This window comes from Carica papaya, chromosome 6 (assembly GCF_054855325.1).
Source record: "Carica papaya isolate Zhongbai chromosome 6, ASM5485532v1, whole genome shotgun sequence".
NCBI classification, from domain to species: domain Eukaryota; kingdom Viridiplantae; phylum Streptophyta; class Magnoliopsida; order Brassicales; family Caricaceae; genus Carica; species Carica papaya.
Genome location: NC_142314.1, coordinates 31,581,691 through 31,653,779, shown reverse-complemented (window position 1 = coordinate 31,653,779; position 72,089 = coordinate 31,581,691). Strand labels below are relative to the sequence as shown.

Here is a 72,089-nt window from a genome sequence, read left to right as displayed (position 1 = left end):
TTACACACCTCATATGCAAGATCCTCACGTGGATCATAACCCACAAAAATCTTGAAGGGTTTCTTCATATCCTCATTGCTAACTACTGAGTGAGCATTCCCGTTGCTCAGAGTCATTGTAGGAGATGGGGATTGTATTCCAGGATCTGCAGATTCAATAGTAAAAAACCATTAAAAATGAACTCTAATCTCCAAGCAATAAAAAAGGGAAAGGAGCAAATGCTTAGCAAAATCAGAATCAGCCAGAGTTTTTCAAATTCTCTCAAATCAAACTAGTGGTGTTGCCCTGTTTCTCGAGGATTCTTAAGGAACAAATTAAACGATTCATAAAATTTTCTGAAGAAACCAAAATATACTCAACACATCAAATCAGAACCAACCACATTTTGTTGCTTAGAAAATGTCAAAAAGGGAATATAGCTAAAACAATATAAACAGCCAAAGAACAACAGATACGTACTGTAAGATCTAGGAAAAATACCCAAGACTCCAAACTCGTGAAACAATCAAACAGGAATATGCCCATTAGCCAAAAACACAAAACGAAGAAACCCAGAAGCCAACGATGAAAGAAAGTAACGTAAATTACAAACCTGGAGAGCGAGAATTACAGATCTCGTAATCTTCAAGAAGAAGAAGAGATTGTTTGTGGTTGGACTGAATGAGAACGATAATGGAAATCACATGAAAGAGGAGAAAGGAAGAACTGAAAGGGGTGGTTTGAAGGAGAGAAAGATTGAAGCGGGAGAGATGTGCGGTGACGAGAAATACGGTGAGAGATTGGTGAATATATATAATTATAGAAAGAGGATAGAGGAGGGAGAACCTGTTGACTTACATAGACACGGTTTTACTGCAATACAATGGATCTTTCTCTGTTCTTAAATTAGCTGGATTATTGCCCATTTGGGAAATCTATTTTCCTTTTATATATATATATATATATATATATTCATAACAAGAAAAAAAAGTTTTATAAAAATAAAAACTTGAGAAACAAATCACGGCCCATTGGATTTTTTTTTTTTCAATTTCAAGTTTGATGGTATTCGTGAATTTTAAATTTAAATTTATTTTTGATATGAACTCAAAATGAGTTTCTTTTCTCAAAATTTATCTCTTCAAGTTGTGATGTAATAATATAGTGATAATTTTTCTGTGGGACGTCAGTCATTTATTTAGAAGTATTTGTAGCTTATAACTATATGTAGTTATTAGTTATATATTATGGCTAATTTGTTCACGGAATATTTATTATTTTTTATAATAATTATAATTTTATATTATATATAATTTTATATATAATTATAATAATGTTATTTTATAATTACTATTATATTATCTTTTTCTTTTTCCAACCGTTTTTTTAAATAATTTTTTTTAATGACTATATACATCTCTTATGTTTATGCATTTAGATATTCAAACAATATGCATCTATCACATGGTATTGTATGTTATTATATGCATGTTTTATGTATATTTTTAAATGATTAAATATTTAGACATTTATGCACTTTACAATAAGATGTTCAATCCTTCTTAAATGAATGTTTGGTCACAAAATAATGTAAACCTCTTTACTTCATAGGTTTCTTTCCAAGAATTATAAGGTCATTATCGTCGAACTCCAAAAAATTTAAAGTCCCTGAGGATTAAACTATAAAGATCAAGATATTGCCTTTAGATAATCCTTAAGGCTTTTGATTTTCCTTAGAATCAACCCCTAAGAGTTAAAAGATCACGTTGGAGTTGGTCTTATAAACATTGGAGGTCTATTAGGATCAGTCCTCGAACATTCTAAAGTCATTTTTTATTCTGTTACTAGGACATCTTAGGTCCTCCATGGTTAATCCTCAATTTTCATGACATCATTTTTGTATAAATACTTAAGGTGTTTTAGTCTCCTAATAATTATGAAGTGACCTTTAATCTTTAAGGCATTTGAGATCCCTCATGATTACTCTTGAAAAATTTATGATATTACCTTGAGTTAATGTTTAAAGTATTTTAGGTTCTTTTAAGTTAGTTCCTAAGAGTTGTAAGGTCACCCAAGGTTGGCCCAAATATGTTTATAGTCCCCTAGGTTAATGTTCATTAGTTATCATGTCATTTAGGGTAGATAATACATATGTACAACTCTATATTAGTCCCCAAGATGTCTTAAGTTTGCTTGAATTTCTAAGAGTCATGAGTTTACTCTAAGTTCATTTTCAATGTGATTTAAGTCCCCTGAATTAGTCTCTAAGACTAAGGTTACATAGTGGTCAACCTTTAAAATATTTAAGATCTTTTAGAGTAAGTTTAAAGAAGTTACAAAGTCACTTTAAAGTTAGTTTATAACACATTTAAGGTCCCTAGTGTTAGTCTCCAAGTATAATGAGATTACATTATAGTTAGTATCTAATACGTCTTAGATCCCAATGCTCATCCTTTAAGAGTTTTAGTATTAACATAGAGTTATTTAAAGGTGTCATTGGGTCACCTCGACCTTAAAAATGTTTGATTATCTCTCTAATGTTATTACTTTAGAATTATAATGTCAATCTATAGTTGGTCTTTAAGACCTTCGATATCCTGTAGGTTTAGTCTCTAAAAAATATGATATCATTGTAGGGTTAATCCCCAAATTATTTGATGCTCCCACGAGTCAATCACCAAAGATCATGAAATTATCATGGGATCAATCTCTAAGGTATATGAGGTTTCCTAAAATTAGTCCTCAAGAGATAAATCATCCTGGGGTAATCCCTAACAATATAAAGTTCCTTTAGAGTTAGTCCACAAGGGCTATGAAATCACCCTTGGCACTTCATTCTAAGGGATCTAACTATTTAACTTGCCCTTGACAAGGTGTCAAGGTGTTAGCCCCATAGTTCTCTCATTACCTCGTATAAATAATTTTTTTAATGAATAAATTATTTTTTTTTGCTTACGTATATAATGTAAACTTATTAGTCAACAAAATATCAGGAAGGTTGAGATGACATTTTTTAATTAGTCTTTTGATTAATGAAGATAACTTACAAATAATGACCAAACAACAACCTAAATTATTCTTGAGAGGTGTGAGAGGCACTCTGATTGTAAAGATCCAAAACCTTAAGAAAATGAATATATATTAAAATAGCAAAAGCAAATAATAATTAGGGTTTACATTCCTTACACAGTAATTTGTGATACCCAATAGGGTTACGAGAATGTCATTTTTAAATAAGAGTTAAAATAACAGAATAGAAATGAAACTAAAATCCTATGGGGTTAACCATCACTGGCAACTTTGATGGGGTCAGGGAGGTAACCTTTACTTACAACCCTCCTAATGTTTAGGATCTGGATTTTGATTTTCTTAATATAAAATAGTTAAATCGGGGGATGATCTGCACTAACTCAGTAAAAATATTACACTAATCACTGACACAGAAAATTGAAAGTTGATAAAAATTATAAAACAACTAATGGAGTCATTTGCTTTCTTAAATAAATTCATTTAACATAAAACTGTTTATTCCATATTTACTGTTACGAGTTTCTAACATCAACTTATAAGGACAATAACTTAAATAACATTATGATTTCATGTACAAATGAGCAAGAACAATAAATTTTTATTTTTACCTATTTACTGGTACCTCTGGGGGTCCATAAGAATGTCCCCCTATGCGTAAACCTAATATTTAGATTTTTCAATTAACCGGCCATCCTCATTCCCTGTTCGGTAATGGGTGCCAAACATACCATCACCTTGATACTCCGTCCGGTATGAGAGTGAACAATATCTCCCAAACCCTTCCAGTATAAGACTTCTCAGCTCCGTCTGACTGAGGGTCCACTGTAGGGTTTCCTATGTACCGGGTCCGTTTGATCGCGTCTAAAGAGGGAATGCATTTGAGCCGTTTGTGTGTGTGAGATGCGATCTAAAGCTGATGTCAACATGTCCGCCATACGGCGTGTTCTGCTTTCCCATGGCTGCTGACTAAGTCGTCCCACGTGGCCAAACTTTTTCTTTCTGCGATTTTACCTCATGTTTTTAATTTTTCTTTTAAAAATACTTACCGTATTCGCACTTTCACCTCTTTTTTTCTGAATTATTTTCAATTTCATCCCTAATTCATTTTTTTCTAAAAAATTTAACAAAATTAAATTAAAACGAAATTTAATTATTTATGTATATATTTTATAAATTAAAAAAAATTATCATAAGCCAAATTTCTGGCCTGAGTTTTACAACTCTCCCCCCTTTAAGAAGAAATTTGGTCTCTCAAAATTTTCACTCTCCCACTAGTCAAATAGCTGGGGTACTGGGCTCTAAAGTCCAATTCTAGCTCCTAAGTGGTCTCTTCCTTTGCGTGATTCTGCCATAGGACCTTGATGAAGGAGATTTCTCTGTTGCGAAGTACTCTGCGCTTCTGGTCCATAATATCTACCAATACCTCCTCATAAGATAGATTCTCCTAGAGTGAAAGTGGTTCGTGAGATAGGATATGCGAGGGGTCCAGGTTGTACTTGCGTAGCATACACACATGAAACACGTTGTGGACCTTGGATAGCTCTAGAGGTAGTGCTAGTCTGTAGCTAACGTACCAATCATGTCCAATATTTCAAGCGGTCCAATAAATCAGAGATTTACTTTCCCCATCTTACCAAACTTGTTGATCCCCTTGAAAGCGGTGACTTTAAGAAATACCTGATCGTCTTTCTCAAATTCTAAATCTCTCATCCGAGTGTCCACATAACTCTTTTATATACTCTGAATTGTTTGGATGTTCTTCCTAATTTTAACCATCTTGGTTGTGGTCTCTTCTACAAGATCTAAGTTAAACAATTTTTTATCACCAACTTCTTCCCAACAAATTGGTAACCTACAGGATCGGTCATACAATGCCTCATACGGGGCTATACGTATACTTGCTTGATAGCTATTATTGTAAGCGAACTCTATCAAGGGCAAGTGATCATCCCAATGGCCTCTGAAATCTATAATACAAGCTCAGAGCATATTCTCTAGTGTGCGAATTGTCTGTTCTGATTGTCCATCAGTTTGATGGTAGAATATAGTGTTGAGGGATAGTTTTGTTCCAATTGCTTGCTGAAAGCTGGATCAAAATCAAGAAGTGAACCTGAGGTCTTTGTCGGATACCACTATCACTGGAACTCTATGTAGCCTGATTATCACCAGAATATAAATTCTTGCTAGCTTGTCTAAAAGGTCGGTAATTTTGATAGCCATGAAGTGAGAGGACTGGGTGAGCTAGTCAACAATTACCCAGATAACATCATGTCCCAAGTGCGCCTTAGACAACCCTGTTACAAAACCTATGGTGATATGTTTCTATTTCTACTATGGGATTAGTAATGACTAAAGTAGCCCACCTGGAAGTTAATGTTCCGTTTTAACCTTTTGACATACAAGACATTTGGAGATGAAATTGGCAATTTCTCTTTTCATCCCACTCCACCAAAAATGCAGTCGCATACTTTAGTACATCTTAGTACTTTCAGGATGTATGACAAACTTTGAGCTATGAGCCTCTGTCATGGTGTTCATTTTCAGCTCACTGTCATCTATAACACATACCCTATCCTGGAACCTGAGCAACCCATTGATAAAGACTCAGAATTTTGGATTAACTCCCTGTTTTATATCATTCATGAGAGCTGCTAGAGTGGAATTGGTCAATTGAACTTCCTTTATTCTTTAAATTAGTTCGAGTTGGATAGTTAGATAGGTCAGACATGTAACCCTCTTCAAGTTCTGAAGCTGTATTTGTTGTGCAACCCCTATTATCCTGCATTCAAAAACTGTTAAGGGAGCCAACATACCTACACTTTTTTTGCTGAACGCGTCTGCTACCACATTGTCTTTACCCAGATGATGCAAAATCTTATAATCATAGTCATTAAAGAGCTCTATCCAACGTCTCTGACACATGTTGAGATCATTTTGAGTGAATATATTCTTCAAGCTCTTATAGTCTGTATAAATATAAAAAATCTCTCCATATAAGTAGTGACGTCAAGTATTTAGGGCGTAGATAATAGCGAAAAATTTCAAGTTGTGAGTGGGGTAATTCTTTTCATGACTCTTCAATTATCTAGACCCATAGATTATAACTTTCTCATGGTGCATCAGAACACAACCCAATCCCAGGTATGAGGCATCATTATACACTATGTATCTACCTGTCCTATTCGGTAGAGCCAACACGGGGGCGGTAGTCAACCGCTTCTTGAGTTCTGTAAAGATCTTTTCGCAATTCTTGTTCCACCTAAACTTGATGTTCTTTTTTATAAATCGGGTTAATGGAGCGGCTAGGGTAGAAACCCTTCCACAAACCTGTAGTAATTTCCTGCCATTCATAGAAAGCTACAGATCTCCTCAACCAAAGTTAATTTTTTCTAACCGAGTACTGCCTCAACGTTCTCGGGATTCACTGACACTCCATCCTTATATATTATGTGCTCCAGAAAAGTAGTCTGCTCAAGGCAAAACCCACACTTGCTGAATTTTACATGCAACTTTTTTTCCCTGAAAACTTGTAAAACATAAGTCATGTGATGAACATGTTCCTATATGCTCTTAAAATAGACCAGGATATCATCAATAAATACAATAACGAACTGATCCAGGAATTATCTAAAAACCTTATTCATTACGTCCATAAAAATGACTAACGTATTGGTTAGCCCAAATAGCATGACCAGGAACTCATAATGTCCGTACCTAGTTCTGAAGGCTATCTTGGCAATGTCCTCTGCTATGATCTTTACCATATGGTAAGCTAAACGCAAGTCTATCTTGGAAAAAACCTGGGCAGCTAGTAACTAATCGAAAAAATCATCAATCTTGGGAAATGGGTATTTTTTCTTGATTATGACTCTGTTCAATCTCCTATAATCAATACATAACCTCAGGGACTTCAGCACCCCAAAGAGATATATTATATCAGATGAACCTACTATTGTAATAACCAGATTTATGTGTACATATTGGAAAAAGAAAAAAAACATGAATAAATAATGAGAAAGGATGAGCATTCAGCAAATTATGTTTTATACACGTAAAAAAATATGTAATAACGATAATGATAATAAGAGTACAATGATGGATAAAAAGGAAATGATGGACTGAGTTTTAATAGGAGAGCCCAATTGCCATAGAAAAAACAAAGGAAGGTTACAACAATGAATTAGCTCATGCGAGGCAGATGTTTAGGGAGATTGCAGGGAGTCTGTTGCTGAAAAAGGCAACGATGGAGACACGCGATGCAGATAAAGCAAAAACCATGTAACGCCTTGGATGTGTGGACGATCCATATGAGAAGGGGTGGAACAACGACCTAGATCAAATTTCATGGGTTGTAAGTAAGGGAAGAGAGGAAAAAAGGGGTAGAGGAGAAGAGATTGGGGGTCCTGATGGCCAGAAAGAGAGTAATCGAATAGAAGCCTTCGGTGAAGAAGCGGACATTGCAAGAGAGAGATAACTTCAAGCTACACTTAAACCCAACCTTTAAATAGATGAATTAATTTCCTTGAGTAGAGCAAAGTGAGAACATGATGAAACCATGTTGAATGAGTTATGGTAAGTAGAAGTTGGGGGGGGGGAGGCAGTAAACAGAAAAAAATCAAGAGCTGAGACAGAGAGGGAAAAAGGGTGCTCAAAGTAATACATAGTGAGGAGTAAGAGAGAGGGGGCGGGAAACCAAAGAACCAAGCCCAAAATTTTCCATCAAAGAGAGTAGTAGTAGGTCCTAATTATTTGTCACACTTGGAGTAGATTTTATATACTGATTTTCCTTAATAATCGAGATTAATGGGAAGTGTTGTCAAAAAAAATTCAAGGAAATGCTTGAGCAAAGAAACTTGTCATGAGAGATGATTTCCAGGAGGGGCATGGCGTGGGGAGACCTGTTCCGAAACAAAAAGAAGAATAGAGAGGGCATCTGAATATAGGGATTTAATGAGTAAAGGAGGTTAGTTCTGAGTGAGAGGAGAGCAGAAATGATGAAATAGGGCAAATAAGGGAGAAAAGAGAAACAAACACCGCTATTGGAGAATTACTTACTGAATTTCAGTAAACAATTGTGTTTCTATATTCTAATTACAATTATCTTTTTTTGTACTGGTTGTACTCGTGTGAAAGAGGGAATTACATATCAATTGGCCTAGTGCTGGGTCGAGGGGTTGATGCCCCAGAATATTGTTGTTGGCATTGAGATGCTGTTGGTAATTCTATGAATATATATGTTATTATTCTGTGAAACCAAAGAAGAGAAGGAATTGAGTTTTCCTCTGGCCCAGTCGCTGGGTCGAGGGGTTGATGCCTCGGATAATGTTGTTTGGCATTGGAATATAATGTTAAATTGATTATAAATATTGGTCCAATTATTGGATCGAGGGGTTGATGCCTCGAGTACTGTTGTCTTAATTTTATTTTCTTTTCCATATGTGTAAATTGATATGCAGGGAAATAGTGAATGTTTAAACTCCTTATTGCATATATATATTGTCATTGTATGGAAGAAGTGGGGGTATATGTGGTTAAATACAACGTATGATTTGAGTTTTAGAATAGTTGTTAAAAAGAACCCATGAAAAGGGACTAGAAATGGAGATGAAAACAATGAAATAGAAGTAAATGGAGTTAGGGTAAATTTGGTTTCCTCCCTTTTAGATATATAAATTGTGTGCATGGAAAAGAGGGAAGAGTTTGGGGTGTTCTGCTGTATGTATGGTGATAATATACAAGAACAGAGGGAGTTTTCTGAAGAAGAAAATATTCTAATTTACTGAGCAGTAGGAGTGTTTGGTGAGACATCTTGGGGAATTGGAGAGAGGTCTATAGAGAGAGTTAGGCTCAGGTACTGGACAAGCACTGATTTGAAAGAGAGTGGACTAGCTGAGGGTGGGTTTATTTGGGGAGACTTAAAAAGAAGGAAAGAGGAGAACCACTAGGAAACAGAGGAGGAGAACACTTAGGTTAAAAGAAAAACTTGCAAGAACCAAAGAAATTGTTCACTGATGTTTTAATGCGTTAGTTTATGCATGATTTTGAGCTTACTGGGCCATCATAGCTCATCCATTTAACTTTTGCACGGAAATAATAAAGTAGGAACCCTCACACAAACTGCCAGAGCCATAGCATAACTCGGACGAAGTACCAACCTAAATAGGTGTTGGAGTCGATGACACCTTACTCTGTTCACATGCTAGAAAAGAAAACTACTTAGGAATAAAGCAAAAAAAGTGGCAGAACTTTATTGAGACGAGGAGCACATACGTCGGCTTATAGGTTACACTAGCTACATATGTCATTCTCTTTTATAGTTTACAACTATTGACTACTAGTGCAGTCACTAAATGTCATACCTGTGTACTATTGTCTGGATTTTATATTCTTAGATCTTACTCTATGTTTGCCACAAAATATTTCACATATTACATCTGATACTTACAGAAAAAGGGGCGCAGGAATTCCTCCATATGGGGATGCTACAACTATCTTGCAATTCTTCGATATGTTTCCCCAACTCTTTCATCTCTACCCGACTCATGCGGTAAGGAGTAACTGAGATAGACTGGGTGTCAAGCTGAAGATCCATAATAAATTTGACTTTCCTATCTACTGGCAGTTCGGGTAGTTCATTAGGAAATATATCCAAAAATTCTCGAACTATATGGATCTCTTAAATATAAATTTTTTTCTTAGTTTTTCCTAATGTAGAAATGATAACCGAGTTAAAGCATCATATAAAGGAATAATTGCTATGAGAAAAAAACTATCTAACACTTTTATTAATTTGTTAATGATTTTTCATTAAGAAGATTAAATACAAGCTTCTTATGGAAACAGTCTACGATGGCGTGATATGCCGCTAACTAGTTCATTTTCAGAATTATATCAAAATTTTCCGTGTCTATTTCCATCATGTCTACACTCAACTCCCTATTAGCTATCTCTATGATACAAGTTTTATATATGACCTCCTCTAGTAGTGTACTATGCCGAGGAGTAGACACAAATAACACAAAATCAAGATTTTCAGGTAACATTTTCAAATTTTTTACAAAAGCATGTGAGACAAAAGATTGTGAAACACCAGTATCAATTAAAACATGTGCACGGTGGTTACAAATATTATACGTACCTTGTATCATGTTTGGGTTGGCTTCAGCATCCTGCTGGGTGAGGGTGTAAGTTCTGCCCTACATGGGAGGTCTAACCTGATTATGATTTCGTGGGTACTCTCTCACGTAGTGTTGGACATTTTCACACATGCGACATGTATTATTGAGGCAATAGCATGGTCGGTCCCCATGATCCTTGCCACAGTGCTGGCAAGCCCTATCACGTCCTGTTGCCGGGGCCTGAGAAGGAACTAAAGTCACAGGCCTAAGTCTCTTGTTCTGCTGAACCGATGTAATAGGTGCTAGTTTGCAGTATGGATCCGAGGGTCTGAAATTTCCTACTGTTGGAGGAAAAGTACGAAGGTTCCTCTCTACTAGCTGTGCCTTGGCCATAACTGTTGAGTAAGTGCTGAGCTCGAACACATATAGTTGTTGCCTGATCTCAGGACGGAGGCCCTACTCAAACTTCGTTATCTTTATACCTTTATCCATCATACTCTCAGGGAAATACTGGCCCAACTTAAGAAACTTTCGGACATAATCTAATACTGTCATATTACCTTGGACCAAATGTGTAAACTCAATTTCTTTTTACATACTTACTAGTACCTTTGAGGATCTATAGGGATGTCTCCTTATGTGTGAACCCAATATCCAAATTTGTCAATTAACTGGTCGTCCTTATACTTCGTTTGGTATTAAGATGAACTATATCTCCTAAATCCTTACAGTATGGGACTTCTCAGCCTCATCCGACTGAGATAATGCCTACAGTACGGTTCTCTATGTACCGAGTCTATCCACCCTTTTTCAGAGTGGCTAGTAAGTCTTTCATACATAGATTCATATCATTAACTAATTACCAATTACAAACTGATATCTTATATTTACAGATCAATAGTAAGTCATGTAAATAGGCAATACGTACAACAAGAAACATGATTGAGACATCTATTGCAAAAGAAATCACCAAATGATGGCTATGTAGTTAGGTAAACTAAATAATCGAGAAAGCAATTAAAACTAGTAATTTAATGCACACAATATAATAGTACACACGTTAAGTAGTACATGAGAAAATAAACAGTAAACTAGAGCAAATATACATTGACTGATTCCGACTCCACTAATGACCTGTAATTATTTTTAAGATTTTTTAATTTTTATAAAACACAATATTATCAATTATTAAGCTTTAATTTACTGTAATGGAAAAAATCGTGAGGGATTCTTACCCCAGATCGATGTTTGAAATACCGTACTTTCTACTGCGTCTCCTAATAGTCCTTGAGTTTCCTGAATTTTTTCTATGAAAATTAAAATACATGTCACATATCTAAAAATAGCTCAAAATGCTAAAATAGATATTGAAAAATCTTTTTAGCCAATTTTAGAATTTTGGCACGGTGGTGCTGCCGAGCTCCAGCACCGGCTTTGTCACTGCGGCGGTAATTTGTCTCGGCGTGTTTGGTTTCAGCCGCTTTAGGCCTGTTTGGGCCGATTTTATACGTAAACCTGCGAAAAACCAAGTTAGGAGGCCTAAGTTGGCTAGAAAAGGCAAAAAAAAATCAAAACTCTACCGGCAGAAGGTCTCTAGGTGCGGCAGCTCTATCGGTCCTCCTTCATGGCCGAAGTTTTCCTTTGGCTAACTTACACCAGAAAAGGACGGTTAATACAGTAGTCAAAAAATTATACGAAATGAGAAGCGGGAATGGAGTCATCGGAGAGGGTTTTGGGTTTTGGCCATGGCAGGTCAATCGAGCTTTGCCTGCAATTTTTGGCTCAGTCGTCGACTCTTTTGCTCCGATATGGCCATAGGTAGACTCATGATTGAATTTTGAGTCGGAAAGAGAAATTTTTACCTTTTTTGGCGGCGGCGGCGGCTCCGGTGCGGTAATGGCAGCATCTCTCCGGCAGCTGGTCTTCCCTCCGGTTGCCTTCTTCTTCTTTTTCTTTTCTGGTTGGGTGTCGGCTAGGGTTTTAGTTCCCTGCAAAGAGGAGTTTAAATATTTATCTTCATTTGATCCAGACTGCTCGTTACGTGGAGTGAGAAGGACCGTTTGATGATTTTCTATTTAAGCCGATTGCGTGGATGAATCTGGACCATCCATCGCAACCAATCTTGTCCGTCCGATCTGTCTAAAGAGAAAATGCATCTGGACCGTTCGTGCGTGCAAGATGCGATCTGGACTATCGGATCACCCAAGCACGCGAATCGCCCACGTGGTCTCCCGTGTGGAGCCGATGTCAGTGTGTTCGCCACGCGACATGTTCTGATTCATCGTGGCTGCTGACTAAGTCATTCCACATGGCCAAACTTTCTCTTTACCCTATGTTTTTAAATTTTCTTTCAAAAATACTCCCTGTATTCACACTTTCACCACTTTTTTTTTTCAGAATTATTTTCAATTTCGTTCCTAATTCATCTTTTTCTAAAAAATTTAACAAAATTAAACTAAAATAAAATTTAATTAGTTATGTATATATTTTATAAATAAAAAAAGATTATTCTATACTAACTTTCTGGCTCGGGTGGTACATTGGTGTTCATGTCAATAAGTTTATGGAAAACAAAGAAACTTTGTTCACACAATTTGAGAATGTTTTGCGTTTATCATTTACCTTACTTTGTTAGCTGTATATAGGACCTAAACTGCCTATTAGAGTAAACTAAAAGAACAGAATATCATAAACAAATTGATTATGAATAAATAATAATGATTAGTACAATTACTACAATATTTTTTATTTAAAAGTTCCTTCAAAATCTTATTTAACCTTAATAATCATTTTTTTTAATTCTTTTATTAGGCTTTAATGAGAGAGTTTTTTTATGTTTGTATTTTCTTTTAATAGCCATTAGAGGAGAGAAATAACTAAAAGACTAATTTACCATGACTGAAACCCAAAATCTTATATTTACTGATTTTTTAAAGAAATATTTTCTAATGAAATAATTATATTGTATTTATCGTAAATAAAAGAATTTTAATTGTCGTGAAATATTTCTTAAAAATCTACTTAATTATCGTAATTGTACTAACAATTAATGAGTCAAATATTAAATTTCGTTGAATTAAATATTAAAATTTATAATTTTTAAATAGAGTTTTAATTATTAAATTATAATATTAATAATTATAAAAAAATAATAATTTTTTTAAATCAATTGGAACTCATTACAATCAGCTTCCTTTTTCTGTCACGTAAGATTCCAAATCTTTTGGGATGTGGACTCTAAGAAAAATCAACCTTACAAAATTGTTTTTCATGGCACTTATTTATAATGGAATAAAAACAGGTGTATGAATTATTTAATTTGTTGGTTGTCTTATTATTCTTTATTTTGTTCAAATTAAAAAAGGAAAATTACCAAATTTGCCTTAATTTCTTTAACCTTTTCTTCTCTTCCTTTTTCTTATATATACTTTTAAATTTCAAAGTTATTATTATTTTTTACCTTACACTCTTTCTTGTTCTTTTCCCCTTCCTCGATTATAAAATTTTAAGTTTTAAATTTTGTGAAATTAAATAATCAGTTTTTAGTTATAATTTGTTTGCATTCAGTTAATTAATCCCATATGATATTATCTTAAAGGCCCAATACTCAATAAAAAAAATTATTAAATTAATAAAATAATAGTAGAAGCAGTTATTAGTTTAGGGTTTACATTCCTCCTTACATATTAAATCAGGATCCCCAATAGGGTTACAGAAATGTCCCTTTTGAAAATTAAAATAATGAAATAAAAAAAAAAAGTGATTGAAATCCTATAAGGTTAACTTCCGTTGGATAACTCTGATAGGATGCGAGAGGTAACGTTTAGTACAACTTTCTTATTGCTCAGGATTCGGATCTTAGTCTTTCTGATCTGAATTGATTAAATAAGAAGGATGAGCTACATTACCCCAGTAAGAATGTCAATACTTAACACCAATACAAAAAATCAAATGTTAGTAAAAATCATAAAATAATCTATGGAGCTATTATCCTTTTTTCGATAAATTTATTTAATTTAAAAACGTAATTTTCATACTCACATTTATGAGTTTTCAAAACCGATCTATGAAGACAATAATCAGAATAATATTTTATCACACATGTAAAAGAACAATAATAGTAAACGTTACCTTTTTATCTATTTACCGGTACCTCTGAGGGTCTATAAGGATTCTCCCTATACGTGGACCTAATATTTAATTTATCAATTAACCGGTCGTCTTCATACCCCGTTCGTTAATGGGTGGCAAACATACCACCGCTTCAATACTCCGTCCGGTATGAGAGTGAACTATACCTCCCAACCCCTTCTGGTGATAGATTTCTCAACCCCATCCGATTGAGATAGCATCTACGGTAGGGTTACCCTATGCACCGAGTCTGTATACCCTTTCCCATGATATTCGGTAAGCCCTTTAGCAAACAGATTCACATCATTTGCCAGTCACCATTCACACACAACCAACCTATTCCACATTTATAGCACAATAGAGCGATAATTACACAGACAGTATGAATTAATATATTAACAATTAAGGAAGACGTCATCAAGGCATTCATTGCAAACCAATTAACAATTAGGGACAAAATGGTAGATGAATTAATGAATGTGAAAGCAGTTAAAATCAATTAATTAAAGCATATGATTATAAACAGTAAGCAATTCAGGCAACATCATAATAAATAAGCAATACAGATAACCTAGGACAATTATACACTGACTGATTTTGACTTCACTGGTGACATGTAATTAATTTAAAGATCTCTAATTTTTTTACAAAAATATTATTATTAATTATTAAACTTTAATTTACCATAATGGAAGAAAAATGAGAGAGATTTTTACCTCGGGCCAAAATACTGTTTTTTTCACTGCACAACCTGGCGGTTCTCAGGTTTCTTGAATTTTTTCTGCGGAAATCAAAACCATGCGTTATTTATTCCAAAATACCTCAAAAAGCCCAAAATAAGCACTTTTAAATTTTTCCAGTTAGTTTAGGGTAAAGAAAGAGCTTACTAAATAAAATAACAATTTTTTTAAAGAAATATTTAGGAAGGTTTCAGAAAACAGGATTTGTTGAATAAGTTTTTCACTTTAATAGATGTTCTTTAGAATTTTCATTATCCTTTTTTAGAGTATTAAAAAGTTGCAGAGATTCAAAGAGGTTTTCACTTCTTTCTTCTTTTTCTTTTTTCATAGTTTCCCTATAAGTAAGATATTATTATCATGGATGCCGCCGTGCTCCAGCGCCAGCTCTGCCGCCTACGATAGTGTGTCCTCTCAGCCTGGATGTTTTTGGTTAGTTTTGACATGTGTTGTATAAAACCCTACAAAAAAGGGGTTAGGCAGCTTCTGTCGACCGAAAAAGAGAAAAATCGAGATCTTACCGGCAGAAAGGTTTTCTAGTACGGTAGCTCTGCCATTCCTCTTTTGCGATTGGGGCTTCTCTTCGGTTAACCTGCACAAAAAAGAGATGAGGAACACAAGGGTCAAAGAATCAATGGAAATGAGAAATGGGAAAGGATTCATCAGAGGAGTTTTGGGTCGCGACCGTGGCGGCTCGGTCGAGCTTTACTATAAGTTTTTTACTTTTTTTTAGGCTCTAATATGGGTGTGGGGAGGTTCAAAATTGAGTTCCAAATGAAAAAGGGAAGAAAATTCTACCTTTCTGGCATCAGCAATGGCTCTAGTGCAGCAGCGACGACGGTCAGTCTCTTTTCGATCGCCCTTCATTTTCTTCTTCGGCGAGGGCAGGTGCAGCTAGGGTTAGAGTTCTTTAGGATGTGATGTTTATATACCTTCTCCGTGTCAATCTGGGTCGTCCGTGCAGGGACACGTGGCTCACTAACCACTGTTGGATCACTCCTATTTGGAGAATTAATCTGGGTCGCACGATCTAATCAAATTTAGTCATCGATCGCGTCTAAAGAAGAAACGGATCTGGGTCGTCAGTGCGCGTGGGAGGGGATTTGAGCCGTTAGATCTGTTGGCACGTGGATCACCCACGTGGCTTTCCGCATGGATGCATGTCCATGTGTCTGCCATGCGATGCACGTGACTGGCCACACTGCTGACGTGGCTAAAGTTTTATTATTTTTATTTTTACCCCAATTTTTTATATTTCTTTTCAAATAGGTCCTCCTTTATTTCTATTACAGTCTTGATTTTTAAAAAATATTTTTGAATGTATCTAAAATACAATTTTCTTCAAAAATTCACAAAAAATTAAAATTAAAATTTTTTTATTTTATTATTATCATTAAATTATCTCCAGTCTACTTTTCGGGTCTGAATGTTACAACCCTCCCTCTTTAAGAAAAAATCATGCCCTTCAAATTTGATGTTCTCTCACTAGTCAAACAGTTGAGGGTGCTGGACCCTGAAGTCTGATTCTAGCTCCCAAGTGGCCTCATTCTTCGAGTGATTCCGTCATAAGACCTTGACAAAGGGAATTTCTTTATTACGAAGCCCTCTGCTCTTTCGGTCAAAAATACCTACTAGTACCTCTTCATATGATAGATCATCTTGGAGTGGAAGTGGCTCATAAAAGAAGACATATGAGAGGTCCGAGTTGTACTTGCGTGGCATAGACACATAAAATATATTATGGATTTTGGATAGCTCTAGAGGTAGTACTAGTCTGTAGGCGGATGTACAACTCTGTCTAAGATCTCAAACGGTCTGATAAACTGGGGGTTTAACTTTTCTCTATTTTCAAACTTGTTGATACCCTTAAAGGGGGTGACCTTAAGGAATATTCAATCGTCCTTCTCAAATTTCAAATCTCTCTCTCAGGTGTCTACGTGACTCTTCTACCTACTCTGAGCTTTCTGGATGTTCTTCCTAATTTTAATTATCTTCATTGTGGGCTCATCTACAAGGTCTGAGCCAATCAATTTTCTATCACTCACTTCTTTCTAACATATCGACAATCTACAAGGTCGGCCATATAATGCCTCATACGGAGCCATATTAATACTTGTTTGATAATTGTTATTGTAGTCGAACTCTATCAGGAGTAAGTGATCATCTCAATATCCCCTAAAGTCTAGAACACAAGTTCTGAGCATATCCTCAAGCGTACGAATGATTCGTTATGAATGTTCATCTGTTTGAGAATGGGATGTTGTGTTAAGGGACAGTTTCGTTCCCATTACTTGCCAAAAACTTGACCAAAATCGATAGGTGAATTTAGAGTCCCTTCTGATACTATTGTTACCGGAACTCTATGTAGCCTAATTATCTCCTGGAAATAAATTCTTACTACTTTGTCTAAGGGATTGGTCATTCTGATGGTCAAACAATGAAAGGACTTGGTGAATTGGTCAATAATTATCCAGATTGCATCATGTCCTGAACGTGTCTTAAGCAACCCTATTACAAAATCCATAGTGATATGTTCCCATTTCTACTTCAGATTGATAGTGGCTGAAGTAGCCCGCTTGGGCATTGATGCTCCTCCTTAACTTGTCGATATACAAGGCACTTGGAGACAAAATCGACAATCTCTCTTTTTATCTCATTCTACCAAAATCGAGGTCACATGTTTTGATACATCTTAGTACTTTCAAGATGTATGACGAACTTTAAACTATGAGCATCTGTCATGATATTCCTTTTTAGTTTGTTATCATTTAGAACATACTTTGTCCTAGAACCTGAGCAACCTATCGATAAAGACTCAAAATTTTGGATTTACACCCTGTTCTGTATCCTTTCTAAGAACTGTTAGAGCGAGATCAGTCAGTTGAGCTTCTTTTATTCTCTAAATCAATTCAAGTTAGACAGATAGGTGGGCCAGACATGTGGCCATTTTCAAATTTTAAAGTCATATCTATTGCATAGCTTTTATTACCCTGCATTCAGAAATTATTATGTTAGTCAACATACCTATACTTTTCCTAGTAAAAGCGTCAGCCACCACATTACCCTTGTTTGGGTGATACAAGATCTTACAATCGTAGTTCTTAAGAAGCTCTATCCAATGCCTCTGATGGATGTTGAGATTCTTCTTGGTGAATATATGTTTTAAACTCTTATGATCTGTATAGGTCTCAAAAGTCTTCTCATACAAGTAATAACGTTAGATTTTTAAGACATGGATAATAGTGGTAAGTTTCAAGTCGTAGATGATATAATTCTTTTCATAACATTTCGTACTACATCATAACACAACCCAAACCTAGGTAGAAAGCGTCAGTGTACACTGTATATCTACCTGTCTCACTCGGTAGAGCTAAAATTAGCGCGGTCGTCTATTGCTTCTTGAGTTTTGTAAAGCCCATTTCATAGTTATCATTCCACTCAAACTTAACGTTTTTCTTTGTAAGTTGGGTCAGGGGGGCAACTAGATTTGAAAACTCTTCTACAAACCTGCGGTAATAACTTGCCATACCCAAAAAGCTTCAAACTTCCTTAACCGAAGTCAACTTCTCCCAACCCATTATTGTCTCAACCTTCTCGAGATTCCCTGACACCCCATCATTTGTATTATATGCCCTAAGAAGGTAGTCTACTCAAGTCAAAATCTACACTTATTTAGTTTTACATATAGTTTCTTTTTCCTGAGAACCTGTAAAACCTAAGTCAGATGTTGAGCATGTTCCTCTCTATTATTTGAATAAACCAGGATATTATCAATGAACACTATGACAAATAGATCCAAGAACTGTCTGAAGACTTTGTTCATCAAATCTATGAAAATAACAGGTACGTTAGTTAACCCGAATGACATGACCAGAAACTCATAGTGCCTGCACTGGGTTCTGAAGGTTGTCTTGGAGATGTCCTCTGCCTTGATCTTTACATGATGGTAACCCGAGCGTAAGTAAATCTTGGAGAAAATTTGAGCACTCTGTAACTGATAAAAAAGATCATCGATCCTGGGGAGATGGTACTTCTTCTTGATTATGACCTTGTTAAATCTCTTGTAGTCAATACACAACCTCATGGACCAATTCTCTTTTATTGCAAACATGACTCTAGCACTCTAAGGAAATATACTGTGTCGGATGAACCCACTATCCTCAAATTCTTTGATCTATTTTCTCAGTTCTTCTATCTCAACACGACTCATATGGTAAGGGGTAACTGAAATAGCCTGGGTGTCAGACTGAAAATCTATGATAAATTCAACTTCTTTATCCACTACTAGTTCATCAGGAAATACGTTCAAAAAATCTTGGACCACAGGAATCTCTTAGATGCAAATTTTTTTTCTTAGGTTTGCCTAACATAGAAAAGAACAACTGAGTTAAAGTATCATATAAACAATGTAATTACTATGAGGGAATAATATTTAAAACTTTTATTAATTTGTGAAGGACTCTTCGTTAGGAAGATTGAATACAAGCTTCTTATAACAATAATCCACGGTGGTGTGATACGCTGCTAACCAGTTCATTCCCAAAATTACATCAAAATTTCCTGGGTCTAGTGCAATTAGGTCTACACTCAATTTTCTACCTGCTATTTCTATGATACAAGGTTTGTATATGACATTCTCTAACAGTGTCTCATTCTCAGGTGTAAAACAAATAACATAGAATCAAGACTTTCAGGTAACACATTCAATTTTTTTGTGAAAGCATGCAAAACAAAAGCATGTGAAACACTAGTATCAATTAAAACATGTACAAAGTGATTACAGATAATGTATGTATCCTATATTACTTCTGGGTTGACTTCAGCATCTTGTTGGGTGAGAGTGTAGACCCTGCCCTAGATTGGAGGTCTAACATGATTCTAATTTCACAGACACTCTCTCACATAGTACTGGGCACTTTCATATATGCGGCAAGTAATTGAGGTGATAGCAAGGTCGGTCCCCATGATCCTTGCTACAATGCTAGCAAGTCCTGCTGCATCCTGTTGCCGAGGTCTGAGGAGGAGCTTGAGTCGCAGGCCTAGGTCCCTTTTTCTACTGAATCGATGTAGTGGGTGTTGGCTTGCAATGAGAAATTGGGCCCCTTAAATTTTCCACTGGTGGAGGAAAGATGCGGAGGTTCCTCTCTATCAGTTGTACCTTGGCCAAAACTGCTGAGTAGGTGTTGAGCTCAAATACACACAGTTGCTGTCTAATCTCAGGATGGAGGCCCCACTCAAACTTCTTTGTCTTTTTGCCTTCATCCATCATGATCTCAGGAGAGTATTAGCCTAACTTCAAGAATTTTTAGGCATACTTAGATACTGGCATATCACCTTAGATTAGGTGTGTAAACTCCATCTCCTTTAAATACCGAAGGCGTTCTGAGAGGTACTCTGCATTGAAAGCTGGCAGGAATAGTTTTCAGGTGATCGGAATGGGCAAGGTGGTCTGCTTCAGTTGTCACCAATACCTACTTCACCTACGAGCATATAGGTAGTAAGTATGACCTTCTATTCAAGAACTACCCCAAGAGTCGCGAAGACCTTCTCTATCTCTGCCAACCAGTACTCTACTTCTTCGAAAGTGGATGCCCCTGCAAAAATAGATGAGTTAAGTATCTTGTATCTCTCAATGTAGCCTAAGTCCATCACAGGTGGAATTGGATCCTATGGAAGGGATATTAGATTATGCTGGGGAAGGACTGGGTGGCCCTGTGGCGGCACCTAATTGTATGGTGGGTGCATCAGATTGTACTGTGGCGATGCCAGATGATACGTGGAGTAAAGTTATACCAAGGTGGCACTGGATCTTTCCGTTGTAGGGGTGACTCATACTGTGGGAGTGGTGGAGGGTTAGGCAGCTCCCTCGTCTCTTCCCTAGCCTACTAGGCAGAGATGAGTCTCTTAAACGTCTCGAAGAGCCGGTCGACATCCTTTCGAAGCGATCAATCCTGGGCTGCTATATTCAGTAGGGGCTTTTATCTCCTCATGTCTTTGTACCTGCATTTTATAAGGAAATGTTGAGTGTCAGGTTGTATTGAATAATTCAAATATTTGTGCAAGAAATGGCTCCGAGGAATGCAGCTGTGATATCAACTGTAAAGGCCCAATACTCAATTAAAAAAAAATTATTGAATTGGTTTATGGTTTACATTCCTTGTACAGTAAATCAGAATGCCCAATAGAGCTATGAGAATGTCCTTTTTGGAAATTAAAATAACGACATAGAAAAAAGCGTGACTAAAATCCTATAGGGTTAACCTCTGTTGGACAACTCCAATGGGATGCGGGAGGCAACGTTTAGTCATAACCATCTTGCTGCTCAGGATCTAGATCTTTGTCTTTCTAATCTAAAATGGTTAAATAAAGGAGATGAGCTACATTAACCTAGTAAGAATGTCAGTACTTAACACCGATACGGAAAATCAAAGATTAGTAAAAATTGTAAAACAACCTATGGAGTTATTATCCTTTTTTAGGTAAATTCATTTAATTTAAAAATGTAATTTTCATACTCACCTTTATGAATTTCTAAAATCGACATATGAAGAAAATAATCAAGATAAGACTTTATTATACATGTAAAGGAATGGTAATAGTAAACATTACCTTTTTACCTACTTACTAGTATCTCTGGGGGTCCATAGGGATTCTCCATATACGTGGATCAAATATCCAATTTATCAATTAACTAGCTGTCCTCATACCCCGTCTAGTGATGGGCACCAAATGTACCACCCCCTTAATACCCCATCCGATATGAAGGTGAATTATACCTCCTAACCCCTTCCGGTATAGGACTTCTCAGTCTCATCTGAATGAGATAATATCCACAGTAGGGTTGTCCTATGCACCGGGTTCGTATATCCTTTCCCATGATACCCGATAAGCCCTTTAACAAACAGATTTACATCATCTGCCAGTCACCATTCACGCACAAACAACCCATTCCATATTTATGACACAATGAAGCGATAATTAAACATAAATTATGAATTAATAGATTAACAACTAAGGGAGATACAATTAAAGCATTCATTGCAAATCAATTGACAATTAGGGACAAAATGGGTAGATGAACTAATAAATGCAAAAATAATTAAAACCAATCAATTAAAGCATATGATTGTAAACAATAAATAATTTAGGCAACATAGGAATAAATAAGCAACACATATAAGGTAGGACACTTATACACTAACTGATTTCAGCTCCACTAGTGACTTGTAATTAATTTAGGAATATCTGATTTTTTATAAAAATATCATTATTAATTATTAAAATTTAATTTACCGTAACGGAAGAAAATGATAAGGGATTTTTATCGCAGGTCGGTGTTCAAAACACCATCTTTTTTATTGCGCTTCCTGACAGTTTTTGGGTTTTATGGATTTTTTCTGTAAAAATCAAAACCACGCATTACGTATTCCAGAATACCCCAAAAAGGCCAAAATAGGCATTTTAAAATTTTTTCAACCAGTTTAGGGTTCCGGCACGACAGCGTTGTCGTGCTCTAGTGGCCCATGATGGTGTCTCCTTTTGACTTGGCCGTTTTCGACCAGTTTTGACCAGTTTTAGTCGGTGTTGCATGAAAACCTGCAAAAAAGGGGGTTAAGTAGCCTCTGTCTACCAGAAAAGAGAAAAATCGAGACCTTACTGGCGGATGAGTTTTTCTGTACGGAAACTTCGCCGTTCCTCTCTCGTGGTTAGGGCTTCCCTTCGGTTAACCTGCACCAGAAAGAGATGAGGAACACGAGGGTCAAAAAATCGAAGGAAACAGGAAACGGGAAAAGGTTCATTGGAGGGGTTTGGGGTCATGGCCGCCGCGGCTCAACTGAGCTCCGCTCTCGATTTTCGGCTTCCTTTTTGGCTTTTAGGCTCCGATATTGTGTGGGGTGGTTCAAAATCGAATTTCGAACAAAAAAAAAGAAAATTCTATATTTCTTGCGTCGGTGGTGGCTTCGGTACGACGACAACGGCAGTTGATCTCTTTCCGACCACACTTCTTCCTTTTCTTCAGCGAGGACGTGCGACTAGGGTTAGGGTTCCCTAAGATGCGATGCTTATATACCTTCTACGCATCGATCTGGGTGCTCCGTGCTGGGATACGTAGCCCACTCACTACCGTTGGATCGCTTCTATTTGAAGAATTCACCTGGACCGCACGATCTGATCAAATCTAACCGTTCGATCACGTTTGAAGAGGAAATGGATCGAGAGCGCCTGTCCACGGGGGAGGAGATCTGGGCCGTTGGATCTATTGGCAAACGGATTGCTCGCGTGGATGCGTGTCCACGGGTTTGCTATGTGGCGCACGGTATCGATCACACTGCTGATGTGGCAGTCCATGTGGCCAAAGTTTCCTTATTTTTATTTTTATCCTAGTTTTTCAGATTTCTTTTCATATATATCTTCGTTTATTTCTACTCTGATTCTGATTTTTGAAAATATTTTAAAATACATTCAAAACTTAATTTTTTTGAAAAATTTATAAAAAATTAAAATTAAATTATTTTTATTTTATTTTATTATTATTATTAAATTATTCTGAATCTATTTTTTGGATTCGGATGTTACATTATCAATCAATAAAAAATATATATATATTTTTTTCGAAAACAAATGTAAGAAATTATATATTCAAATAGTATATGGGTGCCAACCTCGTTTATTATGATTCCACCAGGTGTAAAGCCCCAGAAGAAACGTGACAAAAAGTAAGATATCCTGCCGACACTATTAAAATATAATAAATTTCATTGTACTATTTGCTATATGTATTTTAAGATTTATGAAATTAAATAATTTGATAAAAATATGAAATACCATTTAATATAATAACAAAAAGAGAAAAGATTGAAATATACATATATACACATATATTAGAAACAATATCATGACTGCAGAAATGTTTGTTGAGGAGGAAATTCTCTCCTAGTGACTTGAAAATTTTGACTATTCTCTAACAGATAGCACATCTGAAATTCTAAGTTCCTCCATATCTTCCTTTCTATATCCGGGAAAATCCCATTTTTTTCTGTGCCATAAACTACTTACTTTGCAGTAGAACAAATAATTTACACAAGAAAATTATGACCTTAACTGGAAGAGAAATAACAGAAAATTTTAAAATAATATACATATATTACGATCAAATTTAATTTAGTCACTAAAAATCTAAATTTGTATGCATATGTTGCTTTTAACACTATTAGCAGCATAAGGTTCATATTTTTTGCAATGTTAAATTACATTTTAATGTTTATAAAGTGCAGTTATATTTTAATAAATTATGCTAAACTCAGTCACATTTTAGTAACTTTTTCTTAAAGCTAAGAACAGTTCATAGTTAATAAATAAAATAAATTATAAAATATTTTTAACCTTTACCAGTAGAGTTCAAATTACTCATTTTCTCAAACAATTAGCAGCGCAAAGATTTTTCTTTTTCACTGCAATGAAATAACTCTACCGACACAACCCACTAATGTGTATATATTTATATATATATATATATATATGTACATATAGTTAGTTTAAACCCGGTTAGAAAATTACCGACTGATCCTTAAAGAAGTAGCTATATGGTTACAAAGCAAGTATGATTTATATGGGAGAAGATAAAACGGAATATATTGATTAATTCTGACGTGCGAAAATGCTAGAGCCCAAACCCCACTCTCTGGATGAAATCTGGACGTCTTTTGGTTGGCATCCTCACAAGTCCTGTAATTTGAAGTTCCGTAACAGCCCTGCAAAACTTTGCTCTGTACAAGGAGTCAAGGATTTTATGTCTTATCTTCTATAGAAACACAGAATTTACTCATTTCATTCAAATCAGAATGAGGATTTTATGCACAAATACCATCTTTAAGTTGCAAGCAAAACAATCTCTAGTTCGAACTTAAATTAAACTGGGTAGAATCATACTCAGCGGACTCTATTTTGATCCACACACCCAATTCATTCCTCAAAAGCATTATCATCCCAATTCATTAACTTAAATACTGAAACATAAGATGCATCACCCAAAGGCATTCTATGCCCAAACAATTTTGTCAACTTAAACGGTGAAAACATAAAAATAGCATGCAGGACCATAAAATCAAAAGGATACTGGATTAAAGCTTCACTTAGATTTTCAAATCCGCCAACATCCTTCCTTTTTTTGGATACTGGAGACTGCTTCAATCTTTTTTTACCTTTACTACTCTGGCAAGTAACAATGGACTTAAAAGACTGGTACCAGTCATGGAGATTTATAAGATCACCATGCTCCTGGGCAATGACAAACCTAAACAATAGATTGTCACAATTATAGTTATTAACTAGCAAACACTTTAGGACTCATTTGCAGACAATATAAATAGAAAATTAAAGCCATATGGTCAACAGTTGTATGCATCATTAACGAATAAATTTGCTTTAAATTGACTTCTCGCAGTAGTGATAGATATTATAGAGCATAGGAAGTTCAGGATGGGAGGAGGAAGGGGAATGAATGAACAGAAAGAAATAAGGATAATGCGGCCTTCACAGCAAAATATCATTGTGATTAATGGTGAAAATATTAGGATTTGATTTCCGGACAAAACCTTTCAATCGTTGTCCACTATTCAAATTCAGACCTTAATTATGATCAACCTGGATGAGCCATTTTGATAAGAAAGTACCGTACAGTTGTTGGTTTTGAGGAAAAAGAGGCTAATCTTACATAATTGAAGTGTCAGACATTGATGGCAATAGATTACTGGCCCCTCTGCAGCAGCAGGTACATCGGAGGATTTTGTGGAATTCCAGAAGATCTACATGAATCCTTCTTCTCGGATCTCCAATTAAAGCCTTACAAAGTTGAAGGTAAAATATTTTCAACCAATAAAAAGTTAAAAAAATTAAGATAAATAACATTAACTCTTTTGTAATGAAATCTTGAGCAGGCTCAAAGAAACTTTGACAGTGAGATGTTGTCAGAAATGGCACCAAACAATGAGCTCTAAGAGCCAGGGACCTTGAAATGAAGCCATTTATACTACAAATGTATACTTAGACGATCCCCAAAAAGTTATAGAAGTATTTTGAATCTAAGGCATTGAAGGAGGCTTGCCTTGACTGTTATTTTTAGACTGGATTTAAGAAACTCTTAGATTAGAGGCAATTTCATTTATATAGCTTTGCCTTGTGTCAATTAACATGCTGAAGTTCCTATGGTTAGCATGGGAGAACTACAATTTCATTGTTCTACAAAAATGGCAAACTTGAATCTACCATATCTTCTATATATGTTAGTTTCCAGACCTCATTTTATTACAAAAAACACTTTTGATAAAACAGTACAATCTGAATTTTGAAAAGCATTTTAGTCACTTTTCTATAAATAACCTTTAAAGCTAATTGTAGCATCACAAGAGCATCTGTTTCACAAGAGCATCACAAAAACACCATAACCCATAACAATAAGGTTCTCCATTGCATATAAAAATCTACAACCAACTAATACAGATATATCGACAGGTAAAGAACAAGTTAGTGTATAATAAGAAAACTATGACTGTAATATAAGACAAGACGGCCAAATGCATCCAAAACTTACCCAATTTTCAGTCCTTTGTTCAATAAGTGCCCAACTTTTCATTCAGTTGCATGCCTAACAATTCTAATTGAGAACAACTTAATGTCTCCATTAGTTATGTTTTAAAAGCGTTAGATACACTGCTATGTTTTTTACATCATTTTAAAATATTACCCAAAGTAACTTTATGTCAATGTTAAAAAAAAAAAGTTTAAAAAAAAGGAACAGAAAAAAAAAAGAAACCTAAGGCATCCTAGCTGCAATCCCAACCTCCATCTCCTCCAAGTCAATCCAGTTTTTGGCATTCTTCAACTATTTTGAAGCTTCTCTAAATTCTTCTAATCATTTTTTTCACTTCACTTCTTATAGTAAAACAGTCTTGTCTATCGCTAAATGAATATAACATCTCTTTTTATTTTGGTTTTGTCATCTTGACTCTACAATTCCTTTTACATGGGCAACTCAGAGATATTACATTGGAGACTGTTGAATACTATATTTAATTATTTAATTATTTAATATTATATAATTAGAATTTTATGAAAATAATAATCTCATATTATTATAATTTTATTAGAATAAATATTTTTTTATTAAAGTTCGAAATTTTATAAATATCCTAAGTATAACAAACTAAAAAATGAAAAATAAAATTATATTTTTTCTCTAAATTCTATATGATATCAGAATCAATTAAAATTATTTTATAATTTTAATTTTGGAGTTCTTTCCAAACCCTAAAATAGCACAATAGGCTGGGTTGTTACCTTTTTATCTAGATCTACTCTCATCACCACTCAAAGCATATTTGAACCCGTCGATGTGTTCTGTAATGTTTACGGTGATTTTCAGCGGCAGTCGAGGCGTCGGTAAAAGGTGCAACCGCATTATGGAGGCATCAGTAAAAAGTGCAGCAGCATTTTGTAGTTGCCGGTAAAAAGTATAGTCACACTCTTGATGCGCTGGGGAAAAGCTACAGATACATCTTCGATGGCGCCGGTAAAAAACTGCAGCTGTATATCTGCATGCACAGGTAAGAAGTACAGCCGCACATCTACAAGCGCCAGTAAAAAAGTGCAGTCGCACATCCCCAAACACTGGTAAAAAGTTACAGCCACACATTTATAGGTGCCGATAAAAGAAGGCCACATCAGTCCGTTTTTCTGCGCACATTCAAAGATCTGTCAAAAAAAATGAGCCAAGCCAACTTCGAGCTATTTTTTGAGCTGACTTCGAGCCGTTTTAGAGACGAGTCTGAGTTGTTTTAGAGCTGGACCGAATCGTTTTGAGCAGGACCGAGTTGTTTTAAGCCAAACCAAACCGTTTTGTGCCAAATCGAGCCATTTAGAGTCAGGTCGATCCGTTTTGAGCCAGACTGAGCTATTTTGAGTCGAGTCGATCGCGTGTACATCTTTGCTAAATTGCATGATGACTCTCAAAATTTAGTTTGCAAGTTGGATATGTGCGATATTCCTGCACTAACTTGAGAAAGGGTGTTGAATACCATATTTTATTATTTAATTATTTAATTATTTAGTATTATGTAATTAAGATTTTATGAAAATAATAATCTCATATTATTAGAATTCTATTATAATAAGAATTTTCTTATTAGTAAATTAGGAATTCTATAAATACTCTAAGTGTAACAATCTAGAAAAAGAGAAATTAAATTAAATTTTTTCACCAAATTCTACAGATACTTAAGCTCCAATTCTCTCACCTCTCATATTTCACATTTTTCTATCCTCTATATACCTGGACTCCAAATTGTCCAGTTCTTTAATGTCATTTCCGGTTGAAATCTTTGTCAGAGTAGTATACATCCCATGAAAGCTCTTCCATCTCAGAGGAATTTGCTTTTGGAGCAAATAAAAGAAAGCAACATTCTCAGTCAAACAACACTTTTGCCATTTTGAGCTACGATCACTTTTGCCATAGTGATCGCTGAACGGAGTAGGTAGGTTTTGGCTTTTCAGCATAATTGCATATCTAAGTGGTTTGCCAAAAGAAAGGAGCAGGTTCCTTTTTGGTAAGGAATTTCTTTTTTGGTGAAGATCAGTATCTTGGTTATGTGGCTGTGACGGGGATTTAGAGGTAGGAGGATGGTTTATGTTTCGGCCAAAAGAAAGACTTCCTAAGGTCATCGGCAAGCTTATGAGCTTGACAAAAAAAAACCGATACCTCTAACTCTGGATAATAAAGGAACATGGTAGGTGAAGAGATTGATAGTCAAATTATACAAAAGAATTGACGTAATTTAAATGATTATTTGTGCAAAAGTAGCTCCGGATGGTTATGCTTTCTGGGGACAAAGCCACCAGAATGAAAACATAATAACAAGAGAGGTGCAGCCTAGTTCCAAAATAACAAGGTCATCCGGTAATTAGAGGTACCGTAAATAAGAATGGGGTATTACATATTAGGGCAACAAAGGTGGGTTCAGAGAGTGCTATTGCACGGATTGTCCATCTTGCTGAGTAAGCAAAGATGGCCAAACCTCTATACAGAAATTTGCTGATTGGGTTTCGATATATTTGTGCCATTTATGTATAGTTTGAAACTGGACACAATTTGTAACTTAACTAGTGGCACCAGAAATATCTAATAATTACTACCTTGTGCAGGTAATTATTTTCCTGTTACTTGTGCTTGCATGCTTTTTAGGTGGAAAATTACATGCCTCGGAATTCCTTTTGTTTGATTTTTAGTTGGACCTCGAATTACATGTGAACGGCATTTTTAAATGATGTTGCATGTCATGTGACTTTATTGTGCCACATGTCATCATACTTAACAACATTTAGTTAATAAAGATATTCAAAATAAATAGAAATGTTAGGCATCTAATTGATCCGAATAAACTATTGGGCACTCAGTCAAATAAAATAGCAAAAATTGGGCATCCTGGGTGCATTTGGCGAAGACAAGAGAGCAGTTTGACTACAGAAAAAGTCAACTAGTTAACACACCAATATCATTCTGTGTCAAGCAAAAAGTATACCAGTGAGAAATCAACATGATAGATTAATAGGTATTCAAACACTTACTGATCGAAGAGTGTCAACATTCTTAAAGCATACAATTTCGTGAAAAGGTATGCACTCAATAGGCCGCATGTAATCTCTGCTTCACAGTAGAATAACAAGTCAAATTAATTTTCAATATCTCAAAAATAAAAGATAATTGATCAGTACAATCAGGTTTTAATGCTACAAATCAAAGGAACTATCTAGTTTCAAACATCAATAATTAAAAAGTCCAGTGAGAAAATGCACAAGTCAATCTGCCTAGAGATAGCAATAGTTTCAATTTTGCAGGTAACTGAATCAAAACAAACTGGAAAAGGGGGTCGAATGCCAAAAGGTGGGTATAGCCGGACATGATTTTTGAAGCACTAAAACCATTTTAGAATGGGTTGGCTACAAGTTTAGAGAAGAGCAAAGTATCCCAAAAAGATGGAAGCGAAAATCTTCTCTATATATTTTGGAGACACTTTTTACAATTATCTTTTGCACATTTAAAAAAACCAATTTTTTAAGTGCTTTGGAGATACCTTTTATAATCTTTGGTACACTAAAGAAAAGCTGAATATCCTAGGTCATCTCTCCTAGCTTGATGGTCGAACTTTTGACCATACAGAAAGAATAAACAATGTCACCTTTACCTTTATTAGAGACAAAAAATCAAACTGACACAAATGCATACCTCCAGCTTCCCATGAGCCCATTTGTATTTTTTTGAACGACCAAAAACCAAGAAAAACAGCATGCTGGAACCAATATAGAGCCACAATTTTTGGATGAACAACAACTCAACCATGTATTGGTTGTATGTTCAGGTCCGGTCCTGCCCATCCCCTCCAAAAACTTGGACCCAGCTTGAATTGGACCATTTAATGGAAAATGGTCCTGACCAATGCCCAGCCTCTCATCATGTATAACAGCGAAAAAATACCAGAGCAATTCCCTAAGTCCATAGTAGTTGTTCTTGCCATTTTAATGCAAATAAATAAATAAATCATTTAATAGATAGCGATAAAATTTTTTTGATAAACCTTGTCCTTGCCAAATATCTTTGACAACAAAAGCAAGTAAATGAAATTCTTTTCTTTCTTCCATTCCCTTTCATTCACAATGATGGTTGCCATCAGTGCATTATCAATCATATATTTGTGGAGATAACACACCACTATGTGTGAGTTACAGTACACAAAAAGAAGGGTGTGAGGAGGGAGTCTATAATTGGTAGGAAGTTAGTGTCTTTAAGGAACTAATAAGAGTTATAATTTTTGAAGAATTCTATTAAGTACTTGAGATTTAGACTTAGATTAGGAAATTGGAATAGAAATAGGAACATAATTTCTAGAACAATAAATAGACTCAGATTAGGAATTAGAAAAAAAAAAGGGACTATGATTCCTGAAACTGTAATAGAAATCTAATTTAACTAGCTTCCCTGCAAATACATACATTATCAAGAACAAAAGCATCAACTACTAATTCAAAGAGTTTTTCTCTAAAGATCGGAGTTTCTTTTAGACCATCCTCACAATAAGTCAGCAAGGTCAAACGGGGAAGCAAACAGCTTGCTTGCTTTAAGGTTTCACACTAGCAGGCTCTCTGGCCGGATCTAGAGCCCGGGACCCTGACAGTTTGTTTACAGAGCATCAACATTTATAGGACTGGTAAACCAAAATAAGCACAAAGTATAGCAAGCCCTACCTTACTCACAATGATGGTTGCCATCATAACACCTTCAATCATACATTTGTGAAGATAATAAACCACTACATATTGTGTGAATGTGTGTTTAGAGCATTATCACTTCAATCTAAATAGCTGGTAAGCCAAAATAAACAGTAAATAAGTATAGGAGGTGCCCTACCTTAACATGCTCTTTATTAAAGTAGAAGCCTTCTCGTTAACTACTTTAGAGTCCTTCTCCATGCTTACATGCTTCTGAGATGCATGCCTCCTGTCACATAAAGTTATTAAGAAAGCCCCTAAGCCCTAGGGTACAAATTTTAATAGCTCCAGTAAAAGGAAGAATAAAATTTGAGAAGCCTGCTGAATAAATACAAAGAAATTAGGTTCTTGGAATCAATGAGAAAATAAATTCAATATTCAGGCTGAGTAACTTATTCTTAAGTTCAGCATCGGACAGATAAATGTAAGAGAAGTGACTGATATTGACAAGAAGAAGTAAACTGAAGAACTACCTATGAATGAACTCCAACAAATGGCGAAAATCCATGGAACCCCCTCCCTCTCACAAACAAATTTTCATTCACTCCAAAAGCACCAGCAAGGGTGGAGTTGGAACATTCCGGCATTGATGTCAATAAAGTACAAAAAGAGGGTCACAAGTATCAAAACTAGGGGTATTATGACTAATGAGATCACCATCATCATTTATTATGATTCATAAGGTCAAAATAATCTTCTATTGAAAATTTGCATATATATTATATTGATTTTCCCCCAAAATAAAGTGGTGTCTATTGCCCCCACTTAATATATGGAGGAATCGCCTCTGTCCTAAAGCCCATGAATGATAATACCCAGGACAATGCATGATTCTTCACAAAATCAGCTTTCCAATATCATCCTTATGGTGTTGCCATCACGAATCTTTGAGTCAGCAATGGTAGACAACAGATTTCCTCCATGTTTCACTCTCTTGCCCCACATCTGATAGGCATTTTATTTGCCCTTAGAATGGAGAAACAACCTAATATAGAAAGATTAAGACTAAGAAGAAAGCTACACACGCTTGCTTATTGTCTAGTTTATGTCCCACACTTGTGGACTTTTCTCTTAAGAAAAAAGAAAAACTACAACGACCACAACTGACAGCCCATACATTGACATATGCAATTAACACAAACCCTTGACAACAGGATGCTAAGAAAGTTTGGCATGAAATAAGGCACATACAATTAATACAAGCCATTGACAACATTGTTGTAATTCTATGCATAGAAGATAAATAGAGGCAAATTAGGACAAGGGAGGGGTGGTACTAAGGAAGGCACTACATGCCCAAGAATTGTTTTATAGTGAATGCCACTTGTCAAAGCCTAGAATGAAAACTCACACCATCAAGATCGTGTTAATGGGACAAGATAATGTTATGGGCTCAATAAGAGAGAACTTAGCAATTTCTTATACTTTTAAGTACTAAAAAAACTTACGTAAATTCTTCCTACATCCTTTCATCACTGCAAAACATAAATTTACACTTAACAACTGCTTTACAATAATTGCCTTATCCTAGATAGCTTAACAGTTGGCAAGAAGCCAACAAAACACATTAAATCTGCCATGACTGATGTCATGATTATTTAATGTTCACCATGAAAGAACATTAACAAACATGTGTCATTGCATAAATCTAATGTAACTGTTTTTTGGCAGAAACATATTCTGGCAGAACACACAACCAACATTTGGCAGCACATTAGAAGATCCACCAAACTAACAATTAGCTCCGATGATTATTCTTCTTTTTTCTCCTTAACAATTGGATGTTATGATCAACTAGGTGTTAGAACTTTGCTACCTCTGATACTTTGTACTCAGAGGTCTAATACCACTATTTGCTAATGAACGATTGAAATAGAAAATCACATTAGGAAGATTCAAAGGAAATATTGGATGGATCACAAGCGGTCCCACTTAAAATCCAATCTCCTTAGAAATTAACCTCGAATCGTAATTTACTAATATAATATATCACTACAACTATCAATAGCTATTAAATAGACAATAAATAAAGATAACATAAACAATAAAATTAAGAAAACACCAAAGTTCTAATGAGGATCAGGCAACTTAGCCTATATCCTCGACACCACTAAAATAACTATTGTTTCTTTAAGAAAGTAATACAAAAAGCGAGAAGAGACAACAAAACATAAAGGATTGAATGCTTTACCTTTTATGGAGTGATTAACAAAAGGAGGGATTGAATTTCTGTAGCAAGGAGACTTCTATCTTGTCTCACCATAAATGTGAAAATAAAATAAAATTTGAAATCAGTCAATTTTAAAAAATCTCCACCTTGGTGAATTTTCGGCCTTCATCTTACAAATCTTCTCTCATAAGTTGTCACAAGTGGTGTCTTCCAATCTTCAAATTTTAATAATATTGATCAAGTATACAGTGTTTGAACTTGACTGCTGTCACAACTTTTATCAACATGTTAACAAGATTCTTGATGGTCTAAATCTTATGGATCTTGATTTATCCTTCTAGAATTTCCCGAACAAAGTGATATCGCACGTCAATATGCTTTGTCCTTCCATGGCAGACTTGGTTCCTCGCTAGATGAACAGCAATCTGGCCGTTACTGTGTACATTGATGTGCTTCTTTTCAGCTCCCGACTGACCAAGCAACCCATAAGGCCAAATTGTCTACTTCAAACCTAAGCAATTGCTATGTACCCTGCCTATTTAATAGATAAAGCTACTGTTGAGTGCAAAGTAGATTTCTAACTAACTGGTATCTTTGCATAAGAAAACACATAGCCAGTCATAGATCGACGCTTACTTAAATCAACAGTGTAGTCAGCATCACAGTATGTGACCATGTCTTGACTAAGTTTATCATCCCATTGAAACATCAATTCGACATTTATTGTTTTCATAATATGCTGCACAATATTTCATAGGTTGCCAATGATTCTTACCCAAATCATGCATATGACTGGTCATAACTCCAATTGCATGTGAAACGTTGGGCCTAGTACACACCATAGCATATATTAAGCTACCAACAATATTTGCACATAGAACCTCGCTCATCTACCTCCCATCCGCATCATGATCCAGAGATAAAAGTGCACAGAGCTTGAAATGAGGAGCCAACAGGGTACTAATTGGTTTTTGACTTTTTCCATCCACACGAAACTGTTTTAGCACCTTTTTCAAATATACATTTTTGAGTCAAACACAATCTTTCCAAATTCCTATCTCTACTTATCTTCATGTTGAGAATCTTTTCAGCTTCACCAAGATCCTTTATTTCAAATTCGTGATTCAACTGACTTTTCAACTTTTCGATTTCTCCTTAATTCCTTGAGCAGTCAACATATCATCAATATCAAGAATAAAACAGACCATCTTGTGGCCTGCATAAATACATAGAATGATCTTATTTGTTTCCTGTGTATTCTTGCCCCTGCATAAACTTGTCAAATCACTTGTACCACTGCTCCAGCGATTGTTTCAACTCATAAAATGATTTGTCAAGTTTTTACAAACCATACTCTCTTTACTAGCAACCACGAATCCTTTAGGCTGGGTCATATAGATTTCATCCTCAAAGTCTCCATGGAAAAATATTAAGAATAGTTGAATGTGTATTTTATTGAATACCAAATCCCTAAATACAAGTTTTTTAGAATAGGAAAAGAAATTAATTATTAATTACATAAACTGTATTTTACTTTAATACCCTTTAACCTAATTACATACTCTCTTTAACACTTTTCTAATCTAAGGATAGATATTGTCCATCCCCAGCCTACCAATAATAGTTTTAAATGCTTAATTACTCAAAGCTTTACTCAATATATATACAAGTTAGAACTGATCAGCATATATGAAGTACATATTAAACTATTATCTAATTTTTCTTCAATGAAGTATCTATCAATTTCAGTACGTTTGATTCTATCATTTTGCATTGAGTTATGAGCAATGCTTATGACCGATTTATTGTTATTATATAGACACATGGGGTTATCCCACTTAATTTTCATCTCCTAAAATTCTCTTTAGTCATAGTAATTCACAATACCTCTTGATTTATTGCTCGAAATTCTAATTTTATATTTGATCTTGCAATTACATTTTACTTTTTACTCCTCCAAGTAACCCTCAAGAAATGAACAATAACTCCACCACCAACCTAAGGCAATCTACATTCGTATAGACTTTTAGGAACAACTTGTCATTTTTCCTATACATGATCCCTTTTTAGGTGACCTTTTAAGGTAAGTAGCACTCTATAGGTTGCCTCTAAATATACTTCTTTAGGTTTATGCATGAACTGACTATACTTACTACATAGAAGATGTATGGCCTTATGTAACATAAGTATATCAGTCTTCCCACCAATCTCTAATGCATCTCATTATCTACTAGTGTATTATTCTATGTCAGTCCCAGTTGATTATTATGATTGATAAGAGTACTGACTTAGATAATAGTTTGACTATATCTCGCAACAGGTCATGAATATATTTACGTTAAGATATGAAGATCCTTTATTTTGAGCAAGCGTGATCAATTCCCAGAAAGTATTTCAACTTACCTGACTCATTGATTTCGAATTCTTTAACTAGGTATTGTTTGAGCATCAATTTCTTGTTCTCATCATCTCCTCTTACAATAATGTCATATGATGTATAATAATAGAGTTATAACTCCTCCTGTCTCAGAATACTTAATAAATAGAGTGTGGTCCCCTTAAACTTGCTTGTATCCCAAACATATCATCACTCTTGCAAATCTACCAAACCATGCTCTAGGTCATCGTTTGAGTCTATAGAGTATCTTCTTTAATTCACAGACTTTATATGGTCCCCTCTTTGTCAAATTCTAATAGGATCTATATAGATTTTTTCTCGCAGATTTTCTTATAAAAATGTATTCTTCATATCAAATTGTTACAGTTACCAATAAAAAATGACCAGCTAAGAATAGCAAAACCTACATCTTATTCATGTTACCTATTAGTGCAAATATCTTTTGATAATCTATCCCATAGTTTCGGGTAGTGCCTTTTGCTTTGTATTATGGGTTGTCTCATCTGCCTTATATTTTTTTGTGAACATCTGCCTTTGAGGTACTGGAACCCACAAACTTCTTCCCTTTGAGCAAGTCCACCACTTCGCATGTCTAATTCTTCTTTAATGCATACATTTCAACATTCATAAAATTTTTCCCATTTATCACAAGACAGTACCTCAAATGCAGTGTTTAAGACACATTTGATATTCAAACTTACGAAAAAAATTTCATGTGACTGTAAATATTTATTAAATATACAAACTGTGATATAAAATAAAAGAGATGTTTAGTGCATTTTCTAGTTCCTTAACGAATTGATGGGTATATCATTATTAGACTATATAAGGTCTTCAAGGTTTACCTCAATCTCAAAATTCATGTCGAATTCTTAAACTTACTTCAGCTGAGAACTAGATTCTTTCTCCTTGTATACACCTAAGTCAATCTATTACAAGATATAGTTTTTTGAGTGGATGGGTACTCTTATGGTTTATGTGGGTTTTGTGGTGATGATTGAGTATGGGTTAAAAGTGGTAGGGTAAAGAACTCGGTATCCTTATCTTCCAATATAAAATCCCCCTGAAAATAAAGTTTAGAAAAATATAAATCTTATTCAACAAAGGTAATATTCACAGACACATAAAATTTTGTTGTAGGTGAATGGTAACACTTATACCCCTTTTACGAAGAAGAGTACCCCACAAACACATGTTTCAATGCTCATGAATCAAGTTTCCCATGCGCCTAACATTTAATTTGGATTTGTGTAAGAAAAGTCATGTAATTCTAGTGTAATCGTTAATAAATGACAAAAATAATCAAGTCCTGCAAATACTGGAAGTGTAAGATGGCCCCCAAACATCACCATGAATTAAAAAGAACGTAAACATACTTCTTTTATTATTAATAGAAAGTACATGCTTATATTTGGCTAACTCATTTAAATTGTAATGTAAAATTCTCATAATTAAAATTTTTAAATAATAGAAGAAACACAACCTTTAAAATGGACAAGGATAAATGGTGAAATCTCTTGTAATAGAGACAAACCTTGTGACTTGTGTCATTTATTGACAATTGCACAAGAATCACTTAACTGCTTTTACTTCAAGTCAAATCTCACATTAAATATATCATAACCTAGTACTATGACATAATAAAAACTCAATTCGAAACAGGCATAAAATGATTCTACGCCGACAATTCAAAAGATTTTTTTAACCACACACTTTCATCATAAAGAAATTCTCCATGAATCATCCAACATTTGTACTCCACAACAAAACAAAATAGCAGAACACAAAAATTGTCATCTTTTAGCCATCACCACCACTTTTTTTTTTCAAAACCAAATCCTAAAACAATATTTAGGCGAAGTCATCCTTATTGCCACCTACATTATTAATCGTTTACCCACAAGTATTCTTAATTTTAAAAGCTCTTTTAAAACACATCAACAATTTTACCCAGCAGTAAGTCTCACAAAACATTTCGTCTCTCGGATATTTGGAGTCCTACCTTTATTCATATTCATTCCTACCAAAAAGAAAAACTTGATTCTCAAGTCCTAAAATATATATTTGTGGAGTACACCTCTCAAAAATTGTACAAATGTTACCATCCATCTACCTAAATATTCTATGTATGTTCAGACGTCACATCTGTTAAATAAGAATCCTACTTCACCTAATCTTATCTTCATGAGGAGTATATATTGAAATAAAAGTATTCAAAATTCTTAATGAATTTTAACTTACTACCATTGCCACATACCTTAAAACCATCACCACAAGAAAACGTTTAGAATCTAATGAAAAACTCATCATCACAAAAAAACCTTCAAAATCCATCTTTCCAAGAGAACATATCAGACCCTAAATTTTCTCAAGTGTATACAAGGAGAAAGATGACAAGTACTGAGCTAAAGTCGGTCTAAGAATTCAACTTTGACTCTAAAAACCAAATAAGTTCTTAAAAATTTATACAATCTAATAACGATATACCTATCGCACTTCGTAAAAATTAAAGAAAATGCACTAAACACACTTTACATCCCATCTAATAGTTTGTGTCCATCAACCCATAGAAATTTCTCCACAAGTTTGAATAATGAATCTATTCCTAACATAGTATTTGAAGAATTATCCTATAAAAAATAGAAAAATGTTATAAGTGTGGAAATTTAGACATTTGAAAAAAACTACACTTACAAAATTGTGGATTTACCCAAAGGTAAAAACTCGATGGGATGCAAATGGATCTTTACAATCAAATATAAAGGAAATTAGACAATCGAAAGATATAAAGCGACACTAGAAGCAAATGAATATACACAAACATATCAAATAGACTACTAGAAGATATTTGCACTAATACCCAAGACGAACACTATGCAAGTCCTATTGTCATTAGTTGTCCACTTTGATTGGCAACCATAACATTTTGATGTAAAAAAATTCCTTCATGCATGGACAGCATGGACATCTAGAAGAAGAAATTTACATGAATATCGCACTAGATTTTGATAAAGAAACATGACCAAATAAAGCTGTAAACTAAAGAAGGCACTAATGGACTCAAACAATCGCCAAGAATATGATTTAACAGGTTCATAAGGGCGATGATAGATATGGAATTTAAACAAACTCATGATCTCTTTGGTCATCAAATACTCAAAGACATAGTATATGTTGATGACATTATAGTAACAAGATATGATGAGAACGAACAACTAACACTAAGGCAATGTCTAACAAAAGGGTTCGAAATAAAAAAATTGGGTAAGTTGAAATCTTTTGGGAATTGAAGTTTTCCACTCTAAATCTGAAATTTTATTTTCCAACAAAAGTATATTCATGACTTGTTAAAAAACACTAACAAACTAGCACGCAAACCAGATAACACTCTTATTGATCATATTTATAAATTAAGAATAATAGAGGCATTAGTAAATAAAGAAATATATTAAATATTAGTTGAGAGATTGATCTACTCATCCCACATGAGACCAGTCATCACCTATCTAGTAAATGTTAGAAGTCAATTCATGCACAATCTGAAAGAAGTTCATCTACAAGCATTATACAGATTACTGCAATACTTAAAAAGGTCACTAGAGTAAAGAATTATGTTCAAGAAGAATAAGAAATTCTCCTAGAAACTTGTACTAATGTAGATTATATAAAGTCAAATGTAGAAAAGATCTACTACAAACTATTGTACCTTCCCTGAGAGCAATCTAGTTACCTTGACAAGTAAGAAGCAAAATGTAATTACAAGATCCAGTGCACAATCAGAATTCTGAGCAATGACACAAATGGGTATGTGAACTATTATGAAAAAAATAATTTTGGAAGACCTTAAAATCAAGTGGAGGAACCCCATGCACCCACTCTGTGATAACAAGTCAATCATAAATATTGTTCATGGTGCAACATAACCGAACCACACACACCATGATAGATAAAAATTTTATCAAAAAAAAAACTAGACAACGGTCTAATATGCAACCAATATATGTTTATTAATTCTCAACTGGCAAATGCATTAAGTAAAAACTTAATAATACAACATTCCAAACTTTTATTGGCAAGTTGGGAATAAGCAACATCTACTCTCCAGTTTGAGGAGTGTGAAAGAGAGAGTAAATTAAGTTAAAGGATATAAAAGTAAATTACACCTTTTGTAATTAATAATAATTAATTATCTATTTTCTTTTCCATCCTAAAAAACCTATATATATATAATTATAATATTTAATAAAATACACATCAAATCATTCTTCACACTTCTATAGTTGAAGATGATTGTAAAGGATTTGAAGATTCAGTAACATGGATATATGAAAATCTACTGTGATGAATTAATATTACTCACAATCTAGTACAACATGACATAACCAAGCACATTGAAGTAAACAGACACTTCATCAAAGAAAAATTGAATGATACATTGATATGCAGTCTATACATGCTTACTACTTCGCAACTTGCTAATATATTAAAAGATTAAGTAATACTATGTTTTAGACAATCATTGTCAAATTAGAAATGGATAATATTTGTTCACCGCCTTGAGGGGGAGTATTAAGAAGTTTAGGTTACATTAAGCTAAATAGTATATTAGTAACTGTTGACTAGAATATTTTATTATTTTATTGTTTAATAAGTTTATTATTTAATTAGTTAAGATGATGAATTTAGAGTTATACTAAAATAGTAATCTCCTACAATTAGAATTCTAGTAAAATAAGAATTTTCTTATCAGTAATTCATTAATTTTATAAATATCCCAAGTGTAACAATATAGAGGGTGAGAAAATAAAATTTATATTTTTTTTCTAAAAATCAATAGTAATATACCCCAATATCTTTGTAATTAATATTTTTTTTTTTGTATTTGTACTATTCACTTGTATATATAAGGTCTTAATGCTCCATGAAATATACACATTCATTTCTTTCACAAGACCATCATTTGTCCACATATGAAAAATAATTATTAGCTCAACAGCCATTAGATAGTGGAGGTCATATCTTGGGGTGGGGAGAACGACTTTATTTTGTGGACAGCGTATACTGTATCAATGCACTGTAACTTCGCCCCAATAACACTAGCTAAGAAAAAATTGATAGGACTCACTTGTTCAATCAAGTATCAAGCTAGGAAAGAAAATGCAATGGTTAATGCCCTATTATGGAAAATAGAGGACAAAGGGGAGTCAAGTGTCATCTTCATTCAACAACTAAGAGTTTTGGATGCAATCGAACAAGAATTTCAAATTCTGTAAATTTGCAATAGTTGTTTGACATGCATTGACATTTCTAAAGCTCTTATCCCATGGGAGGTTTAAGATGACTTCCTAATTTCCAAAGTGGTGGGTAGATTGGTCATACATGGGACAAGTACTATTATAATACAAGTTTTAATTCTTTCCTAAACCACTCCAATTTGAGGTTGTATATAATCATTTGGTTCCTCAGCTACTCTTCCATTTTCTTGGCATCACTAGGGTTGAAGTTGTAGATCTTGTCATTAGGGACCATTTCTCATTTTAAAACAACATGAAAATGACTACTATAAGCTCAAAAACTTTGAAGGTTATGATTGTCAAATCGTGATTACTTTTTTGTACCACAGACCTTATGCTTCTCAAGCTACAAAAATATCAATAGTTTTTGTTACTTGCTAGAAGCAAGTAAAAGCTTGCCCTTAGTTTATGGATCTTATGCCAACCGAAAGAAAATTGGTTCCATACTCAAGGGAAGTTGTTGCCATGTCTACCAATTATACTTTCACACTTGAGGAAAAATGCATATAGGGGAGAGGGGACGGGGGGAGGGTGGAGAGTGTGGGAGTGATGTTGAATGATAGCAAGGAGGATTGCTAGTACCTTCCTTTTCAAGGCTGTTTTCTAGCAATAAAAAAAATAGAATCAAATTTTGGAGGCCATAAACAAATTTCATTTATTTTTTCCTAATTTCTCTTTCAACAATTTGATTTCATTTTTCTGATTTCCCTCTAGAAGATATGAATCTACCTCCCTGATTTCTTTAGGGTATGCCTTATGCAGCTGTTGAGCATCTTTCACATGCCTCGAGAAAACATAAAGTGGCCACCTACACTAGTAACTAGAACCAGAAGCTGTTATTTAACTTAACCAGAAGAAAGCTAAAGATTTATAAGAAACTGACACAAAAACTCATAGTATTAGCAGCGAAATACTCAACAGATGGTAATTGTCTTGGACAATTGTGATAATATATGGAATATAAACTTAAAAAATTTATAAAATACTAAATCAGTAAAGCAGTCAAAAGCAATAGAAAGATACTTGGGTTTGTTAGTCGCCTCCTGTTCCAAACTCAGTCCATCTTCAGATTTCAGCAAAGACTGCAATTCCTTCACTTTATTGTGGATCTGTGACAAATGTTCAAACAAATAGTTATAGTTATGCCAAAGATAAAATTGACAAAGTATACATTGCAACAAAAGCCTAATCACATAAAAGGAAACTTCTATTTAAGGACTCAGATTTACATTTCATCCTTAATAAGATATTTCCGAATGAACCATTAACATTGAACACCTAGCCCTTCACCTCCTTAACGTTAAGAAAATTGCAACTATGATTATACGATAACAAGTAATGGTATGGAAAATTATGGAATTTCTGTAACCCTCATTAATCCAAGAAGTTCTCAATCTCCGTCTCCAACTAATTTACTCCATCAAGCATAAGTTAGCAAGATCCGCAACGGTGTTGCACCAGAATTCCTATTGCTAGAATTAAAACTCTCTCAGTGTCCAATATGTCCAAGTCGTCCAACTCCAGAGAAAGGCAATACTTCTCCCAACATCCCCAAAAGCTTCCTTGATCCATTATTTAATTTTGCCCTTCACAAACAACAACTAGCCCCTCTGAAACTAGAGAAACCAGATACCTGTAGCTCGCCTCACCACTTCTTAACCAAGCCGATAAAGCTACAAACTTCTAGCTATTTGTTTTAAAAAATAAATGGACATGAACCCCATTTACTTCCCAGGAAAGTGCTTGAAGGTGATTCTTTTAAGAAGCTTCAATAGCAAACCCAAAACTTCTTATTCAAACAAGACACTGACAATCTGTCAATCTATGAGAGGCCTCTCCCTCATATTAGACCGTGTCCATCTACCCATTAAGAGGAAGATCCATAAGATTGTCTGTCAAGAAAAGATTTAAACTCATTCAAACACTTGGCAATGATCCCAGAATGCTCTTGCCCATTAAGGACCATGTTGAAGTCACCCCATAGACAAGAGAAGAACCCAGCATGTTCTAGAATCCTCTAAATCACCCAATATAGCCCCTCGTTTCAGAATCCTCACTTTTCCCATAGACCCTAGTAAAAAACCAATACAACCATCCGGACACAAAATCAAGGATTTACCTTTTTGGCAGTTCACAAACTGCAAAACCTGCTCATTTTACATCACCAAAATACCTCTTAAAGCACCAATTCCTGTAACGAAGATCCAAAAAATCCTCGAACTCTCCACAACCCATGAGAAAAGGAATCCAACATAGCTTCAACTCCTTTCCCAACAAACACAACATCAAAATTCCACTTGGAAAAGATACCTTCTACTACAGCTCATTTACCATCATTCACTCCCCTCACAGTCCAAAAATTTTTATTTGTAAATAATTACAACAAACTTCAGCATCTGAAAGTCTAGTTCCTATTTTCCCCAGTTTTGTACCCCTTATAATTGATCAAGCAATGCAATCTCATTAGCTTCTTCCTCCTGTCCTTTTCCATTCTCTTTGTTTCCTACTATCCTGAGTGTACCAGTGGCTCCTTTTCAAAAGACTTTCTAACATGTTGAGCATCATCACTTGGAAAAACTTGATAGCTTGCTCCTCATAGCCATCGGACCTAACATCTAATTATTTACGGGTTCTAGAAATATCTTTAATACACAATCAGAAGCCACCAACTATCTATTATAGTAATTGGCTTCTTCAATTTTCACAGTCCCCTCCAGATTGCCCTACCTAAGTTTCCCGTGTCAATGGACCCAGCCAACAGCTTGCCTCCATCCAACATAATTAACAAAAGAACTGCCAATCACCTAGCTTACCTCAGATGCAAACAGTCCAGTCAACACAGAAGCTCCTCTGCGAGTTAGGCTTTCCCTAAACATCGCCCAATTGACAATTTGCAATAAGGACCTTTGGCCTCAAAGCTCCTAAATAGTGGATGTTAGCCTCCTGAATTTAGAGAACAACCATCTGCTTCATAGGAAGATAGATGGCAGTTCTTTAATAGAAATATTGCTACTCGATTTGGATGCCTTTACCTACTGGCTTCTGTTTTTGTTTCATACTTCAACGGACTTGGCTTTCTCAACCCATGAGGCTTTGCGGCAACAAAACGTACCCAATTGAGGTGTAGATTCATGTCAACTAAATTGTTCTCTTCTCCCTACTACAAAGATTTGAATTCAAAATACTCGGTCTAGACTTCCACTTCTTTGCATGACTTACTGCATTGATGAAGATCAAAATAATTGGTTTTCTCCATATACTGATTTTGAGAGTCAAAGATCCTCAAGAACAAAGAAAAGATAACAACCAAGAGATCTAGCCACAAGGCACAATCGAGACTCTCCCACCTTTCTCATATTTGTTAAAAATGGTTGAATATGTATTTTATTGAATACCAGATCCCTATGTATACAGGTTTTCTTGAATGGAAAAGAAATAAATAAATTAATTACATATAGTGTATTTTACCCTAATACCTTTTAACCTGATTACATATAATATACTCTTTAACAGTACTCATAAAAGAAAGTATATCTTTCAGTTATTCCTCCAGCTTAACATCCAAAAAGGCTTCCTCTCAACCAACAAAACTTTCTCTGTGATGAGAGGGACATGATGCACAAGAAGAGGTAGAACTCGCAAGTCCATAAAGAACTCACCACCTCACACTTTCTCTCTAGTGTGTCTTTTCTTTTCTTTTTTTTTCTTGACTTAGTATAGCAACCAACTCATTGCAGTACTGAATACGGAAAACAAGTTCCATAATGATTCCAGTAGTGATAGTTGCAAATATTACAAGTATGGACACATACTTCGCACCAAATACTTTGACAAACATAACCCTCCACAAAAATATATTAGGAAAGGTTATAAAGGATGCATAAGCATAATCTAAAAAGTAGTTTACATTTCATCAAGAGATTTGTGTTGTCATCATCATGAGATTTAATCAAGAAACTGGGGAGATTCAATCCTTGAAGAAGAGAGAGAGAGAGAGAGAGAGAGAGAGAGAGAGAGAGAGTTGTCATTATCACAATTAAAAGTTCAAACAAGATCCGTGCTACAGCACCTCCAAGCAGTTAACATACCTCGACAACTTCAAAACTGAGATTCTCCCATCTCTTAAACAAATTAAAGAGCTGCCTTCCTGAAAGATCCCTAATTGAATTCATTGAATTCACACTTTAGCACCTTGCTGATGTAGTGCAAAAAATAATTAAAAATGGCAAACATCTACACTATGCTGCAAGAGATATCAAGTTATTTTGAGCATGCAGACCTTCTTAAAAGAAAAATAAGTAATCATTAACTTCCAGAAAATACAAGCTCCATTGTTCAACAACGCACCACTTTTAGATAATAATCAAATTTAGTTATGTAATAAACTCTCATTTTCAAAAATTGAGCAACACCAAGATGTCAGTAATAAACCTAAAGCCAAAGAAGTAAATGCCATAGCTTCACAACATCCATTGCTTCTCTATTGTTCCAAATGCAGCAACAATAACTACTTACTAGATTTTCTTTTGTTTTACTTTATTGTTCCAATCATGATTACAAAATCTTTTATTTTAAATTTATTGTCTAAGTTTTGGGGTCGGGATTAGGGAGAGTTTGTTACTTCTAATTGTAAGGTATGGTACTTGGATCCCATAATTGAAGGCGCTCGACTTTAATATGGAGTTTTTATGAGCTTCTACTCCCCAACCTTAGGAGTATCAGAATCACCCACCATCTCTTCGAGTTATGTTGCTACATTCACATTAGCAACAAGATTTTGAGGCATAGTTCTGCTAAGGTTGTGGCACAATACAGGTGAGGAAGACGGAAGTGTAATGTTTGCCCAAGACTAATTAAAGAGCACCAGTGCTAAAAGCCAGCCTACATGGACCTTGGGAACAGCCTGCTTACTTTGTCATGTGCTAAATTGCAAGGTACAGAACTTGGATCCCACACTAAAATCGTACAACTTTGGCATAAGATTAGTATGAGTCCCGGCTCTCCAACCTTAATAATTAGCTTTTACACTGTGATTCTTCTAAACTGAAACCACAGTTACCAACTTACCTCACTAACACCATACAAAGTGGATAAATGGCTCAAGTAATTGGTTGATAGAGTATGAAGCAAGTAGGTGTCCGTCCAGCGTTACAGACATAATATGTTAACTAACCTCTTCTTACTTTTATATTTATCCACATTAAATATATGTATAGGACAAACTTAAGGCTTTACATATGTTCTAAATCTGATTTTGACATTTTTGTTATGTTTTGGTGGATTTACACTTCTTTACAAGTTCTGAATATGGGGAAGGCATGGAGAATACGAACGGGTTGGTGAAACAGATGCAGAAGAGGGGTCCATGCTACATGACTGCCCCACTCCACTCCAATGTAAGACCATAGCCAAGTCTCTCCTCATTTGATCACATTGGATAATAAAGAGATCATGAATTCATTTTGAATGAAGAAATCAAATTGAAGAAAATCTCTTTAATATTTCCACATAATCTTGAAACCTAAAACACATAAGACGAAGAATCTGATGGTTTGGAAGATGAATGACGTCTCTAGAATGGAAGACAAGTTGGCAGATTGTAATCACAAATCTGGACCACAAGGGAATTCTATAACTGTTTGTTTATCACAATTGCAATCATCTGTCCTTGTAATGTCTTATGAGATAGAAGAGGAGACTTTCTACACCTAAAACAGCTTGCGATTATAAACCACGACTTGAACATTTAAAAAATGGACCAGAAGGTCCAGTACTTAGCAGTGATACTAAGCTCTACTTTCTCCCACAGAGATATGCCAGTAAGAAGTCAGAGGCCTCAATATTTTTGTAGTCTTGCCAAGAGTAATATATGTCAAATACATGAAAGCACTCAGATGCTGAATCAGAACTGGTGTAAATTCTTCCTTTCTGTTCCATTGTCTATTATTCCATTTGGAAATACTCCAGACATCAGTTCAGACAAAGAAAAGGAAATACATTCTCAGCAGGCTCTTACACTAACCGATAAAGAAAATACTTGGACAGATTATGTCACGAGTCTGGTCCATGGCTCGGATTTGGAAGAAAGAGAGAGAAAAGTGAGAAAGAATCAGTGAGATTTGAGAGAGGAAAAAAATTTGTGATTAAAATATTTTCAATGCTCATTAACATGTAATTACATTTTGTACATGGGTGTAAAATATTTTCGATGCTTTACTCACTAAAAGCAGACCTATTTATAGACTACAATAGCGAACATACCCACTAGGTGCACTTTGGAGGTTGCAACGGCATTGAAAGGCCAATGAGACCATCGGATAAGGGTCCCTTTCGTCCATGTCTTCTATTTCCAAAATCCTAACCCTAGTTGCAGCTGTTACAATAAAAAGACCAATATACCCTTACATTTTTTTCCTATTTTACCCTTCGTTTCCTTACAATACTCTCCTCCCCTTAAGGATCAACCTTATTCTCAAGGTTGAGATTGGACTTTGATAACATGTAGAGCTATCACAATCTTCAATGTCTCATAAGCTTCTTTCACTAATTGCATGTGGTTCGATATATATAGTAACTGCCAACAACTAGTCTTTCGCAATTGAGATCCATTGAGTTTTAACTATTTCTAGGTGAGGTTCAACCCATCCAAAACAAGAGACATATTTTCCCCATATCCAAATGAAATATCACAAAATTTCACCTCACCTATTGTACTTTCCAAGTCAGTGACATAAGGATTATCAACCACCTTCAATTTAAACCTAGTCAAACCAAACAATCATTCAATAGCTGGCTCCCCTTGTTTCAATTCATTGTATGCTTTTCCCATATCCTGGATTTGCTCAATCAAAAAGATCAATGATGTAACAAAGGAAACCATGCTACAAGCACTGAAAGAACCACCGGATAAAATCAAAGATCCAACACAAAAATATAAATAATACTCTAAAGTAGATTATTTGTATGATATAGGGGATAAGTGCCTTCATTTTCTTCTTCTTCAGTTGCTCAGATAGGACAGCATGGGCAAGCCTTTCAAACCTTGTACTCTCAGATAACTCTACAATGTTAGCTTTTAACCAAAAGAATGGCTGGAAGGACCTCATTCAGGTAGGAGGAGAGATCAGCAACGCTAAGATGTGTCTTCTAGGATATCTTGCATAGTCTTTCGCAGGGATATGCTATAAGAAGAGCCATACATAGCATCACCATGGTTTAACCAATGAGAGAAGAGAACTAATAACCAACATTTGTGAAGCTATTGCTGACGACTGAAGCATACTAGGCAGAATGATATTAAGAAGAGTGTAGATAGTGTCCAAAACATGAGATGCCTCAGCAGTGATCTGGTATGTAACATCGCCGAGAGAAACCCCACGTCGACCTTCAAAGAAACCCAATCTCTCTCTAAAACCTTCACAAAAATGTGTAGCCTGATCCTATGAGCCATATTTAGCACCACTTCCCACAAGAATGCCTGCTGCCAATAATCAGCAAGCAGCCTAACTAGAACTCCCAACAAGAACCTATCAGCATGAAGTTTGGTTAAATTCATTTGAATATTTACATCCAACGTGAAAGACTCGATTCTAGGGATGATTTGAAAGAGAGAGAAAATTGAGACGAGGCTGCAGGGCCATCCAAATAGGATGGAGGTGCGTTCGGATAGGAGTTTGATTTTGGTGAAGGAATTGAAGGATTGGAAGGATGAGGAGAGAGGTTAAGAGAGTCCGGTGGAATTAATGGATTTGAGTGAGGAGAAAATGGGGATTTGCAATGAAGATGAAGTGATGAAGCGAAGGAGTCTGGGTTTGAGGTGAAGAAAGAAAGGAGGAAGAGAGTGACGGAGCTGTGGGGGAAAGATGAGGGGTATTTCTGATTTCGAATGGTTTATGCTAATGGCTAGCAAATCAATGATCCTCTAAATTGCTTTGTGGAGGGATAGAAGGGGATTCAATCCATCATAGAGGTAGTGGCCATATTGATGGAGAGCGAGCCGGGGATCATCAATGAGCCTAAAATCGAGGTCAAACCCGTGAGATTTGAGGCAGTTGAAGAAAATGAAGAGCGACAAATGGATAAAGAAATCGTTCAGGAGAACCAAGATGCGACCACCAAGTTTTCTTGTACTCAGTCCTGTTGAGTTACTCTTTGAATCAGAATGGTTATTGGATCTAATTATATCTTCCTCTTGATCATGTCTTGTGACATCTTCTCCACCAACTCCTACCTCATCTTCCATCTCATCAACCTTAGTTTCCTCTTCCGCTTTTTCTTCTTCTTCTTCATCAGTGAAATCCAAATTGGTTCGGTTCAGTAAAACCGTCCCGCTCAAACCGGATTCAATCTGATTCTATGTTTTTTCAACTGTTTCAGTTATTGAACCGGTTCCAAGGTTCTTTTTTATCCGAACCCTAAATCTTTTTTTCTTCGTCATCGCGCAGAGGCATGATCCCTTTCTGCCCAACAGCTGCAGCCATCGCTTATGCTGCCGAGCCCACAGTCTCTTGGCAAAAAATGCCACTCTAGCATCTCTATAATCAAATTCGCTGCTTCTGGTAAGCTTCCATCCAAATTTTGGTTAAAAGCAGATCGGCGACCTTCGTCGAAGGTCGACGACCACTGTTTCTGCAGGATCCGTCACCAATGGCTCCTCTTTTGAATCTCGTACAGTGCTCTGATACCACATTATCATGGTCTGATCCATGGATCGAATTTAGAAGAAAGAGAGAGAAAGCCAAGAAAGAGTCCGCAAGATTTGAGAGAGGAAATCATTTGTGATTACAATATTTCCGATGCTTTATACACTAAAATCAGACCTATTTGTAGGCTACAATAGTTCGCATACCCACTAGGTGCATTTTGGAGGTTGCAACAGTCTTGAAAGGCCGATAAAACGATCGGGTAAGGCCGATAAAATTAGACCTCTTTCATCCATGTTTTCTGCTTCCAAAACTCTAATCCTTATTGCAGCTGTTGCAATGAAAAATACCAATCTACACTTGCATTTTTTTTTTCTATTTCACCCTTTGGTTCCTTACAGATTACCATATTACTCCATGAAATGATTGTCGTGTTACAATTAGTTTTCAAAAAAAATTGTCATAATTTGATCCTTGAACAAATCTTATCCCCATTCATAACAGGTTGTAAAGGAAGTGTAGATTTTAGGAGAAAAAAGAATTTTATTTCTCACCATTTACGTTGTTAACCTAAAATATTTATACAATTCATATCATACTGATAGTAAAATTCTTATTCTACTAGACATCTTATAATATGAGATTATTATTCTCATAAAATTCTAATTATATAATACTAAATAATTAAATATGTTACTTAACACCTTCCCTCAAGTTGGTGCAGGGATATCACACATGCCCAACTTCCAGAGCAAGTTGCAAACTAAAACCAGATATATCAGGCAGCGGTTCAGCTTGGCTTGGCTTGACTTAAAACGGCTCAAAACAGCTTGGTCCAGCTCAAAATGACTTGGTTCCGGCTCAAAACGACTAGATCATACTCAAAACAACTCGGCTCAGCTTAAAAACGGCTCAAAATCGATTCAAAAACAACTCGATCTTGGTTCAAAAAGGGCTCAAACTCACCTCTAAAATGGCTTGGACTCCACTAGAGTACCACAATCTCTCACGCGCCGCCACATCCATCGCCAAAAACCACTACACGTCGCTACTAGAAACACCATGCGCCACCAAGAACTCACCGGGAATCAGCACAGAAGCTTGCACCTGCTCATATCCGGCACAGATCTAATGAAATTGCGTCGAAAACGTGTTGATTCTGCCTTCGCGTGAAGCAAGCTACCGCAGCAAGGTCTTCTTCTCTGGCACGCTCCATCGCGTGATCTGTCTCCAGCTCTTATGGTTTCACGTAGATGGCTGCGGTCTCTTCTTCTTCGGCCCTCTGGTTTTAAAAAATCGTCGGACAGATCTATCTTCCTCAACTCAACAGATCCAACGAAAAGCCCCCGCGCGAGTCACCTTCTTCGGTTCTGGTCGCGACAAAGCTCATCTCACCTTCTAAGCTGTGCACAGTTCGTCTCCTCCAACCGCGCGTACAAGCCGTTTTCCTTCTCGCGCGCGCAGATCTGCTTCTTCGTCTTCAGGCTGCGCCACCAAACAGCGTACCAGCTTCGTCTGGTTGCAGATATGTCAACAGCTGCTACCGCCGTCACTATTGCCTCTCTCTCTGATATGATATGTAATGAAGCTCCGACGTTTAGGATGATGATAGTAGATCTGGATAAGTGGGTACCAACCCAGCATATTGTGCTATTTTAGGGTTTGAAAAAAATTCTAAAATTAAAACTTTAAAATATATTTATTTGGCTCTGATACCATATACATTTTAGAAGAAAAAAATAATTTTATTTCTTACCCTTTAAATTGTTATATTTAGAGTATTTATAAAATTCATATCCTACTGGTAAGAAAATTTTTATTCTACTATATTTCTAATAATATGAAATTATTTTTCTCATAAAATCATAATTATATAATATTAAATAATTAAATAATAAATTTAAATAATAAAATATACTACTCAACAAGAACAAATCCCGATAAGAACACTAGTTCTTCTAATTTCTCCTAGTGGGGTTCCATAACAAGATCTAAATCTCATGGGCCACAGTAGTCATTTTCTTTAACTGGTTTTTACCAAAATCCATTAAACTTCAAGTCCTTTATTTGAATGCTACCTGCAGGCATTGTCTGCATATCAGAAACAGGAACATCACATTCACAGCCTACAATGTGTTTGAATGTTTTTTAAAATATATCCGTTCGAAGAAGTTAGGTCTGCCCTTAGTAACCGAATTATGGATCACATGAAAGAATGCAAAAAGAAAGGGCAACAAAAATATCCAGGTCTAAGGGTAAGGGGATAATTTTATACCAACTTTTTTCTTAGCAAACACTCAACAAGTATAAAATCAGAGCCAATTTAGATATTTAACAATTTAACCTTTTTGAATGACGAATAAGTATCATTATACAGAAATAAAGGAACGCTGTCTGTACAAAAAATGAAGATTTACATTAGGTTTAGAATATAAATATGGCTTCCGATGTTAAACAATTGATACATACCTCAATTTGCATAGTATCTGACTGATAAAACCACCATTTTGCAACCCAGGATATGGTTGATTTAAGGAAGCACTTGAAGGAGAGACACCATTATCTTTCTGCAATCCTGGATTAGTGTCAGAAGTCCTTGAGTGATATGATTCTGGATCAAGTGCCTCACAAATTAAATCCAACAATCGAAACTGATCGCCCCTTCCAGCTTCAAATAGGAACTGCAACCAATTATTTGAGGAAGAGAAAGTTCATTTCAAGAATACAAGTATCGCTAGCTAAAAATAGAGCATAACTGCAATGTAGAGCAAACCACATAATAGAGAGTATTAATACTCACAGAAGCAGTAGTTTGTTTCATAGGAAAAAGAAATTAACTTAAAAGAATAAATCAGGAAGACGACCTAAAGGAGGATAAACTATCCTCCAGAGAAAAGGAATATCCAAAATCAACAGAATTATGTGTCAATACAAGATCGGATCTGATCCCTCTGTAGCATAAAAGTTCTGAAAAAAACCGTCTATTTTGACCCGAAAGAGAAGATAAGCACATATTCCTATCCCAAATATCATTTGCAGAACAAGCATGCCAGTTGAATTCTGGTGTTACACTCTAACAGAAGCACCCAAAGACCAGCAAAAACAGTACCTCTGGAGAGCATGTAATGCTCCGCTATCCTCCCAAACAACATAATGATGCAGAAATGAAAATCTCTGAGTTTCCAGAATAAACCCAGCTTAAGCAAGGGGCAGATTTACATAAGAAATGCCAAAATCATTTCCTCTTATTAACATTAGGATTATCTGAAGTACTTTTTATTGCACTCACAAAAAAGCACTGATGAAAACAAAATGAGAAAGATCAAAATGTAAACTTTTAAGCATAAATTCAGGGCAAGAAAGTAGGCCGTGTAACAGTTAAAACCATGCATTCTATACCAGCATGAAAACCAAAAGGCGAAAAAGGGCCTCACCAGAACTGCAATACCCCAATAAATCTGCAGTCTCTTCAATTCTGACAAACCACGAGCTAGATCTTCACTAGTCCCTTTGGTCTTTTCATTCCTGGTTGCAAATTTTGCCACCAAAGTCAACATATCAACTTTCTCACTCAGCATTATTGATGAATCACAGAAATACCACTATAGTGAAAGGAACTTATCTGAAATACCTCTTAGAAGAAGGAAAATCAAAAGCACGCTTTAACATCATCTCTGCTACCAATCCATACTTCTCATCTAGTGTGACCTTGAAGGAAACCATCAATTTGACAAGAATAGTAAAAGATATGGTCTTATCAAGGAAAAACACTAAAACAAGTAAATGTTCTTGATAGTATAATATGAATCATATTAGAACAAGATTGTGTTTGTACACCTGCTGATGCATAAAGAACGAAGAAGAAACACAATGGACATATCACCAATACTATCAAAATAAAAGTTGTTCAATTAATAGGTCAACTTAAATACAAATAATTAGCTGAATTTGGAAATTTAACCTGTCTGCTCTCTTCTAGAAGAAACTCTCCAAGTAAAAAACTTAGAGGTTCTGTGGATAAATGTTGAGCACATGCCAACTGAAAGATAATTGTTTAAACATAAATCAGCAGAGACTTAAGCATCCGTATATGACATGTATAATGAGGTGTAATACCATAATTACAAATATCAGAGTGAAATAACATCTATTGAGGAAAGCACAAACCTTAAGAGCTCTGATAAAAGATGTCAAAGTTCCATCTTGGCTGACAAAGTAGTTTCTCATAAATAGGGCAACCTTGCGGCTAATTCTGAAACCACAAGAATGCTTAACAAGAACCGTCTCAACAACTGCATCCATTCTCTCAGCTGGGGTTCCTAAAGTGAACTTGTAAGGTGATAGACGCTGTAATGAACTTGCAGGAAGTATGTTTCTTAGAGCATCAAGTGTCGTAGCAACCCCCAATATTAAAATAACAGGTATTTTGACTGCCCACTCACTGAAAGAGACAAAGGAAATTACTTGCAAGCAAAACTTGGATGTAATGAAATTATTATGTAATAAGACATGAAGTTTCAGATTTAGCATCTATAGAGAAGGGCAGAAAAGACCTATTTGGCGTAGTGCTGAGAATACATCAATTTCTAAATAAACAGTACTTCCCAAACACATGTAAGGTCAAGAAGCTCGCAAAGACCCTTACAATTCTGGAGATGGAAAATATGCCCTCATATTAGATTATACATTCTGATAACTGTTTGCTTGTTCATATTTTAGAACGGATGAAATTATAGATATGGCTAACATTCCTATAATCTCCAGAAATTTGGAAAAATTACTGGCATCTTTTCATGGGATCAATGAATGCTTCTCCTCAAAGTCAGAATTGGCAATATGGAAACTCAGAAGAAAGTGTTTCTAACTGAATGAATTATAATCAAGTTCATTTGTTATGCAAGCAAGAACTGTCAGATGCCTGATTTAAGTCGAAAAATCATTGACAAAAAATTGATGCCCAAAATATCATTACAGTGTAGTTACGCCTGCTAATAAACATGGTCTCACTTCATCAATTATCAACCCATCCAAGCTCATAGAACTATACTATAACTTGGACATGACTAAAAAGCCTAGAGGCAAATATCAAATAGGAGAGAATATTAATTGGCAGGTTAAATCATTGTCAAAGGCCTCCCCACCTTCATTGTTAAAAGCAATTATCCATCCCTTTGGCACCCGCTCTGCACATTTCATATTGCTTTTACTATAATGATGATATCTGATTAGTTGTTCCTTGACAAACCTCCCTCAAATCCCGGTGACAACATCTGAGTTAACACACCATCCATCATGGTAAGGAGAAATGGTGAATGCAAGCCCCCTTGTCTAATACCTCTAGAGCCTGAAAAACACTCCCGTGGCTTACCGTTAACAACAGCATAAGATATTGATGATAAAATACCTTTTAATCCATTGTCTCCGTCTATCCAAAACCATTTCCTTTCCAACACTCTCTGCAAGAAACTCTAGTTCATCCTATCATAGACTTTCCAAATCTAGCTTCAGTATTAGCCCTTTCTCCTTTGCTTTCTGAATATGCTCCACTACAGGAGAGGCATTCAGAATTTGCAAAAAACCCAAACAAGCATGTAGATTTAACGCAATCGTGTGGTTCAGAACCTCACTTAGTCTGAAAGATAAAAGTTTAGCTATGATCTTATATATGCTTGTCATTGAACTTATAGAGCAATTATCAGATACCTTCTTGAATTTGTCTTTCTAAATATTAGGACAACGAAAGTTGAGTTCATGCTCTTCCTTGTGATCTCAGTAAGATAGAATTTCTCGACCACCTTCCTCAAGTCCATTCTAACAATGTCCCAAAATGTTTAGAAAAAAGCTATAGAAAATTCATCCAGTCCTGGTACTTTATAAGTAACAAAGGCCTAACCAGCTTCCCATACTTCCTCCTCTTGGAGTTGCCTATACAAGCAAATCCCTTTCTTGCTTCAAATAAAGCTTTATTTAGACCTTTCCATGAAAGGCTTGCACTCTCCATCCTCATTATCTAACTCCTAAGAAATTTAGAGATCGTCCTCCCAGTAGCACCACTTCCCCGTTCTAGGACTCCAATCTACAGTTCCAACTTCTTAATGGCACTCCTCTCCTTCTTTACTACCCTGTGATGATATAGTCCCATAGCAGCATCCCCTTCCTTAGCTCTCTTACTCCTAACCTTCAGTCTCTAGCTCTGCAAGAGGTGCTCATCGGACCAAAACAAGACCAAACCAAGCCAACCCCAGCACCAAAAAAATATCCCCGAACAGAATGAAGATTGAACCAAATTGAATCCTTTTTTCAGAAAAAGTTTGTTTAATTTTTTAAAGATTAAAAACAAAACAGAGGCACTAACCTTTTTCCCAAGTATAGTCGGATTGAAGGGTGACATTAAGTGATTTGAGTCAAAATGGTGCCACAATTACTACTGGGGGAAAGATCAAGCTTGGCAGAGAGCTGGTGTTGACAAACAACCATTGGGCCATTGGCGGTGCACAAGAAGGTTCACTATGAGTGTGTGATGATTGATGAATAACGAAGCTGGAAGCACTGGCGGGCCGTAGGTCACATAGACCATCTCTCACGTTGATGTCAACAATGGAGAAAGTCAAGCTTGGACCACTCAGTGAAAGGAAAGAGGAAGAAGCAAAGAGAGCATAGAACACAAAGGGTCAACAAGCCTCCACTCATCTCTAGCCGAGGAAATAAAGGGAAGGAAGGGTGAGATGTTACTGCCTGCTAATTTTAGTTGGTTAGAATTTAGGAATTGGATCTGGAGTTTGTGGCTCAGTGGGTTGGGCTCGCCGAATGGGAGCGGGGATGTGGGCAATGGACTAGAGCATGGGGGTGTACAGGCTAGGATAGGCCTGGGCAAATCACAAGGTGAGGGTTGGTTTTTTATCTTAGAGTCCTAAGCTTTTTTCTATAATTTTCATTATTTCAGTCTTAATTGAGAACTAGACTAAGAAATGTATAGAAAATGTAGAAAATAATTGTTATTTTAGAAGGAAAACAGTTGTTATCTCCTTTATCCTTTCTTGTGTATTGTAGAAAGCAGAATAACAGAATTGGTGGTGTGTCACCTACACCAATTCTGAATATTCTCTGACCCCACAAAATCTGGTTCTGGTACAGAAAAGTTATTATTCATTTGTGTATAAATATGCTCCTTTGGAGCAGAAAAATGCAAGCAGAAAATAGAGGAAAAAAATTCTCTCAAAATAGCTTCATAATTTCTTTATAGTATCAGAGCTTCTTCAGTTCTGATTCCGCATTCGACTACCCCTATTCCAGCATAATACAACAAGTGTTATGGCTTCTGGAGATACGTTTTCCTCATCTTCACTTGAGGTATCTTCAGGACCTCTCTTTTCTTCAGCAGTCATGCACGGCCTCAGAGAGCAAGCCTTTTCACAAATTACGGGCCACAAGCTGACTGAAAACAACTATCTACAGTGATCCTCTTTTGTGCTGCTTTTCATCCGGTGCAAGGATAAAGAGGAATATATCACCAGAGAAGCACCACCACCACTCGCCACTGATTCAAATGCGAAGACATGGAAAATGGAGAACAGCCTCGTCATGTCTTGGCTTGTCACCTCAATGACGTCGGAAATATGAGAAAATTTCCTCATATACAAAATTGCTCACGACATTTGAACTTCTGCCAAGGAATTTTATTCCTCCAAAGACAATATCGCAACTGTGTTTGAAGTGGAAATAACCCTCCACGACCTCCACCAGGGCGACTCCACCGTGACACAATATTACAATATTCTTACGCGAAGCTGGCAACGACTTGACGCGTTTGAAGAGGTGAAATGGGTCTCCCCTAAAGATGCCAGAACTTTGTTAAACAAAAGAGGATGTTTAAATTTCTGCTGTGTCTAAATCCCTACCTTGACAATGTAAAAGGACACATTTTGGGTCAGAAGCCTCTGTTCAACATTCGCAAAGCCTTCTCAGAAGTCAGAAGAGAGGAGAGCCGGGAGAAATTTATGATGGGTGAGGGCCGTGTTGTAGCAAGGTCATCTGAGAATGTGTCGGCTCTAATGACGCATTCCGAGAGTTGCGAGAAAAAGGGCAGATCATTTTGTGCTTACTGCAAAAAGCCCGGCCACGTACGCGATCGTTGCTGGTGACTTCATGGCAAACTAGCCGACCATCGTCCTCTGAAATCCGAAAGCTCCACAGAATCACGAAGTAACGCGGTTGTAGTTGTATCAACAAATGAATAAAGGTCTGAGTCTGCCTCAAATTCTGGAAATGACCATTTTACCCCAGGGCAACTTGATATTCTCCAAAAGACAATTCAAAAATTGTTGTTCCAAGGTTCAGCTAATATAACAGTCACTCAAAAAGGTAATAATCCTCAGGTACTCTGTTTGACAGCATGTTCTACAGGTGACCAAGCATGGATAGTTGATTCCGGTGCAACCGACCACATGACTAGTAATGTTTCTCTGTTTAAAGATTACCATCCTTTCACTGAGTATTTCACCATTACGGTTGTGGATGGAACTGTATCTAGAGTGGTTGCTATTGGCTCAGTTGTTGTGTCACCCTCATTTGTTCTGGAATCGGTTTTCTTTGTTACAAATTTAGCATATAATTTACTATCAGTTCGGAAACTGACTACTGATCTCAATTATATTGCTAAATTTAGTTCAACTTTGTGTGAATTTCAGGACTCGAACTCGAGGAAGATGATTGGCAGTGCTAGAGTGCATACCGAACTCTACCTCTTCTGTGTTGAACCTTTTAATGGACAAGCTCCAAATGTAGTATGTATTGGTTCTATTTTTGTTAGTAATACTTGTGACCATGAAATCATGTCATGACATTCCCGCTTGGGACATCCAAACTTTCTGTATTTTAAGAAAATATTTCCGATATTGTTCACTAATAAAGACCCTTTATTATATCGATGTGAAATCTGTCAACTTTCTAAGCATGTTCGGAAAACTTTTTCTAGTCTCAAGTATACATCATCTAAATCATTTTTCTTAATTCACAGTGATGTTTGGGGACCTTCTCGACTCACTGACATATCTGAAAATAAGTGGTTTGTATCCTTCATTGATGATCACAAAAGGATCACTTGGGTATTCCTTATAAAAGAAAAGTCAGAAGTAGGAGCCATATTTCAAAAATTACACAAAATGATCTAAACCCAATTTGGCATAACAATACAAGTGTTAAGATCTAATAATATTTGTGAGTACTTTACATCAACCCTTAATAGTTATTTTGCTGAAAATGATATAATTCATCAGAGTTCATGCGTCTATTCCCCTCAGCAGAATGGTGTTGCTGAAAAAAAAAATAGACACATTCTGAAAGTCAGCAGGTCCATTATGTTTGCTATGAATGTACCAAAACATTTTTCGGGGGAAGTCTTACTCACAGCCACTTACTTGATAAACAGAATGTCTTCCCGAATCCTCAAGTACCAAACCCCATTTAATCTTCTCTCAGAATCCTTTCCACATTCCAGTATCCTAAATTCCCTACCACTAAAGGTCTTTGACTGCTCCGCATATGTTCATGTCCACTCACATCTTCAGGGTAAACTTGATTCTAGAGCCCTTAACTGTATTTTTGTGGGTTATTCTCCTCATCAAAAAGGATACAAATACTTCTTTCCATATACTCGTTGGTTCTATCATACCATGGATGTAACCTTTTCTTGAAGATAAACCATTTTATCCCAAAAGTGACATTCAGGAGTAGAAACGTACTTAGAAATGTCATATTTGGGAAGCTACCATTTTTTCACCACTTATCCACACACACCAGATATCACCCACACAAAATGAACCCAAACTAGAAAGCACATTACCTACAACAAAGGAGTTACGTGTCTACACTAGAAGGAACAACGCCCAGAAAGGTAGTGTTCCAGTAGGGACTAAGCTCTACCATGACTCGACTCCACCTACGACCGTCTTGGACCCGACTGATAAGACTATTACTACTGATAATGATTTACCTATTACCTTGAGAAAAGGAACCAAATTCTGTACTAACCACCCCATACAGGATTATTTGTCACTTGGTAATCTGTTTACAAAATATCATGCTTTTGTAAGCAAACTAAATGAGAGCTCACCTGAGCCCAAAACAGTTCATGAGACACTCAGAATTCCAGAATGGCGAGCAGCTATCCAGAAAGAAATGAGAGCTCTTGAAAAGAATGGGACATGGGAATTGACAGAGCTGTCTCTTGACAAGCGCCAGGTAAAATATAAATGGGTTTTCACAACTAAATATAATCATAATGGCATTATAGGCAGACACAAAGCCCATCTGGAGGTAAAGGGGTTCACACAATCGTATGGACTAAACTATCAAGAGACTTTCGCTCCTGTAGCCAAACACAACACAATACGGATCTTGTTTTCTCTTGCAGTAAATCTAGACTGGCCCTTGTTCCAATTAGATGTGAAGAATATTTTCCTTAACGGAGACTTGGAAGAGGAAGTGTACATGGACATCCCTCTGGGTTTTGAGACAAGCGACAACTCTCATAAGGTGTACAGACTCAGAAAGGCACTCTATAAACTCAAGCAATCTTCAAGGGCATGGTTTGAAAGATTCACAAGAGCTGTCAAACAAGTGGGATATAAGCAGTATCAATCAGATCACACTTTATTTGTCAAACACTGCGACTCGGGTAAGAAGTTTATCTTAATAGTTTATATTGACGATATTATAATTACAGGGGACAATGGTGAAGAAATTCAGAAATTAAAAGAGTTTTTGGCCAAAGAAGATAAAAGACTTAGGAATACTCAGATATTTTCTAGGCATGGAGATTGCATGATCAAAGAAGGGAATTTCCGTGACTCAACGGAAATATGTACTTGATCTCCTAAAGGAGACCGGAATGTTCGGCTACAAGCCTGCAGACACACCCATGGATTTTATTGTGAAACTTGGCAAGAGTGAGGGTGACAAGTTGACTGATAAGGAGAGGTATCAGAGGTTAGTTGGGAAGCTCATATATTTGGCACAGACGAGACCAGATATAAGTTTTGTAGTCAGTACAGTGAGCCAGTTTATGAGTCAACCAACTGACACACACATGAGAGCTGTGTACAGGATTCTCAGATATCTAAAGAAAACACCAGGACATGGCTTATTTTTCCAAAAGAACACAGACATGGAGATAGGAGTTTATACAGATGCTAATTGGGCTGGTTCAGTTAATGATAGGAGGTCAACCTCAAGGTACTGCACCTACGTTTGGGATAACCTTATTACATGGCGAAATAAGAAGCAATCAGTGGTATCACGGAGTAGTGCAGAATCTGAATTCAGAGTCCTTACCCATGGTATATGTGAAGGTGTCTGGTTAAAGAAAGTATTGCAATAGCTAAACCTGACTCCAGGAGTGCCCATAACAATTTGGTATGATAATCAGTCAACTATCTGAATGGCAAAGAATTCAGTCCATCATAATATGACAAAGCATGTGGAGATAGACCGGCATTTCATCAGAGAGAAGATCGAAGATAGTGTTATAAACATCATTCATGTTCTCACAGATCGATAAGTTGCTGATATACTAACCAAACCTCTTCCTAGACATGTATTTGAAAATATTATATCCAATCTAGGTTTACATAACATCTATATAAACTTAGATTGAGGGGGAGTATAGAAAATGTAGAAAATAGTTGTTATTCTAGAAGGAAAACAACTCTCATCTCCTTTGTCCTTTCTTGTGTACCGTAGAAAGGAGAATAACAGAATTGGTGGTGTATCACCTACACCAATTCTGAATATTCCCTTACCCAACAAAATCTGGTTCTAGTACAGAAAAGTTGTTATTCATTTGTGTATAAATATACTCCTTTGGAGTTGGAAAATGCAAGCAGAAAATAGAAGAAAAACTTCCCTTAAAATAGCTTCATAATTTCTTTAAAATGTCAAGTCAAGCAACCTAGAAGAGAAAACCATACCCAACTTTATTGGATCTAGTCTAGTTCAATCTGATTTTTCAGTTTGATTTTCCAGTCTAAATCAGATTTTGAACACCCCTAACCTCCGCTCCTCATTTAAAGCATATTGTCAAGTTCATTTTTTAATTCAGATAATTGACTCGTTTGAGTTTCAAAATATTATTATAAAATGTCAACCTATCCAATCCTATCATTTCCTCCAAGATGTATTTTTTTCCTCAATGTTTTCAAACACCCCCTTATTCTATATCCATAATTTATCTTTTAAGATAACAGAGTCTTTTCAAAAATTTATATCCCCCCTAAGCCCTCCCTCCCCTTCACCTTTCTACCACCACTCATTTACTTTACTCACAAACTCTAGGTATTGTAACCACACATTTTCAAAGCTAAAAGGAGTAGGCCCGCTGATACATTGAGATTCAAAAATGACCGAGAAGTGATCTGATACAAGATATGATAACACTTCCTGCATCAAATCAAGAAAACAGTCCTCCAACAAGTGGAGTTCAGGAAAAAATAAATGCAAGAAGAACAAGTCCCTCTCCTATCAACTAACTATGTAAATTGTTCAATCGCAAGATGGAGATCCCTCAACTTACAATCTTGAACAAAATTGTTGTCTTACAATGTGCTCATAGAGGAATTAGTTAATGTTAATTAGTTGATCATACAACATCACTATCTCTTTCTTTTTCCTTAGAAGCATCCAATAGGTTTCTAAAACCGAATAGTCCTCAAGCCACAATGTGCTCAAGTAAACTTTTAGAGGGTTGGAACTTTTTTTTAAAAAAAGAAAAGTAGAAAGAGTAGTATTAGTATGAGCACCAAAGGTGCAAAGGAGCATGTACAATTATTTACAGCTTAGTCCTTCATTCCACTAATCTTTCTATAAGTCTCAAAATAAATCGGAGGATGACCTGTAAGCAAAATATTTGGGTATTAAGCCATCTATTCTTCAATACATCAAAATCATTAGTGACATCAAGACCCTCAAAGGTTTTACTGTTCCTAACTTTCCAAACAATCCACATAAGTGAAACTTCTTCCCTTCTCGTGAAACCCACCATCTCCGACTCACTCGAACAACCAATTGCTAAGTTTGCTTCTTCATCGAGTTTCCCCAGGCTAGCCGAACTTATTATCGTCACGAGGAAATCTTTCTCTCCACCCAGTTGCAATAGCTTTCTCGAAGGTTCTTTCACAGCTAGGGAAATTTCTTTTAGGGCATGAGCTTTCTTGAATGGACTGTATACTACCCGTCTGAATCACCATTTTATATAAGGCCTATTAGATGGGCCAGCCTGATCCTCGTCAATCGCCCATTTACCTTTTCCAGCCCAAGTGAACTTACGACCTGACTTTGGCCCAATTCTTTTTATTTTCCCTTCCCTTAGAAAGGAACCCACACTTGGCTTTCCTTTAAATGACGACCTAGAACGACTTGAGACGGTGTCGTTTTGCGCAAACTGTTTTGGGGCTCTCTCGCCTTGATTTGGAGAAAATGGGCATTTTGAAATTTGAACTGGTCGGGTTGAGGAGCCAGGTCGGGTGGCTTCATCTTCACCCAATTTTGGTTTTGGGGATCTGTTTGCAGAATTTCCATTAACGTCCCGCTTTTCTTTCAACCCAACCAAACAACCAACTCCGTATTACAGCATTGACATCTGTTATCAGTGAATAAAGCTCTTGGATTAGCAGTAATGGCTGGGAAATTTGCCCAATTGATCTTTGTATCCTTCTTTGTCACCCAATCCGGACGTATAAGAGTGGTCCCGCTTACCTCACGTATAGCCTCCATCATCTGCCACCATCCAATTGTTGTTTCGACCTCCGAAATGAAAATACGGGTACACCTACCCTTTTGATTCCTCTTCATGCGAGATAGAACAATGAAAATGCCTTTCCCATTTCCGCTCAATGCCATCCACATGATATGATCTTACTGCCACGACTCCTGCCCCATGATGCGGCCCCTTTCTCCCAACAGAATAGTCTAAAGCTCTCCCTCAGTCACGCTACCTCGTCATTGTTATAGAAGATTGATTTTCAAAAGCCCCTACCATTCTCAAAAATCCTTAAACCTTGCCATTCTGCCACCACATCAAACGACTTGCTTCCTATCATCAAAAACTTACGTTGTCCGACAACCATTCCGACTAGTGGAAACTGCTCCCTAAACAAGATAAATGACAGGCTCTGGGACTCACTGGGGCATATTTTCGCCCCAGACTAATAGATCCGGTCGGCCATGGTGGCTGACTCGGACAGCGAGAGAACCCCCACGATTATGCAGACGAAGAGCAAATAGGAGAGAAAAAGGAAAAGATAGGAAAAAGGTTGTTGTTTTGAGAAGATTTAGGGAGTAGAGAAAATTTTAGAGAGAGAAAATGGCAAAACTATTGATATAAAAATGATTGCAACTGGAGGGTTGGAACTAGGTGGCTGAAAATGAAAAGTGAAGCTACAACCTTATGCAGATCCACATTAAATTTATTGTAATGTAAAAACTTCCATTGAGAAAATGGCAAAACTATTGATATAAAAATTATTGCAACTGAAGGGTTGGAAATGAAAAGTGAAGTTACAACCTTATGCAGATCCAAATTAAATTTATTGTAATGTAAAAACTTCCATGCGAGTATTTTTTGAGGAAAAACATTAAATTATTTGGACAAGTCAATCAAGCACAATTGTTCAGTCCAGACTCCATACAGCTGTGGTGACACTCTAAATCTGCAATCAAGAAATATAAAAGCTTCATACTAGGATGATGACAAAAACTTCTTAGTTGACAAATCCAACAAGAAAGAATCAACGACATCAGAACTTTTAAACTTAGGAAGAAAAAGAATTGGATGCATTGGGATTAAAGATATAAATGACAGCTTTGTATAGAATGAAATATAAATACATAGTAGATAGCAGGAATGGAGTTAGACAAATGGAGATCAAGATTGGAAAATACCTCAACATAAGGATCAGTTCAGATAAGACAGGCCCACAACATCTCTCAACATCATCAATAATTATAACAACTGGATTATCATTATTTGCTTTTTCCCTGTACCATGATGCTAAGACAGCTATATCAGCAGCCTGCCCAAAAAGTCAGATTAGGAAACAAGTAAGAACATAAGCCTTTGTTTAGAAGAGAGAACCCATTAAGTAATGGAATGGGAAGGAATAAAATGGAGGAAGGTTGACATTATTTGTATAAGTTAATAATGGAAGTGAGAGTAAAATATTTTATATTGTTGGATATGAGGTGAAAGAGAGAGTAATGTAAAATTACCAACGTGTTAGAAAAATAACCTTATTCTTTATTACAAGATATTTACTGTCATTTCCATTCCCTCCATTCTCCTCCAAATGGGAGAGAAAATTTTTGGGGCTTTGAAGTAGAATAGATATAAATTTTCCGTTCCATTTTCCTTCCATTCCATCAATGAATAGATTCAGAGATAAATATTTCATTCTGTATTTTTGTCATTCCATTCCATTTCCTCTCCCTCTCCCAAACATAGTCTAAAAGAAATTTTCACAATGAAAGGATTAAGCAGCATTCATATTTACCTCAAGTGTAACTGACAAGAGTTGTCTCATTAAACTTCTAAGACAACCACCAATCCCATGTTTGGTTGAAAAATCTGATGATGAAAGGTTAGCTACATGGCATCCTTGAGACTTCAAATGTATTCCGAGCTCTTCGAATGTCAGTAGATCATCAACAAACTCCATATTCTCTGCCAATAATTACCCAGTCAAAGATTCTTCATGAGATGGATAATAAACAGAAAACATATCACAGAGCACCTATCAACTGTATGCCACAAGTTAATGCAGTCCTTCAGTTGAGGTCAACAAATAATTAGTAAAACAGAATAATTGAAGACAATAAGAGCAGATGAGGACCCCAAACTAATTCCAGGTCCAATACACAAAACCAAAGCAAGCATGCATCATGGTAAGGTTGCGCCATGCAGCTGCTCCAACAAATACCAAATAACATCTCTAGAAAAGTTGGTGCAAAAGATGGTTTAGCCAGAAAATAATTGGTCTTATGAAATTAGAATCTAGAATATCTAAGCGATAGGATCTAGAAGAAGATAAAAGAAATAATGTCACTGACCAGAAATTTGAAGGAAAAAACAAAAGAAAGGCAGAAGGGACCACCAAACCATTGAAGTCTTCATAAACATCGCAAAGATTACAAAATATAAGCATCTACTCAGGGAAAAAACTTCAAACATACACAGTTTTTTTACTCAAAATGTCCTCTCATTCATAGCCAAATTTTTTTACAAACGAACTTTATCCAAAAGAAAGAGAATCTACAAAGATGACAGGATAAGATGTGCTTCAACCACACAAAAAAAAAAAAGATCAAAGCAATACAAAGGGAAAAAAGAAAGCAGAAGGGGACAACAGAGATTCAATCCTTTTGCAAGGTAGATAAAAGGGTTCCTTTTAAGAAACTGTAGGCTTAGTCCAAAGCAAAGCAAAGAAGATCATACTATGCCAGACCATGTGAAGTGGTTGCTCAAAAATTATTGCATTCCAATCCAACCAAATGATCCACAAACCAGCAAAATAGCCACTTTCTTGAACACTTTATGTTCCTAGGTTCTACAGATACTCCACAAGGTAGTAGTGATAAAATTTCCAACTTAGGGGAACACACCCACTCAAATAATCAAAAAAAAAAAAAACAATCTATTTCACAACTTTCTAGTAAGAACTAGCCCTATGAAGTCTCTAAAGTATACCAATCGGGATTCTGATCCAACATTATGAATCTAAAATTGTCTTCTGTCCCCTGTGCGATCATTAATCATATAAAAACGTTATAAAAATGTTAAATTCAAGGAGAACTTACTAGTAAGAACTAGCCCAGCAAATAATTGTGTAGAAGTAGCATCAATTACAATGGGGAAAGACTGAGTTGCTTCGGGAAAACTGGGTGTTCCACATGATCGAATAGTATTGAATGATTCACAAACCCAATGAAGGATTTCCATGAAGACTTTAGCATTCATTTGCCTTAAAACATCCTGCAAGTAAGATTACAGAATCTTAATAAATGGCAGGTAATGTTTTTGAGTTCTAAATAAGCATCAATTTTTACCTTGATGATTTGATAAATTTGGTATCAAAAAACTTCTCAGTAACCATATATGTGCAAGAACGCACAAGATTGTATACAGATAAACATACACACACATGCATATAAAAAATCTGAAAGAATAAAAGGATCAAAATATGTACCTTAATTGTTGACTCAATCTTTGACCAGACAATCTGAAAAGTCTCCTTTCGCAGTTTTGCATCATAATTATCAACACATTCCTCTTCCTTCTTGCCTTCCAATTTCCCAGAAATCAAATGCACCCGTGGAGACAAATCAATTCTTCTCCTGGTTCTTGCAGTTCCAGTTGATTTTCCCTCTGATTTCTTAGATGACACTTTGTGAAGAATGAAAAATGGCTGTGAAAATGTAAAAGGATTTTGCTGAATTAATCCATCATGACTAGCGGTCAAGGGAACCAAAAAAACAAGACAAAGAACATTTTTGGTGACTAGGGCAATAAAGAAAAAAACATAGCTCTTCAATATTTAAATCCATTGCCAAAATAGAAGTGCCGCCAAAATTTAGCTATCTATATAAGAATTTGTTACATTTGCAAAACAAAACAACTAAGCATGCTACTAGCACTTTCCTCTTAGTTCCTTATTGGTAGGAAATCAAGCAGGAACCTTTTACCAAAGCGCATGCTAGGAAAACAGCCAAAAGAAACAACTGCATATTAGAAACTCTACTGCCACCCTTGGACTCCAAAGAAACCTGAATATGGAACAGGGGGAAGTAATAGTTCGAATAAACCTTGACGAAGTATTTTCTCTACTCTCCAAGATATCTAAGCAGTAGAATACAATTGCAGACCTACAAGGACTCAAGATGCTATGACTAAACTAAGATGAGTTAGAAAAGCATAAAAGCTTATCTTATTCATTAAGACTACGCCACCTGCTTCGAAACGAGATTTCTCATGTAGGAATTCAGTATCAATATTAGAATTATAAGATTTTTGTTCGCTCCCGAAACCAGAAACATTTCTCAGGAACCAAACAAAAACAATGTGTAAAAAATTGTTTGTAGGAAAAAAAATGCCAAGGTTGTAAAGAGCATGTGAGAAAGCGAACCTGGAGATTGTTATCGGTGGTGTCAGTGGTCGAGAGAGGTGAAGAATCGGCAGTATCATTTGCCGATGGCGCCATTCACTGAGTAGATGGATTGGGCAAGCGGACGCGCCTCAAAGAAGAATCGATTGGTTGGGCTTCCCCGCGAGTAACTCAGACAGAGCAGATGCTGGAGCTTTGGTGAGGGAGTATCACGATAAATGGTGGATTTGTATTCAATCTCGGCACTGCCTCCTTAGTTACGGCAGAGCTTTGGAATGCAACCGAAGGTATTCCTCTTGCTTGAAATTTGGATTTCAGAAAATTATAGAAGGTGAATTCCACGGTGATGCTCAAGTACATCCAGCAGTCTCAGATTGATTTTGGCCGTTACCAATCTCTAGTCTTCGAGCAGAATAAGCTTCCTGATAGCGAGTTGGTAATCCACTGTGTCAAGACCTATATGGATTTGCGGTTGGTACTTCCAGGTTTGATGTTTGTCCTGGATGTTTGTTTAATCATCTGGTTGGTTTTGAGGAGTGAAAGAGGTACGAGAAAGAAGATGATTACCAGATTAGGGTTTATATTGCCACTTCTTTATCCCCTCTCTTTTTGGCGGGAAACTCTTCAGTTATCCAAGTCATTGTTAGGCGATGGGACGAAGAACTCTGACCAACATAATAAATGGTTGAATTAAAAAAAAAATTAAATCCAAATTTATTATTTAAAAGATTACATACACATATATATATCGTGTCGTTCTAATATTTTTTAAACATAAAAATAAACGAGATTATAAAACATATGAGTACATTGTTTTTCTAAAAAAAATTAAACTATATTCAAAAGATTATGGCTTACAAGAAAGTAGAAAACCTTTCCTTGGGAGGATTTCATTTTTTCTCTTCAAAGTTTGTTTAAAAGCAAACAAATTAGCAAGTAATAAAAAGTTTGAAGAATTGTTAGAAATTCTTTTTCGAAATATAAATTTCAAATTCAAGAACAAAAAATTATGGCTTAAGAGAAAATGAGAGTTGTTTGACTTGAAACATTTGAATTTTTTCAAAGTCATCATAAATGGATGTAGATGTCGTTTTATAGTTTCAAAGTAAAAACTAGTTGTTATTCACGTAAAAAAAATTATTTATTATTTTTAAAAAGTCAAAAATATATTTTAAAAATATATAATTATGTCTCAATGTGACAAAATTTTCATCGTATATTAGATTACATCATATTTTCATATCATTACGTAAAAAATATTATTCGCGATTAAGATATCATCGCATCATGTTTTTTAGACTTTTTTCGCACAACAAGAGGTTTTTTTTTCAATAATGTAATACTCAGTCCCAAAATTTAGTTCGAGATTAATTTCAGTATTTTAAAAATAAAAAAATTTAATTATAAATTAATTTTATTTAATTTTATTAAATTATTAAAAAATAGTTAGGAATGTAATTAAAAATAATATTCAAAAAAAAATATGTGAAAATTTGAATTCAGTTAGTGTTTTTGAAAAAAAATAGAAATAGGAGGATTTAAGTATAAATAGGAAAAGTTTAGTCACAGAGGATCGTCCAGTCAATAGTTCTGACGAACCGGAGCATGCTGCGTGGAAAGATCTGTTAACATTGGTGCCACACGGAAGGCCACACGGGCGATCAACGTGCCCCGTGATCGGAAGGCACAGGATCGATTCTCCGCACGTGGACAGCCCGGATTCGTTTCCCCATTAGGTGCGATTGGACGGTCAAGATTAATTGCGATGGACGATAAAGATTTGTTTCCTCCTCAGGCGCGATCGGACGGATAAGATCAATCGTGAAAGTGAAAAGCAGTATGGATATGGGTCTTCATAAGTTGTTTTTAGAAAATTTGTTACGGTAAGTATCAAACAAACGTCATTAAGTTTAAAGTTATTTAAATAAAGCAATAGCTCTATTAGTTGTTTTTATGATTTTTACCAATATTCAATATTTTGTATCTGTAATTAATGTCATATTCTTACTGGTCTAGTGTAACTCACATTTTCATTAATCATTTCATATTAAGATGACTAGTATCTAGATCCCGATCAGCAAATTGGTTGTGAGTATTGAGACATAATACAAATTAAGACCATAGTACAATCCGGTGCCTTCACCGTATCATTCGGCATCGCCACAGAGCCACCCGATTCCACCAGAGCACAATCAAATCCCTCTTATACAGAACCCAATTCCACCCATGATTGACCTAATCTACATTGAAAGGTACAAAATACTAAACTCATATACCTTTGTTGGGGCATCCTTTTTTAAATAGGTCGAGTATTGGTTTGCTGAGACAGAGAATGCTTTCATAACTCTTGGGTGGTTCACGAATAGAAGGTTGTACTTGACACCTACATACTTGTGGGATAGGAAAGTCCCTAAGCAGGCCACCTTGCTCATTCCAATCACTTGGGAATTGTTTCTGATGACCTTTAATGCAGAGTACCTTTCACAGCACCTCTAAAATTTGAAGAAAATGGAGTTTGCACACTTAGTTAAGGGGATATGATTATGTCAGAGTATGGCCAAAGGCTCCGAGAGTTTGGTTGATATTCTCCTGATAGAATGATGGATGAAAGCATGAAGGTAATGAAGTTCGAGTAGGGCTTTCGCCCTGAGATCAGACAATAGTTGTATGTATTTGAGCTCAGTACCTACTCAGTCGTTCTGGCCAAGGCACAACTAGTGGAGAAGAACATTCGCTTCTTTCCTCCAGTAATGAGGAATCCTAGACTCCCAGTTTCACACTGCAGACCAGTATCTACTGCACCGATTCAGCATAACAAGAGGCCTAGGCCAGTGACTTAGGCTCTGGTAATAGGATGCGGTAAGACTTGTCAGCACTGTAACAAGGATTATGGGGACCAATCTTGTTGTCATTTCAATAATACCTATCGCATGTTTGGGAGTACCCAACACTACGCAAGAGAGTGCCTGCAAAATCAGAACTAGGCCAGACCTCCTACATAGTGTAGAGCTTACAACCTCACTCACCAGGATGCTAAAGCCAATCCGGACGAAATATAGGATACGTACACTATCTGTAATCACCTTACACATGTTTTGATTGATATTGGTGCTTCACATTCGTTTGTCTCACACACTTTTATGCAAAACTTAAATGTATCACCAGAAATATTCAATTATGTATTGTTTATGTCTACTTCTGGATGTAGGGCACTACTAGGGAAGGTTATATACAAAGCTTATATCATAAACATAACATATAAAAAACTGAGTGTGGACCTGATAAAGATTGAGACAGGGAACTTTGATGTAACTCTGAAAATAAACTAGTTAGCAGTGTATCACACCATCGTACATTATTTTAATAAGAAACTTGCATTCAACCCTCCTAACGAAGAACTATTTGCAAGTTAATGAAAATTTTAAATGTTATTTTCTCATGGTAATTTTCTCATTATATAGTGATTTAACTCGGTTGTCTTCTCTATATTAAGCAAACCTAAGAAAAAAGTTTGAATTCAAGAGATTTTAGTAATCTGAGACTTTTCGGGTATATTTCCTAACAAACTACTCAGACTGTCGATGGACAAGAAAGCTGAGTTCACCATAGATCTTTAGTCTAACATCCAGCCTATCTCGGTGGCCTTTTACCACATGAATCATATCGAGATAAAAGAACTAAGAAAATAGATCAATGAATTACAGGACAATGGGTCGATCTGACATAGTGTACTTTCTTGGGGTGCTGGAGTCATATTTATAAGTAAAAGGGATGGGATATTATGATTGTGTATTGACTACAGGATATTGAATAGATTCACGATAAAAAACAAGTACCCCATCCCCAGAATTTATGATCTTTTTAACCAATTGTAGGGTGCTTAGATTTTCTTCAAGATAGATTTGCGTTCGGGTTACCATAAGGTAAAGATTATAGCAGAGGGCATTCCCAATAAAGCTTTCAGAACCAGGTAATGACATTATGAGTTCTTGGTCATGCTCTTTGCACTAACTAATACACCAGTCATTTTTATAAATTTGATAAATAAGATTTTTATACAATTTCTGTATTAGTTCGTCATTATGTTTATCAATGATATCTTACTCTACTCAAAGAGTAGAGAG

At 35.8% G+C, this 72,089-nt stretch overlaps 2 protein-coding genes and 1 pseudogene across 6 annotated transcripts in view; all 3 read right to left on the bottom strand.

The window, feature by feature from the left end:
* The window catches only part of CDI (Nucleotide-diphospho-sugar transferases superfamily protein), a 1,822-nt gene extending 940 nt beyond the window's left edge, over positions 1-882 (bottom strand). Inside the window, exons 1-2 of the mRNA XM_022044022.2 lie at positions 593-882; positions 1-145 (exon numbers count right to left, since the gene is read on the bottom strand). The exon at positions 1-145 is cut by the window's left edge and continues 940 nt beyond it. Coding sequence (XP_021899714.2) covers positions 1-116 — 116 coding nt within the window. The 5' untranslated portion in view covers positions 117-145; positions 593-882. The remainder of the gene's footprint in view (positions 146-592) is intronic.
* A 23,462-nt stretch (positions 883-24,344) lies between these two features.
* Positions 24,345-68,620, bottom strand: ORC3 (origin recognition complex subunit 3). Of its 5 annotated transcripts, none has more exons than XM_088206264.1 (17): positions 67,987-68,620; positions 67,051-67,269; positions 66,662-66,836; positions 65,359-65,528; positions 64,751-64,881; positions 53,984-54,257; positions 53,778-53,855; positions 53,448-53,524; positions 53,251-53,341; positions 52,286-52,497; positions 45,263-45,332; positions 42,198-42,283; positions 31,452-31,541; positions 29,615-29,693; positions 25,710-25,837; positions 25,113-25,289; positions 24,345-24,762 (listed from the first exon to the last, which is right to left on the bottom strand). In XM_088206264.1, the coding sequence occupies exons 1-17, from the start codon at positions 68,059-68,061 to the stop codon at positions 24,657-24,659; spliced, it is 2,238 nt and encodes a 745-aa protein (XP_088062390.1). In that variant the 5' UTR covers positions 68,062-68,620; the 3' UTR covers positions 24,345-24,656. The 5 variants fall into 5 exon arrangements, with proteins under 5 accessions (XP_088062390.1, XP_088062392.1, XP_088062393.1 ...); XM_088206266.1 differs by having other exon boundaries at positions 31,452-31,538; XM_088206267.1 differs by having other exon boundaries at positions 29,615-29,690; positions 31,452-31,538.
* LOC148253528 (ABC transporter B family member 29, chloroplastic pseudogene) lies at positions 45,342-48,876 on the bottom strand (annotated as a pseudogene).
* Positions 68,621-72,089: the final 3,469 nt, after the last annotated feature.

Excerpts from the sequence above, each read along its gene's own strand:
- ORC3 (XM_088206264.1), bottom strand. The coding sequence starts at position 68,061 with ATGGCGCCATCGGCAAATGATACTGCCGATTCTTCACCTCTCTCGACC. Across the intron at positions 42,284-45,262 it reads TCAGTTTTGAAGTTGTCGAG|ATCCACAATAAAGTGAAGGA; the intron begins GTATGTTAACTG and ends CATTTGTCACAG. Across the intron at positions 24,763-25,112 it reads CTAAGTGAAGCTTTAATCCA|AGCAAAGTTTTGCAGGGCTG; the intron begins GTATCCTTTTGA and ends CTCCTTGTACAG.